The sequence below is a fragment of the Beta vulgaris genome, chromosome 7 (assembly GCF_026745355.1).
Source record: "Beta vulgaris subsp. vulgaris cultivar EL10 chromosome 7, EL10.2, whole genome shotgun sequence".
Classification (NCBI taxonomy): domain Eukaryota; kingdom Viridiplantae; phylum Streptophyta; class Magnoliopsida; order Caryophyllales; family Amaranthaceae; genus Beta; species Beta vulgaris.
The window spans coordinates 10,268,833-10,340,921 of record NC_079208.1 but is presented as its reverse complement, the minus strand read 5'-3'; the positions used below and the strand labels follow the sequence as shown (position 1 = coordinate 10,340,921).

The 72,089-nt window shown below is 35.5% G+C and overlaps 2 protein-coding genes across 3 annotated transcripts; both read right to left on the bottom strand.

The window, feature by feature from the left end:
* Window positions 1–9,937: 9,937 nt before the first annotated feature.
* On the bottom strand, window positions 9,938–17,209 carry LOC104898659 (cell division cycle protein 48 homolog). The gene is made up of 9 exons (XM_010685764.4): window positions 17,050–17,209; window positions 16,745–16,910; window positions 15,329–15,557; window positions 12,612–13,378; window positions 12,299–12,520; window positions 12,146–12,217; window positions 11,782–12,063; window positions 11,192–11,551; window positions 9,938–10,450 (listed from the first exon to the last, which is right to left on the bottom strand). Exons 1-9 carry the CDS (start codon window positions 17,073–17,075, stop codon window positions 10,163–10,165), a joined length of 2,412 nt encoding a protein of 803 aa, XP_010684066.1. The 5' UTR covers window positions 17,076–17,209; the 3' UTR covers window positions 9,938–10,162.
* An 11,951-nt stretch (window positions 17,210–29,160) lies between these two features.
* LOC104898657 (TSL-kinase interacting protein 1) lies at window positions 29,161–40,254 on the bottom strand. Of its 2 annotated transcripts, XM_010685763.4 has the most exons (15): window positions 39,865–40,254; window positions 39,662–39,714; window positions 38,766–38,969; window positions 38,558–38,640; window positions 38,424–38,471; window positions 38,233–38,342; window positions 33,456–33,540; window positions 33,075–33,357; window positions 32,429–32,527; window positions 32,148–32,299; window positions 31,813–32,051; window positions 31,360–31,726; window positions 30,320–30,727; window positions 29,862–29,987; window positions 29,161–29,701 (listed from the first exon to the last, which is right to left on the bottom strand). In XM_010685763.4, the coding sequence occupies exons 3-15, from the start codon at window positions 38,890–38,892 to the stop codon at window positions 29,447–29,449; spliced, it is 2,382 nt and encodes a 793-aa protein (XP_010684065.1). In that variant the 5' UTR covers window positions 38,893–38,969; window positions 39,662–39,714; window positions 39,865–40,254; the 3' UTR covers window positions 29,161–29,446. The 2 variants fall into 2 exon arrangements, with proteins under 2 accessions (XP_010684065.1, XP_010684064.1); XM_010685762.4 differs by lacking the exon at window positions 39,662–39,714 and having other exon boundaries at window positions 39,865–40,253.
* Between the last annotated feature and the right edge of the window lie 31,835 nt (window positions 40,255–72,089).

The following is a 72,089-nucleotide window of genomic DNA, read 5'->3' as shown; positions in this document are numbered from 1 at the left end:
CTTTTCACTCCATGTATGGAATATGCAACTAGAGTTCTCACAAAAGTGGGTGGCATGGGCTCTTTTAAATATCACTCAAGGTGTAAAAGAATTTAGTTAAATCATTTATGCTTTGCTGATCATCTACTGCTATTCTCAAAAGGGGACATCACTTCTATTACCATGATGCTAAGTGGACTGAAGATGTTCTCTCAAACCACGGGTCTACAAATAAGTCAAGAGAAATATGAAATATACCTTACATGAATGAGTGCTGCCATGAAAGACAGAATTACACATCTCACTGGATTAAGGATAGACCCTCTCCCCTTTAAGTATCTTGGAGTCCCCATTACCTCCTAGAACTGAAGAAGAGTGAGTGCGATGGCTTGATTAAGAAGATGCGTCATAAAATCAAAATCCGGAGCAGTAGACATCTATCATGCAGTGGAAGGTTGTAGTTAAATGTTATATTTATGTCTATCTGTGTGTATTATTGGTGTCAGATCTTCATACTTCCTATGTCGATCCTTCAGAAGATTAATGTGGTATGCAAGCATTATCTCTGGCATGGTACTTGGGATAGTTCAAAAGTAGGCTATGTTGCATGGGAAGAGGTTTGTCACTCCTAATCTGCAGGAGGGTTAGGGATTAGAAACTTAGTCCTGTGGAACCTTGTAGCTATTGGGAGACAAGTGTGGGCAATCTCTCACAAAAAGATAACATATGGGTAAGGTGGGCTCACTCTATCTACATCAAAGAACAACAGTGGAGCCAATACAGATGTCCTTATGGAGCAAGCTGGGTATGGAAAAGTATTTGCAAGCAAAGGCAACCATTATAGCCCTAATAATTCATGGCTCTCATGATACTTATTGAAGTATCAAACAAGTTTATGTTGCATCATGCCCTGAGAACCCTAAATGGGTGTGGAGTAAAGGGGTTTGGAATAAGCTCACTATTCCTAAGCATAGGTTTATTCTCTAGCTGATCATGAAGCAAAGGCTCCCAACAAGGCTTAGGCTTGATAAATGAGGCATTTAACCTACTAAAGACTGCTGTCTTTATGGTAATTGGGAAGAAACTCATGATCATCTCTTCTTTAAATGTGCTGCAAGTACTGAATGTATGCATAAGATTATGAGATGGCTTGGCCTACAAAGACCTTTACAGAATGTGTACAGAATTATGAAATAGGTTTAGAAGGGCTGCAAGCATAGTATGTTTAGAAGGAAAGTCTACGCAGCTGCAATTGCTGCTACTTGTTATGTAATCTAGAAGAACAAGAACACTACTCTCTGGGAAGGAAAGAGCACAGATGTGGACATAAGTGAAGTTTATACAACATACAGTAAAGAATAGGATTGTACAAATTCATAGCAAAAAGGTTAAAACTATCACTAGTGGAAAAAATCCTATATGTCACTTCGTAACAGATGCGGTTTTTACAAAACCGTATCAGAAAATTAATTTAAAAAATACGAAGGAAAGGTTTTTTTAAAAAATTCTGATGCGGTCCTCTTGTGGACCGCATCAGATTTTATTTTATTTTATTTTTTAAAAAAAAAACCAGAAACCACATCCCTTGGCCGATTTACTTTCACCACAATCCCAGCCCACCCTACTCAACTCACTCAAACCCTAATCCCCTCTCACCTCACTCAACTCAACCTCTCCCCTCTCCCCTCTCCCCTCTCTCCTCACTCCACGACGTACCCCTCTCTCTCCTCACTTCACCCACACGACGCCCCCCCTCTCTCCTCACTCAACTCAACCCAAATCCCCTCTTCCCTCCTCTCTCTCCTCTTCCCTTCTCCCTCTCAAACCCACGACACCCACAAATCTTCACAAACGAACGAACAGGCACGAGTCTTCACGAACCCACGAACGAACATCTTCACGAACAAACGAATTTGCACCAGTCGAAGACGAAGACGAATTGAGGATGAAACGAACGTCGAAGGCAAAGCACGAAAATTGAGTCGAATCTGGAAAGGTTTTTTTTTCGCTTTTTTGGTTATATATTTTAGACGAAAATTTAGTCGAATTTAGTTGAAATTGTAATTTATATTAGACGAAAATTTTGTTTTATTTTCTATAATTTCGTTTTATATTAGACGAAAATATCGTTTAATTTCGTTTTATATTAGACGAAAATTTCGTTTATTTTCTGTAATTTATATTTTTAATTAGATCTAGTTCTTTTTTTTTTTTGGTAATTTTCGTTTAGTTTGTGTAATTTACGTTTTTTTTTTTTAGTTAAATTTAGTTTTTTCTTATTTTCGTAGATTTAGTTTTTGTAATTTTCGTATTGTATAATTTATATACATTGTGGTTTTTTTTTTTTTTTTGTAATTTTCGTTTAGTTTGTGTAAAGTACGTTTTTTAGTTAGATTTAGTGTTTTTTTATTTCGTAGATTTAGTTTTTGTAATTTTCATATTGTATAATTTTTATACATTTTGGTTTTATTTTAGATTTAGTATAATTTTCATATTGTATGCTTGGTTTTATTAAAATCTGATGCTTGTGTCCATCGCAAAATCTGTAATTTTAGGATGGTCTGCTTTGTTGCTGCACCTGCAGTGCAAAGCAGTTTTTTTTTTTATTTCATGACCACAAAATATGATGCGGTCTTCCAAAACCGCATCAGATTGTGAGAAGCTGATGCAGTTTTGGACCGCATCATAATTTTTTTGTTAGTTGTTGCGGGCCCATCTAATGCGGACCAAAAAACCGCATCAATAAGTCCGATTTTGACCGCATCAGATAGACTTTTTTCCACTAGCATATAGATATTAATTGGCTTTATGATCTATAGTTTCTGTGTTGTATTGTTCTTTTAGGCTATCCTGTTAGCCTTGATGGTTTTGAGCTGCTGGTAGAGGGGAAGCCTTCCTAGAAGGGTTGTCCTGTTTCAGCTAAGGCTCTAGGTTGTAAAGTTTTTTTGAGTGAATATATCGCTTCTTACTTCTAAAAGAAAAGATCATACAAGTTGTCCCATAAAGGTAATGTCTCCAAATTTTCAAGGCTAACACAATAGTAGCTAACTCTTGATCATGGGTAGGATAATTAGACTCGTACGATTTCAACTGACGTAATGCATACGCGATCACCTTCCCATTCTGCTACAGGACAACCATCCTTTGAAGCATCACTATACACCTCAATTCCCTCATTTCCATCTAAAAGGGGTAAAACAGTTGCGAAAGCCTAACACTCCTTCAAAATCTGAAAAGCTTCTTCACACTTCTCGCTCCACTCAAATTTGGACTCTTTCTTCATCAAATTGGCAATTGGCGTTGCTATTTTCGAGGAATCTCTCACAGGTCTCCTATAATAGCCAACTAATTATAGAAAACTCCTAATATTTGACACGTTTTTCGGAGTAGCCACTAACAACTTGAATATTTACAGGACCTACAGAAACTCCTTCTTCAGACACATAATGACCCAAAAGATGCTACTTTTTCCCAACGAAACTCACACCTAGAGAAGTTGGCATACAATTGGTTCTTCCTAAGCGTCTCCAATATTATCCTCAAGTGCTCATCATGCTCTTCTTGACTCTTTGAATAAATCAAGATATCATCAATGATTACTACAATGAACTTATCTAAGAACTCATGAAATATCCTATTCATCTAATCCATAAAAATAGTTAGAGCACTGGTCAGTCCAAAGCACATTACAGTATAAACTCATAATGACCATAACGCGTCCTAAACACAGCCTTATGTATATCCCTATCAGCTTCCCTCAACTGGTGATACCCTGAATGCAAATCAATCTTTGAAAACATACTCGCTCTATTCAACTGATCGAACAGGTCATCTATCCTAGGCAAATGATACTTGTTCTTAATAGTCACATTGTTCAACTCCCTATAGTCAATGCATAACCTCATACTTCCATCTTTCTTCTTTCAAACAACACAGGAGCTCTTCAAGGTGACCAATAGGCCTAATCTAACCTTCATCCAACAGTTCTTGGAACTACGACTACAGCTCGCTCATCTCAGGAGGTGCCATTCTATATGGTGTCTTAGAAATAGGTGTAGTGCTAGGAAGTAAGTCTATGGTGAACTCAACGACTCTTTCACGCGGCATACCAGAAATCTCGCTTGAAAACACATCCCTAAACTCATTCATAATTGGTACATCCTCAATTTTCAATCCAACCTCTTTACTTACAGCTTGCACGCTACAGAAAAGCAACTCAGATCCCTTCTTTACCAACTTCTTCACTTGCAATGCAGAAATGACCCCAAAGTTCTTAGACTTCCTAAAACGTCGATACGAAGTCAAATTCCCCACTAATTTCTGAGCTTCACAATCTATTTTGGCCTTATAAAAACCTAACCATTTTATCCCAATAATAACGTCTAGATCGATCTCCCAGATTGAACTCTTTCAAACTAGAAGGAAAAATACAATTTACTATCTTTATAGGCAAGTCTCTAAACAACTTGGTACACCTTATGACTTCTCCAGTAGGTATACTAATAGCTAGGTCACTCTAATTCCTTCAAAATCTATCAATCCCAAACTTTTAATAACGGACGATGAAATAAAAGGATAGGTCTCCCCAAAATAAAATAACACTTTGGCGAAAACATAGTTAATAGAGAAAGTACCAGAAACTAAGTTGGCAAATCTTTCAACTTCATTGCGACGCATCACGAATAGCTTACCTGGAGCCTTATTCTTGTTATTGTTGTTGCTCTCGCTAGAAGGCTTACAGTAGCTTCCTTGATTGTTCTATTACCCTATAGGATTTGAACCTTGGTTTCCTAATTGGTTGAACCCAGACCTTCCCTGATTACCACTCCTATTACCATTATGCTCTTTTCTTTGCTTGGTGAAGCACTCATACTCTCTATGCCCCTTTTTTGGCAATAGTGACAGGTTATTAGGTCTCCCTTATAGTCTCTACCATGGTGTTTCTTGCTACACTTCTTACAGTTGTAACTCCTTTCGGACTGGCCCTTATTGTAAAAGCCTTGACCATTCCTTACTTGGAAATTCCCATTTCCATTTATGTTCTTCTTAAAGTTCTCCTGATTTCCTCCAGCATTGAAATCCTTTCTTTTCTCACCCACTTCAACATTCTTCTTATCACGCCTCGACTGAAGACCATAAATATAGGCGGCTCTTCCATACACAACATTCAGGGATGCAAAAGTCTCACCACCTAATCCCAGTTGGGTTTCCTTAGTCAAACCTTACTCAAATCTTTGAGCTTTTAGCTCTTCAGTAGCTACTACTTCAGGTACGAACCTAGACAATGCTATGAACTTGCTGTAATACTCAGAGATGGTCATACTCCCCATCCTAAGGTTTATGAACTCCTGAGCCTTTAGTTTTCTCATAAAAGCAGGGTAAAATTTTCATTTTAAAGAAAAAATAAAAGAATCTCAATTAAACCCTTCAACATCAGTAAGTCCAATCTCATTCTCTTTCCACCATAAGTCAGCCTCATCTTTCATATATAATACAGCTTGACCTACTTTCATAGCTTCAGGACAATTCACAGCCCCAAAAATATTTTCAAACTCCCTAATCCAACTCTGTAAGAAGGTAGGGTCAACTTATCCTTTAAAGTACGGTGGCTAAATGTTATCCAACTCTTTCTTGAGTCAATTTCTCTGCCAATAGGCGAATAATAGAAGCTAAGGCATTATCGTTGTTGGCCATTCTACTGCACGACCTGAAATTTAACGTAACTCTACTTTAGGTTTCGGTACACAACTTACTTGCCCTTCTCTACGAAAGCAACAATTGATTTGACCATACAAGGTCGCATCAAAATACAATTCTCATGGAGTTATAATAATGCCAAACTCATTCACCATAAGCCATCATCAATCATATACTTTTTCATGAATATAATAGCATTCACATCAATAATATATATACATATGAGGATCAAATAAAATTTAATCACAAAAATAAAATAAAATATTTCTCATTCGCGTACTAAAATAAAGTCTTACTCGCTTGAATAACTAAATAATTACTTTTATTACTCAAAATGATGATGATACTATTTTCTTTTCCAATCCATAATAACTATACTTATTCCTTAACAAAGATAAAGATACTAAAGAAAGAAATTTAAACCATTGTAACTTGACTACTTATCCAACAACTAATATTAAAGCAAAATAAATAGTCTATTGAGAAACATTATCAGTCTTATATCCTTAGTTTTCTTGTACTTTTCCTGGAGTGAATGTCTCATCTTCAAAGTCTTCAATGTCCTCAGTGTTATAGTGGAAGCACCTTATAGCTCTAGTAGATCTTTGAATCTTCTTAGGTTGAGGCTCATCTTCTTCTGACTCAGAAACACTCTCAACTCTCAAAACAGCATGGTAGATGCTCATTCAGGTTTGTCCTCTAGCATGGTCAAACTCCTGAATAACCTTATCATCGCTATCAAGAATGCCTACTTTTAACACATGACGTATGATGACCTCGAGGCTAGTGTAGTTATCACAATCTGAATCAGCCCCTCCATTATTCTCATCATCACTTAACACAATCGGGTTGGAGTACCTTCCTACTCGAGTAGCTTCTCTATCAGTCATATCTATAGGTCCATTAACTGATGAACATCTAAAAATAAATGATAATCTATGTAGACACTAAAATATATTAGTGTTTGTATTAAAATAGATTAATCATTATTGAGCTAAAATAAATATAATTAGCCCAATTTTATTAATTTAGCCCACCTAAATGAGATATCTAAATTAAATCCAACAATTATGATTTGGGTTGCGAACTATATGGGCTACTCAATATTATAGTCCAAATAAGATGGTCAAATGACAAAGGTAAAAAAGACTTCCAAGTCATAAACGTGTGTGTGTGTGCGCGCGCGCGCGCGCGTTTACTTCGTTTCATATTACTCGCTACACCTATCAATTCATGGATTCCTAGGCAATTTTTGGAGAAGAAAGAGGTAGAGAGTAAAAAGAAAAGGGACTCATGTGAGAGGAGAGAGATAGAGAGAGTTTATTGCCAAAAAGGAAGTGTAGCAAGTAATGTGAAACTTCCCATAATGAAAAGTGTAGTGAGTATTATGAAACGGAGGAAGTATATATATCTCTATTATATAAGGGAAGGGGGGAGCAACGGCGTCCTCTTTTGAAATGCCTATTTTGCCCCCCTTCCCTTTCTAAATTACAAATTTACTTACAAATCAAAGGGGGCATCAAACAAAAATACCAAAAATATAATTATAACAATCACTCACAAACTACAACCTATGAAGAAATTGACTTGAAATCAAAGTGTCCACTTTCTTTACAATTTATGAAGTACTGTACTCAATTCAAAAATCAACTAAAAAATTATAATATTGGAAATCATAAATAAATTCAGTAAAATTTCTATTTTGTTCATAGAATTTAACTTTCAAAAGTAAAAAAAAAAAAAAACAAAAAGAATGGTGAGAGACTTAAGTGACAGAAACTAAACCAATTAAATTTTGCAACTAAAAACAATTATATTTCGTATGTCTAATGTTCAAATTTCGACTTTTATGCGGAAGAAAATCGAGTTTCTGTCTCGAAAAAAAATTCAAGCACGCATCACGTGCAAAAAATTCTAGTATATATATATGGGAGCAAGTAATCCATAAAATTATGGGAGTTTACAAAAAGAGATGAAAATTAAAAGTGAGGGAAGAACAGATGGGGGAAATTTGTTTATTGCACAAAGTGTTTGGCCTCAGTAATGTAGGATGGATGGAAATTGTTGGTGGTTATTTGAAATTTTTTGGGTGATAGAAGGTGGTTATTTAAACAAAAGTTAATATAAGGTGGTTATTTAGAAGTAGGTTTTATAAGGTTGTTATTGTTCAAAAATCCTTGTGGCATGTGGGAGTTTACAAGTTCATGGACTTTTGGTTAGAACTGTTTGACAAGCGAGTTGGTCACCACTCACGAGCTGATATGTGATCGACTTGACTTGTTAAGAAAATTGAGTCGAGCTATTTCTTATCGAGTTTGAAATTTTCTAACTCGATTCAATTCGTTAAGGTTTCGAGTTCTTTCAAAAAGTTCTCATATAAAAATGAGGAGCATGATACTTATTTCATGACGGGGGAAGTAAATTAAAGTGCTTTTTATAATACTGATTTCTTCACATCAAACTGGATATATAAAGCTGATATTTTAAGCGAATCTAACAAGATCTTACTTTTTTAAAAAAAAGTAATATTAATTCATTGATTCAAAGTCATACGACATCTACAATAGAAGTCAAAACTAAACAAATACATATCAAAATGAAATAAATACACATCTAATATGATAAAACCACGATCGTTGAGTAGATTTAACACTTCTGAAAACCCTTGTCTTTCACATCGCTGTCTGATGCAGCCTTCTGCAAGGGGGTCTATCGATCTTTTGTAGTTTTGAAGTTGAACCGGATTCAATTCAAGTGAATGTAAACGAAGTCTTGACAACTGTTGCAATTCCGCACAAATTTCGATCAACAAATCAACATCTTGAATCACACAAAAACCCAAAAATAAATTCGCTAAACTCTCACATGGAGAGAGATAAAACCCAATATATAGGTAGACATAACCCAATATATGGGTAGAAAAACTCTCCATTAGAGAGAGACTGAGATTTATTGGAAACATAAACATAAAAAAACTAGTAATAAACGAGAAAAGGGGCTTACCACCGCCCAAAAGGGGGTGGTAGGCTGGTAGCCCCTAGGTTGAATATTAGGGTTTTGTGGAAGAAGAGTAACAAGATCTTACTTAGTTATGTATATTTTCTTACAAATAAATAACCAATGACATACACACTAAATGAGATAAATAGTGTCAAAAGTTAATATGAAACGAGAAAAAAAGGGGGGAAAGTAATTAATTTTATTGGTCAAAACTGATTTTTCTTGTTAAAAATTTATTGAATGAACCTATACCTTTTTTTTTTTTTTTGATCCATATGAGCCACGAAGGCGGACCTATACCTTTATTTAGGTTTTGTTGCAACATCAGACTACATTCGTATGGAAATATATCTTTTTACTTAATGAAATAGCCGATTATGTATGGTAACACAAAAGGAGGGAAATTTTGTAAGAAAGTGCCAGACCTAAACCACCTTGTGCCTTAGTGCCTAGGTGGACCTTTTCATACTAGGATACTCGTAAGTCGTATGTATGTGGAACAGTGGAAGACCCTTTTTATTCTCTCTTGTTTAGGTATTTGTAGGAGTGACAAGTCAGGTTCAAATCGATCTGACTTCTATCTTGAGTAAATTACCTCCAATCCAGAACGGACTTGTGTTTAGTTTAGGTAAAAAACATAATCCAAACTCAACCTAGCGGATTTCGAGTAAACCAACCCATTGTGACCTTATTTATATATTATAATTGCAATAATTATACATTAGCCTTATATCCACACATCCGTTTGTTAATTTCAAAACTTGTTATTTTATTATATACTTAAAATAGGAAAGATTAATGGTAAATTCTAACTTTAAATTAAATCAAATTTCGATGCCATAAATTACACCTCCTTCATTTTAAAAAATAGACTTGGCCTAATACAAGTTCACAATTAGAAAATAAATTATATAAGTTATAAAAGTCGAATTATTTTAAGTTGATCGAACCTAAACATAATTTATAAATCAAGTTTTTTGAGTTATTTTCGAGTTCAAAAAATCAACCTAAATATAACCCGTTGAGATTTTAAGTTCACAAGATCAACCTTTTTTTTTATTTCAGGTCAAAAATCTCGACTCAAACCCAACAATTTCGATTTAGGTCCAAATTGGGTTACCAAGTTCGGTCAGCTTTTATCAACCCTAGGTACCTGATATGTTAGCAAAGTAACTTGTCTTCGTAATTTCCTATTCCTGCAATTAGTCCGGGGGGTAAGGTAAAAACAGATGAGAAAGAAAACAAGAAGAACAACATGAGAGGATCACCAACTTGTCATCTATATATCAACAAGTCTATGAATAACAGTAACAGCTCCCGGCAACATTAATCAAGAAGCAGGATGAATTCTAGAAGCAAGGGGGGGGGGGGGGGGAACTTTTTAACTAACGAGAAATAAGTTATCACAGGAAGTAAAAGCAGTATGGATATCCTCTTAACAAAAAGTATATTGGTCGGATGAGATACAATGACAGCCAAACGCAGCCTAGTTATAGAGGTCGTCTTCGTCAGCTCCACCAGCAGAGGCAGTGAATGCATCAGTACCAGTTGTCCCAGAAGTGGTAGTAGCAAAACGGAACTCCGAGCCAAACCCTCTAGACTGCTGCAAGGTCTGAGCAAATGCCTGATATTTACGAATATCAGCATCACTGACACTCCTCCGGGCATATTTCATTGATTCCTCAAAATGGGCAGCTGTAATTTCAGCAACTTCATCCACATCCTCTTCCATGGCCTCGGGGTTCTCCCTTCCCCTTCTCTCTCTTTCAATGTCCTGTAAATTATTAAGACAGTTAAATTGATTTATTTTCAAAATAATATCATGAATGCATTTATCTAAAGAACCCAAAAATGTATAATTATCAATAGAGTGAACTAAGGGGGCGTCTGGTTCAAATAGAGGAATGGAAAGGGAATTGAATGGAATCAAGTAGAAGGGTGTGGTTCAACAATGGAAAGGAATCACTTGTAAGGGAATAGAAAGGATTTTGTTACTACTACTCTAATTTGGAGGGTGACATTTTGGGGGTTTGGGTTAAGCTCAAGTAAGGGTAACGGTTAACCGACCGCCCAAACCAAACAAGGAGTACTGGATTCAGATTATTGAATCCGTTTCCAGGCCCTAAAAACACTCAACCAAACAAGGCCTAAATAGACTCACTAGTCCCTCTTACACACCTCTATTTGCATAGTTGCATACATTCAGACTTCAAAAATGCCATCTCACCACCAGATGTCCCTACATTCTGTTTCTACTAAATCTCTTGCCAATAATCCAAATTTGGGACTTAGTTTGAGCACAACCCATTAATTGACCACACAAAATCCTATTCCCGCCAATCTCATGGCAAATCAAACGACCATAAATTTAAGTGTTACACGAGGCATCAAAATGCTAAAAGGCACACCGATGAATAAGAATATTTGCAATAAAAGCCCAAATTTCCAACTTAAAATTGTAGGTATGCAGAAGATGGACTATCAAAAATCACTCTACCAAAGCAAAGATACTTGCCTTCTCAATATTTTCTCTAATGGCATATTTGCAAGCCCGCTGACATATTTCTGTAATATCTGCTCCACTGAAGCCCTGTGTGTACTTGGCAAGTGCTCTAATATCAACATCTTTGGCAATAGGAGACTTTCTCAAGGCAGCCTTAAATATGGAAAAGCGGGATTCCTCATCTGGAAGAGGAATATAGATTAGTTGATCAAGACGACCAGGTCTCAGAAGAGCTGGATCAATAATATCAGGTCTATTTGTGGCTCCAATGATGAAAACAGTCTTTTTGGCCGACATCCCATCCATTTCGGTCAAAAGTTGGTTCAAAACCCTGTCAGCAGCGCCACCTGCATCACCGGAACTGCTTCCCCTCTGCATAAAACACAAACACAGACCACAGTTCCATCAAACATCAAATTGTTGTAATACTTTCAAAAGGGAGTGCAAGTCAGTCAACTATATATTTAGAACTCAAACCTGTCTTAAATGCCAAGAATCAGAAACTTCTATTATTATCAGATTTTACACACAAAAAAGGTGACATATCCCATCAATGCGAAACATGGGAAAAATAACATAAGCTCAGCCAGACAGGTGCGTACCTGAGTTGCTATTGAATCAAGCTCATCAAAGAACAGAACACATGGAGCTGACTGGCGGGCCTTGTCAAAAATCTCTCGAACATTAGCCTCACTCTCTCCAAACCACATAGTTAGCAATTCAGGTCCTTTCACGCTGATGAAGTTAGCCTGACACTCATTAGCAATAGCCTTCGCCAGCAATGTCTTTCCACATCCAGGAGGCCCATAGAAAAGAACTCCCTTGGAAGGAGACATCCCAAATTTCTCGAACTTTTCAGGATGCTCAACAGGATATTGAACAGTCTACAATAAAGAAATATAAAGTGTTCAGTCTACAAAATAAGATAAAAGACAAACAGGGCTACTACGGGCAAAATGGAAGCACCTCTTGTAGCTCCCTTTTAACGTTTTCAAGGCCACCAATGTCTGCCCAAGTGACATTTGGAACTTCCACAACCTGACATACCAAAACCAGTCATGATCAATTACAACGACAATAAAAAAAGAAATTCTAATTAAATCATATGCATAAACCAACCGTTTCACGCAGAGCAGATGGGTTACTCTGCCCAAGAGCAGTCTGGAAGTGTTCATTTGTAACAGCCATGGAATTAAGGATCTCAGCATCAATAGTCTCGTCTTCCAGATCAATTACATCCATCTTCTCTCTGATACATTGAAGTGCAGCTTCAGTACATAAGGCAGCTAGGTCGGCACCAACATAGCCATGCGTGTCCTTGCAAATTCTTTCCAAATCAACCTGTTTGATGAAGAGAAACTCAATTAAAAAAATTATTAAAACAATGAGATTATTAAGATCACTTTCCAGAGGGGATTAGAAAGATCTATACCTCATCAGAAAGCTTCATATTTTTAGTGTGAATGCGGAGAATCTCAAGTCGCCCAACTTCATCTGGAACACCAATATCTATTTCCCTGTCAAATCGACCAAACCTTCTCAGTGCAGGGTCAATGCTGTTTGGACGATTAGTGGCACCCATAACAATGACATGTGCACGTGATTTAAGCCCATCCATAAGAGTCAAGAGCTGGGAAACAATACGCCTCTCAACCTCTCCATTGGTTTTCTCTCGCTTGGGTGCAATTGAATCAATCTCATCGATAAAGATGATGGACGGAGCATTCTTCTCAGCTTCCTCAAAAGCTTTCCTGAGATTGCTCTCACTTTCCCCAGCCAATTTTGACATGATCTCTGGCCCATTAATACAGAAGAAAAATGCACCAGTTTCATTCGCCACAGCTCGGGCTATCAAAGTCTTTCCTGACCCTGGTGGTCCATATAGCAAGATACCCTTAGGTGGCTTGACACCAATAGATTTGAACAACTGCGGGTGTCTCAGTGGCAATTCTACTAGCTCCCTAATCTGGGCCATCTGTTTCCTAACGCCACCTACGTCATCATAGCCTACCTCATCTAGTCTATTCTCCTCTTCTCGTTTAATTGGCTCACCCTCACAATAAATCTCAGTATCCGGGGCAACCACACAATATTCAGGAGGATCAGTCTCGATAACCTTAAATTCAACACTTCTCATCCCCCCTCTCACAAGAAACAGGTCTCCCTTCCTCACTGGGCGGTAGGCTTCCTGAAAATATGCTGAAAAGCAGACACAAAAAAGTTTTAGAAGCTCAGTTCACAGGAAGCTGTTACATACAGTCAAACCAAGAATGTTCCATTAAGTAAAGGTTGTTAGATAAAAGGAATTTCAACTTGCCGTTTCATGATAAGCCATTCCATAACATGCACATTAAAATCATACAGCTCTTCTTAAGACCATTATGCTACAGCAGCATCATCAGCTAACGTCTGTTATTAAACTGGGAATTTACGTAGTCCAGTTTTTTTTCACTTAATGTTTCAGGCCTTTTCATATATTGCTAAGTTGTTGATGCTTTAAAGTGTAATTACTCGAAGAGAGAAAGTTGCGCTAAATAACAGGGGACATAGTTCATATTCTAGTTAAAACCTCTTGATTCAGCATCTAGGGACCTGTTGTGCCTTGGGCCTTGTAAAATTAAGGTACAAGTCAGGGTATTTTCAAGTGTGCTTAGTGACAATCAGTGGCGGATCTTGACCAACTATTTCACACGGGCTGAGTCGATAAATTAAAAGTTTACTGTAAAATTTTAAATGATGAACACATACACTAAAACAAGCACACCAAAATTCAGATATACTATTATGAATGACCAGAAAGAGCTTGTAGCTAATGTAATCAATCTAAATCTCAATGCTTCAATTTTTAAGCAAGCTGCTCCATTTATTTGTTTGACCATTATGAAATCTTCAAGAAATGAGTACATTTTAAGAAATTGAAGGAATAGTTCATTAGCAACTAAATTAATTACCAAATTGCTCTCTCAAGTCACAACCAAAAAAAGAGATAAACTTATACTTTATAAATGTTAAGATTGATTTGAGAAAAAAAAAAAGGTACTATTATAGTTTTTAAAAAAAGTAGGTTTTTTTTATAAAGAAGAAGAATAGAATATAATAACGATTAACGGAAAAGATTTTTAGGCATATGAATATCAGCCAAAGATATTGGGGAAAAAAGAAGAAAAAAGAAAAGCATTTAAAACGAAGAAAAACAAAAATAGCCCCGATTGTATTAATGCAAGTTCCGAACTTGGTATCTTAGCTGTCTACTTTCTCTTTGGGCCTTGCTTCGCTGCCACTAAACTTAGTTTTGTGTACTAAACTGCAGTTCACTAATTTCATCTTACAGGGTCATGGGGGGGCCAAGCCCCCACCCTCCCCTTCTATAATCCGCCACTGGTGACAATTGAGAAGCATCAAGTCATCAACAAACAAAGCTGTAAGCTAAAGGACCTATGATGAGAGAAATATATGAACTCAAAGCATTGATCAATGCTAAAACTTTGCAACTCTCTTGGACCGTAAGCATATTGTAACAAAAATTGCATATTACTTGCACTAATAAAGGAAGAAATTGCTCAAAGCAACATTATACAAAAGAATTAACAAAACTAAGCTGCAGCTGAACTAGCCAGCTAGCTCAGCTTGCATTGAACCCAACTACAAATTGGTGCAAAATCACGCCACGAAGAAGCTCGACATTTAGCACTATACAGAACTACATTAGAGTTTTAAATTGAAGGACCATCCCTGAATCATCACAAAGACTTCCCCAACGATTCAAAGTTATCTTCTGTATGCATAAACTATACTCAATCCTGTGGGTAATCAAGAACAGCAAAAGGCCCAGGTCTACCCAGTTCAGAAAATAATTACTTCCTCTGTTTATTTGTTTATTTTTTACTTGCAACATTTAGACTTTTGGACTACTCATGCACTTACTTTGACCGAAAATTTGCAAATGATATACAATACAAATTTTAGCATGTAGGGTGTTGTTGGATTTATCCCAATACATATTTACAAGATTTCAACTTTTTATAATTTTCACAAATATATAATTAAAGATATTAATGGTCAAAGTTACAATTTATGATAAAAACTTTAAAACACAAGTTAGCTTCAGTAAATTGAGATATCCAAATGTTATGGGAAGTGGAAACTCACGTTTCAGGTATGCATCAAACAGATTTCCAGTGACGCCCTCAATGGTGTCATCAATAGGAAGAATATGGACACGCTTCCCATATTTCACATCAGGACATTGGTGTACAGAAACCACATCACCTAGTCGCACCCTCAAATTAGATCTCACAACCTTGTTCATCCTAATCTTTGGTTCTTCACATGTCTCGTCAGCAAGGGCAATGCAGATTGTGTCTTTCCTTTTCTTACCCTAGAGATTGTCACCGAAACAGAAAACAAAAGTCAAAACTCCATTTGTGTTTCGTTTCTCTTGCAGAAAACATGAACAGAGATTGCAATAGTAACCAATTCAGAGTTCTCGGAAAACTTGTATCAGTTTAGAAAATTATGGAACACTCAATAACTCAAACATCCATATAAGGAGACGATCTGCATAAAACTGAGCACATCTGTGCCATACAAAAAATAATTAAAATGTTAAGAATCCAGAGTTTTTCCTTCTTTATCAAACTGCCGAAAGAGGCCATCTGAAATTCTTAGAGGATTTACATAATCAGAAAAATCTACTGATCCGTCATTTTGTTTGTTACAAAATTTAGGTGAGCATAGTCATAATTGTTTTTAGAAACTTCAAGCATCCATGGCCAAAATAACTGATTGCATAAACTGTCATCACTCAAGTCTCCATTGAAACAAAACAAACTTATATACAAAATAGCCTCAACCATAATTTCATTTAAGTAGTGACCTAATTTGCACATAATAACAGTCCCTGTAAGAAACCGATGGACAAATCTTAGAGCTCTATCAAACGAAACTGAACCCATAAAAATTATCCAACATCTGAACCTACAAAAGTCCCCAAGTCCAACTACGCAAACTTTACCTTTCCTTTACATAGGTATGTAGCAAAATCTTCCACTTTGCACTTAACTTACAGCGATGTTTGGTCAAAACTCATCACAAAAAAGTCTCACTCTGCTATGAGCGACTAATTGGTAGTCTTCGTATAAACGACAGTTTTTCAGCAGAAATTCCATAAACCCTTCAATTAGAGAGCAAACAACCGAGCAGCCAAAACCACATATACTCGTACATAGACCTAAACCTTACAATATCCTCCTCGGTAATCAAATTACAATCAAAATGCCACCAATTAACAACAAAATAAACCTCACATAGTAAACAACTTGAAAACCCACAATTCCAGAAACCCTAAGTAACTAAAAACATCAAAGTAGATCGCCTAACCATACAAAACAACAGAAATCATACAAAATTAGGTTTATTCTACAATCGTGTTTCCACGACATCTACGTCGTGGTTCTAAAATTCCACACAGTACCCTCAAACTTACGATCTCTAAAATACACAGATGAAAACCCTAAAAAAATGATTAAGAATATAAAGAAAGAAGAACCAATATAAAAATTAAACCTTGACTAGAACTGTATCGCCGCGAAAGAGCTGAAGCTTTTCCATGGTATCAGGGTGCATAGAAACAACTGAATTATCATCATTCACGGCTTCATCAACAACCAATCGATTCGGAGATTTCTTGCGCTCCAAAATCGCGGTGCTATAATCTCTTTTTGGACCCTTGCTGTGAAAATTTCATAACAAGATTCAGTAAATTGCATCAAAAAAAATCAAAGATTCAAGAATTTGATTGAAACAAAAATAGATTCAGTTGAGTGTGAAATTGAGAAGAAATAAGAGAAGTTTGAAGAAGAAAAACTTACTCAGAGGATTCAGGTTGATCAGCCATAGTTTGTAGTTTGTAGTTTGTTGGATGAGTGCAGAAAAGAGGAGAAGTTTAGCAGAGCGGTGATATGAGGGAAGACAGAGGTCGTATTATTTATAAGGGTTGCACTTTGGTGGGGCCGTGGGGGTAAGAGTAAGATGAGTAGGTACGGCTTCCTTTCTTGTGTAGAAAGAAACAAAGAATTCGAGTGTTTGATTTGTGTTTATATTTTATAGCTTTTACCATCTATAGTGAAATACTTTGAGGATGAGGGAGTGGTAGGGTGGTAAGCCCTTTCATCTTCTACTGATAGATTGTGGATTTGATTTTTTAGAGAAGGTTTGGGGATTTTGGGGTTAGTTGTATTAGATGCTTTGGGAGAGGTTACTTTTCTCAGAAATTGATACGAGTCACAAAAGGGTGAATAATATTGTTCTTAAGGTAATTGCCTCATTTCACGCCTAATTATCTCATTTCCTACAAGTCTCGCACAACTAATCTTCACCAACTTAAAAATTATGTCGACAACTGCTCTCTTCTCTCTCTAAAGTTTTTCCCCAACCCTAACCTTAAAACACAACCCCCAACGCCTACCTTTTTAGGCCCGACGGTGGCTGACCTATCAACCTCGTCGTCGCCTTTTAGTTTTAGGGTCAGTTTTAAGGTCTCCCCTCCCCCCTCCCGTGTTTCGATTTTTGAGTTGTTTGTTTTATGTTTCCTTGTCGCCTAAGTAATCAGTGTGTGCTTCACTGTCGCCTGGAAGCCAGTACCGGGGCCGAGTGGAAGAAAGTGGCGACACATGACAGGAAGTGAAGCATATGTTGTTTTGTGCGGCGGAGATAGTAGTCGATTCAGGTTGTCTTTGTTTGTTTTTAGTCTTTCTTCAATAAGTCTCATCTTTGTGATGGCTTTTGTGTGTGTTAGTACCCCCTCTTTGGTGGTTTTGTTAGTTTTAGTTTTGGGTGTGTCCGTTGTGTCTAATTCTAGGGATGCTGTTCTCGGGAACCAGTCATGTATTCTCAATCTGAAGACTATACCAAAATGGATCTCTAATGAGATGGATGTATTAAAGACATCTAATTACGGGATATCAGAGCAGTTCTTCAGTGGAGCTAATATGTCTCGGGTTTATAATATTTGTAGTGTTTCCCATTATTTTTCCTTTTTTTCCGATTCCTTGTTGCCTTGTTTTCCTGTCTTGCTCTACCAGGATTTCCTCCCTTCCTCACATTTCCTTTCCCTCAGTCTGCCCTTTATCTCCCATCTTCCATTATTATCTTCTCTTTTTCTCACTCCTCTCCTCTCCTATTCCCTTTCTCTTTCTTTCACTTCTTCTCAATTCCGCAATCTGTCTCTCTCATTTTAGTAATTTGTCTTATAACACTAGAATAAAGATGGAAAACATATGATTCTTATATCGTGTTTCAGGGTTCGATTTTATCACAATTGGCTTTGGATTCGTTTAGCATTTTGAAGCTATTGCAATGAGGGCTGGTTTGGCTTTGAATTTGTGGCTTTAAATTTGTTCAAGGTTTTGTGTTTTTGTTTCAATCTTCCGCAAATATACTGTTTCTCTTTGCTGCTGCTTCTTCTGTTGTTTTCTGCAATTTCATTTTCAGGCACCCTCTTGATCAACTAGTTTCATATTTTGATGAGTCTTTTAATGATTGCTTTATTGTTTTTTGTTAAATATAAGATAAAAGAAGCCACAGCAACAGAAGCCAACTAATTAAGCAGCCAGCTAGACAAATTAGTTAGAGTTTGTTATTTTTGTTATGTAGTTAGTTGCTTTCTCTCTCTAGTTGCTCTCTCTCTCTCTCTCTTTATCTTTCTCTTTCTCTTTCCCTCTCTTCTACTGTATATAAACTCCCATAATTAGTTCATTTGTATTCATTCAAATACATAGACCTCAAGTTGTAAAATTCTTTTCGAGAGAGATTCTTCAATAGAGAAAATCTTTGGGAGCTTGAATTGAATTTAGCTTCTGCATAGATTGATTGCATATTCTTTGATATTATAACATGGTATCAGAGCACCAGATTTAGATTCTGGAAATTGTCTGACTCAATCTTCTTCCAATCAGAATTTGTGAAGGTATTTTCTTCACATTCTTTCATAAATTTCGCTGTAAATTGATGTTGTGTTTTTCTGTGCAATTGTAAGCCATAATCAGTTCTTCGATTACTTTATTTGATTCTTGTTCGAAATTCTAAGTAGAATATGCTGATTTGTGTTGCGGTTCAACGATTATTCATCATAGTTCACCATTTTCTGATCATCTTGATCAAGAAACTCAAGAAATTCTTCTCATTCTTCAATTGATATCTTTGATTCTTATTCTTCAATTGATTTCTTCTTGCATTCCTTAATAGTGTGAAAATGGCATCTTCTACTGAAGAAATCGCTGAAAATATACAAAATCCTGCTTCTCCTTATTAATTCACCCATCAGACAATCCTGGAATGAAATTAATATCACTTCTTCAATGGAAGTTGTTATAGTGATCAGAAACGTTCTATGTTGATTAGCTTATCAGCAAAGAATAAAATAGGTTTTGTGAATGGATCTATACCTAAACATGCACCTGATAATAGTTATGTGCTTAATGCTTGGGAAAGATGCAACAAAATGTCGATATCTTGGTTGCTTGGAGTGCTAGATCAGAACATAGCTCGAAGTGTACTGTATTTCAGTACTACACATGAGATTTGGACCAATCTTGAAGAAAGATATGGCCAATCCTCAGGCACACAACTATTTTCTTTAAAAACAGTCTCTTAATGACATCAAACAAGGAGAGGATAATATTTCTGGTTATTACACTAAACTAAAAATACTTTGGGATCAACTTGATTCAATTGATCATATACCTCTTTGTGAATGTAAGAGTTGCACATGTTTGATTACAAATAAATTATTAAACTCTCAACAAGATATGAGGCTTGTTGAGTTTCTAATGAAGCTTAATGAAGGCTATGAGGTCATAAGAGAAGCATGTTGATGATGTCACCTCTTCCTACACTTTCCTAAGCCTATAGACTTCTAATGCAGGAGGAAAGGCACAAGTAGTTGTCTCATAGTCATTCTGGTTCAGAAGATAATATGGCATTCATTGCTAAAAGGAGATTTAATGATTATGGAGACAAAAACAAGGGTTATAATAAATCTGGTTATAATAATTCTTCTTTTAGACAGAATTATGGAAATGACTCCAAAACTGACACAAGAAGATGGAATAGCAATTTGTTAATAATGAACCTACATCTTCCATATGTGGTGAAAAGCAAAAATGAAAAAAAAATATGAAATAAGTGCTCTTCCATTTTCTTCCCTGGCAAATTGAGAAACAACATAGTTAGTAAAGGTATGCTCGATATGTTTTTCCATGGTAATATTTGGCTATTAAGAGGTTTGATTTTACAGCAGTTGTAATTTGTAATCCTATTAGAACGTATTATAATAATTTCACTTCGATTTCTCTGTAACTCATTCTTAATCAAATGTGTTTGATTACCTTTCATTGCAGATTTCAGTAGAACCCGTCATTGACGTCCCTTCTACAGAGGAAAAGGGGGCGGGGGTGGCTGCTAATGCTTTGAAAATGCATGAATACGTAAGATTCTCAACTCTTTTTCTAATGTATGTATTTAGTAACTAAAGGGATGTCATTTCTCTTATACTTATCATTGTTAACTCTTTTTATTTTCGAGCTTAATTATGTGTATAATGCATAATAAATTTCTCATATACTTGACACTTTTAATGTTTAACTAATGAGTCGACATAACTATCTTGCGCCTTACCAGTTTAAACATAACATCAAGAACGGTTTACAAATATATCAGCTGCGAAACCAACAACGTGTACATGGTTGTAGCTTTACTACGGTTTCTAGGCAATTGGAATATCAGTTAAGGATGATAATTGTACAGATGCTGATAACAATATTAAGTGGACCGCTTATCTTACAGATGCTGATAACAAATATTAAGAACTACTATACATATGTTATGGAACTTTATAAGCATGATAAGTTTGAAGAAGCATTAAAAGTAATTCATGATGCTATGAATTTAATTGGCGAAGCAAGAAATGTTGTAAATATGATGCGACATTTTATCTACAAGTATAGAGCAGTCTCTCGGGATCAATAGAGCATTATCGATCACAGGTTATAAGATGATGTATCATGAGTTCGGGAAGTTGGATAGCTTGAGTTGACTTTATACTTTTGTAGTTGATGTTGGAGCATTTATAGTTAAATGTGTTCGTGAGTTATATATATGATGTTTATTATACTTGGTGTTGTGGAGTATAAGTATAATAAGAATTAAGAGTATTTAAAGTGTTTTTTGGTGTGAAACGACACCTTGTTTGGGACATTTCCTCTACTATCTCCTATGCTATAAATAAGGAGATGTCATATGTATTATGAGAAGATGAGAAATCATTTCCGTGGTACTTGCTTAGAGAATGAAATTCTCTTGTGTTTTCTCTAAATAAAATCAAACTACAAACTCTTATTGGGATTGTTTCTTGTTAACAACCAAGATTAAATGTTTCTTCTTCGTATCTCATAAGTATTACCGTGATACATTGTTGTTCCTAGTGGGTCGGTACATGACTTATAGGAAAGCGTATAAGTATGTGCATGGAAGATCTTTTATCCGATTACTCACTATTATATCCATACACATTTCTAATAGTTGACTTTTACTTTAAAGTTGACTTTTGACTTATTGCTGGTTTGACTTTCGGAGTTGACTTTTGGTTGACTAAGTTTTACTTTCAAAGTTATTTATTATTATTATTTCCACTGCAAAATTTTGAGTAAGTCGATAAGTTACAACATGGGCGATAATGCTTTGATAATTCTCTAAGTTTTATATTAAAATGGTATTTTGGAAAATAGAGAATTATCAGGGTGTTACAAAATCGATCCAAACCCTGGACCAGACCGATTGGACCGATAAAAACAAAAAGTGTTAAAAAAAATATTAGTTTTTCCCGACCTCATATATGGTATTGAGTGCACCCAGGTCCAGAGTTGCTGGTGTTATAGCTATACTAGCCTTCATATGCACGCGATGCGTGCATTAATTTCAAAATTTGTTATTCTATTAGATACTCCATTCGTACTTTATTTATGATTAAACTTTAATGTGAAAAATTCAACAGTTAGATGAATTTAGATATATTAATTCGCTAATGTAAAAAAATAAAAAGGTTGTAAGTGATTGTTAACATTAATTTTTTGTGAATGAATATTGAACAGAAAGAACAAAAATAATGAGTTGGTTTAACTGAATTAGGGCCTGTTCTCCCCAGCTTATTTTCAGTTCAGTTCAGTTCAGTTCAGCTCTAATAAGTTCAGTTCAGCTCCAATCAGTTCAGTTCAGCTCCAATCAGTTCAGTTCAGTTCAGATCAGTTCAGTTCAGTTCAGCTCCATTCTTTTATAACCATTTTGTTAAATACTATTATTATGTTGGTATAATTTATTTTACTAATTACTCTTATTATTATTATTATTATTATTATTATTATCATTATCATTATTATTATTATTATCATTATTATTATGATTATTATTATGATTGTTTAAATATATATCATTACTATTAAGTATTATTATTATTATTATTGTTGTTGTTTCTATATATTATTTGTTTATTATAGCTTTACTCGTTATTATTACTATTATGATTAGGAAGAACATGGTTTAGGTCAAATCACAAATAAACCCACTTTTTTTAGCCATAAACCAATCAAATCGCGTCAAGACGGTTTATGATGTAATTTTCGCGGTCCAACCCAATCATTATTTTTATTACTAAACATTTTTATATTATTAAATCTAATTATTAAAATAGTAATATTAATTTACTTCTCAAACATTATTGTTATTATATATCATCATCAAGTATTAATATATTCATACAAATAATATAAAATAATTATTATTAATTATCATTATTATCATTAATTATTATTATTATTATTATTATTATTAATTTATGATTATTAATATTATTTATTTATAACTATCATTTAAAAATATCTAAAATACTATTATTATTATTATTCATTATTATTACTTATCATTATAATTATTATTTAATATTCATATTATTATTATTTACAATATTATTTATATATTTATTACATTCAGTGTAATTCAATTTAATTTAATTCAATTCAATTCAGTTCAATTCAGTTCAGTTCAGTTCAGTTCAGCTCCAATAAGTTCAGTTCAGTTCAGCTCTAATAAGTTCAGTTCAGTTCAGTTCAGCTGTTTTATGCCGAAGAGAACAGACCCTTAAAGAGTATCAAATGTAGTGAATGTTCGGACTTTTCATGTGCACGTTATGTATGCCATCTTTTTTTATAAGGTATAAATATTTTGTCCATTTAATATTTGATTGAAGTATTTGATGCATATACCATTTTAAACTTGTTTTAAATGGCAAGTTGGAATGAGAATTTTTAAATGATTTGCTTTTGTAATTTTTTCATTCCATTAATTAGATCATTAAGGGTATTTTAGTCACTTCAAAAGAGGACACCACACCTCCTCCCTTGGCTTATATAATAGAGATATAAGTCGTAGTTAGTGGCGTTGGGTATACCCGCGCTATAGTTCAGAATATTGAGGCCAATTTTGCCTTTTAGAATAAATATGATTGGACTAAATTTGAATACTTTTAATCTCATTGTATATATCATAGGACTTAGAAATGAAAAATCCAAAGCTAATGGTAATATCGGTACCAAAATTTGGGAATACACATAAATCTACAAATCTATTCTATTGTTTTTGGATAAGGATAGCAAAGAAGGTGCATTCATGTCTAGGCTAATTTGGTGTGCTTATACATCATCATGAAAATATATATTGATAATTTCCTCCTTTAATCGTATTTTTCGAGAAGATAAACTCGATTTAAGTTATTTGTAAATGGCTCTTGTTTGAACTAATATGTCACCAACTCCCAACAAAAAGAAAATAATAAAATGGTTGATAATTGGTAATAAAAGTTCGTAGGTTATATTATAATATTAGATTAGAATACTCCTTATCTTGTTTTTTAGTTGTTCAACTAACTTTATGCACTATTAACAAGTTCCAATGTAACCATATTTCTTTTCACGATATACTTTCTCTGTTTCTTTTCACGATACATCATGTTGATTGGGCACACTTGTCGTAACATCTTTGACCATTGATATATTCAATTACATATCATCAAAAATCATGAAAATAATCTTGTAGATGTATATATTTTTTGAAGAGAAAATATACATTGAAATAAATCCAATGATTAAAAAATGATATACATCACTACACTTCTTTCACATTTTAATGGTTGCAACTTTTTTACTTTCACACTTGTCAACAAACCAATTTGATTATTAATATCTCTAATAATCTATTTGTGAAAATCATTAAAAATAAAAGTCCAATAAATAAATATTGAGATAAATCCAACATCTTACATGCTAGAGTTTATATTATATAGTCACAAATTCACAACCAAAGTAAATACATGAATAGCGTAAAAGGCAAAATGATGCCACTATTAAGAGAACAGAGAAGGTCTATTAGTAATTAATTATAGCCAAAATTTATATCCAAATAGAGTAAAAAGTTAATATAATGCATTAATTAGAAAATGTAAGAAGTATATAAACAAACGTTATTATATAAATGTATTTTTTTTTACAATAAGTACACACAAGCAAAGAGACAAACATAAAACCCACAATAAAGACACAAGATAACACCAGACTGAAACAAAAAATGAAACCTACACCACCTAAATATCTACGCGACCATTATTCTAACAATCTAAAACATATTACAATACCCTAAATTCGTATATCAAGCATGTTTCTTTTTTACATGGTACGAGGAATCCAATGGGGGAGGAGATCCACGATTTCTTTTTGAACCAACATAACACACAACTTGACCAATCTTTGAATGACTTCTTCGGACTCTTGTACGAGCAAACTCCTAAGCATTAGCATTTAAGCCATTCTGCCTTTTTCCTTGAACCTTAAACAGACTTGAAGATCGATCAGCCACACTGTATCTCCTCTTCACAGTATTGGGACTTCTTTCATGATCCTTTCTCAATCCATCTTGAATTTGAACTTCATTCTTATTTCGGATCACATTACTCTTCTTCACTAATCTTATCATCCTCCAAGAAGTAACCGGGACATCCTTCATAACATTTGACGTTTCTTCTATTCTATGATGGCTTTGGGCATTAAACATGATATGAATGCCTTCAGATGAACTTTCTTCCTCATTGGGAAAGCTATCAACGACCTCTGCACTCTTAGAATCAGGATTTGTGGAGGCCCTTGCCAGTATATAGTTGAACTAGGAGGGTTAGATACACAAACACATGAAGGGTTTTCTTATCTTGCTGACATCTGCTCGAGAAACACACAAACACATGAAGGGTTTTCTTTTATTAGTGAACACAACTTTACCTTTGTGGGAAGACACATCCCTTTCTTCATTATTATTTATCAACCATACATCATGTAATCAACCCTTACATCCATATCCCGATGCGCTGGACCTACACTTGGCTTTGAAATAGGAATACTTGAATCACCAAATTCATTCCCTTTGTCCTATTTCACTTGCTTTTCTTGTAATCCAGGATTTGATTCTTGGGCTTCAAACTTTCCTAGAATTCGAATTTCTAGCTTCCCACACCCTAGACCGTTAGACGGATCATCATCACCCTCCCCTTGAATTAAAGGAAATAGGGCTTTCTCCAAATTAGGATACTATGTACTTATGTCTTTATTCTTTGGCTCGAGTTCCTTGGCTTTCAAAAGATCCTCAAAAGCCTTTTCCAAATATCCCATTTTCTTAAACGCTTACCCTCTTCTAAACAATCCTTAACATTTTTCTTATCAACCCCCCAAACCAGCGAGCACACCTCAATAATATTTTTGAACTTATTCAATTTTAAACCACAAACTGCAAGATTCAAATACAGGGGAATAACCAGATCCTTGAATGGGGGTTCATCATCACATAAATAAAAATCCTCACAAACTACGGTGATCACAAAGCATAATAATTTGATATCTTTCTCATACATGACAAAAGCACCACTGAAGTCATTTAGTCTAAATAGCTGATTTCCTTCTTCTTTTAAAGACGAAACAAAAGAAATTACTTCCTCAGGACCTGAGAATTTCTCAAACATCTCCTCTACATCTTTATCCTCATAGTCTAAAACAGATTCTGATGCTGAATAATAACAAAAAATGCACAAGATCTTCCCAGATCTTCAATCACAACCATACTTAAAAATAACACTACTAGCCAATGAAGAAAAACATCCCATCACACAACAAAAATAACTAAAAACTGTACTTCATCCGTTTCTAAATAAGTGCAACATAAAAAAGTGGCACATAGACCAAGGAATCTAGAGAGAGAAAATTGAGGACCACATTTAGAAGAAAAATTAGGCAATTTAATTAAATAAAACTCTCAACTAATTGCACCAACAACTTTATGCCCCACCACTTTCCACATGCCATCCACCACAACAATGCCACCACCGAGTCACCGGACCACCGCCACCACCACCGGAAAATTCTCTTTCCCCTCCCCCACGTATCCCTGGCCATCAGATACCACCCTCCTCAAAACCTGCCCACCGCAAAACACCATATCTTCCCACCCCCGAAACCAACATTCCAGATGGAGAGAGAAAAATACATAATCAAAAGAACCACAAAATCGAAACCCGGCCAAGTTGAAGCAATGATGGAGAGAGAAAATTTGCACTCTAGGGCAAAGAGATAAATTTAGCATCCAAATCTGAGGGTAGAGATCGAGAATGAAGGTAAGTTCTGTAGGGTTCTTCGATGTTCTTCAAGGTTTTAGATTTTAGGGTATTGCGATGTTCTTTGAGGTTTTAGGTTTTAGGGTTCTTCGATTTAGAATCGAAATTATAGATTGTTGTCGTTGAGGTCATGTAGGACGATGAAGATGATTTCTTTGCTTAGTAAATTGAAGAGATTAATTTCCACCATTGTTGATTTTTGCTTCTTCATTTTGAGAGAGAGGATTGGACGTGGTGGCTGGTGGTGGTGTCGGGTTGGTGGTGGTCGCATTGGTGGTGGTTGTAGGTTGGTGGTGGTCGGGTTGGTGGTGCAGAAGGAGGTTGGGTGGGTTGAGTGAGGAAGAGGGGGTTTGGATGGGTTGAGTTGAGGAGAGAGATGGGTCGGATGGGTTGTTTAATTAATGTTGTTTAGATTGGTTGATGATAAATTAATTAAGTTGTTGAGGAAATTAAGTAATGGTATTTTTGTAAATAAAAAGAAAAAACTTTCCATTTTGAGCTATGTTGCACTTATTGTAACATTTCTTAAAATGGGAAATGTTGCACTTATTTAGAAACCGATGAAGTATGTGAAATCTATTAGCCAACCAAAAGTAATCACCCCAATATAACACAACGAAAGAACAGGAAGAACGCAAACTCCCCTGAACTTGCAAACCAGATTTAAATGACCCAGACACCACACAACTTTTCACATATCAACTCTGGATTAGGGATGGAAATGGATCGGATTCGGGGCGGGTGGACCATCACCCGCATCCATCACCCGCTTCCATTCACCCTACCCGATCCATCCATCACCCGCCTAAACCTCCACCCGAATCCATCCATCCATCACCCGTGGGTGAAACGGGTGAATCGGGTGGTAATCGGATGATTTGTAAAAAAGGCTATTTAATTTAAAAAAATAAAACAGAACGTTTAATGACTAGATAATCATGGTTAACACTCACGAATTATTTGGTTAAGAATTCAGTTAACACAAAAAAAGTCTCCATAATATCAATCTAATAAAGTTTTCATATCCGTAAATTTAAGCAAATAAACCAACAACAATAATCACCAAATTACTAATAACTTAACTTCCACCCCAAAACAATAAATCTCTCCATTATTTTTCCAATAAAACAGCAGAATCACCAAAATATAAGCCCTAATTTCCAGTTCATGCATAAATAGGTTCAGAACTTCATTCTCAAATCTCAATGAAGTAAGCAACAAATGAAACTTTAATCAATTGACATAACATTAAAAAGGAAAATCCTCGATCAGATGACGAAGATTGCTTCTGCTTCTTGCAAAAAGGCCATGTTCATCTTCCAATAAATCCTTGATCTCCAACTTCACCGATTTTTTTTTGCGACGGCTGCACCCTAGATCTGAGAGGCACTGTAGCTTACTGCCGCCATGAGAGCCACAACTTGAGAATGAGAGAGAGGGAGAGTTTGAGAGAAAATGAGAGAGTCAAGGAGAATGAGAGGCACAGTAGAGATGAGAGTGAGAACGTGAGATGAAAGTGAGCACGTTACACCTTACGAAAATTAGGTTAGGCAGTGGGCCTTTAGGTTAGACCTTTATGTTGGGCCGAAAAAGAAAAAATGGTTTGTTAATAATAAACGGGTGATGGGTCGGGTTAATGGGTCGGGTGATGGATGAAAAATGTTCACCCGAATCCGATCCGTCACCCGCATCCATTAATCCGTCACCCGCCTACCATCCGTTTAAACCGGGTTTTTCACCCATCCATTACGGCGGGTGGACCGGGTGGGCGGGTGGTCCACTGGATATTTCCATCTCTACTCTGGATGTAGGACTTTAGACAGATCTGCAAACCTCAATAATTAGGTAATCATAAAAAAGAACCTGAAAAACGAGTCCACAAGACAGAAATTGAAAAGACAGAAAACTTGCCGGAATGATTGGTGACTCGCCGGCGACTGTGGGGAACACAGCCACCGGCGACTCGGCGAGCAGGATACTTTAGGCTCGCAGAGAATACATTTTAGGGAGAAGTTTCGAGAGAGCAGTACAAGGACGATTGGATAAGGGGGTTATTATATAAATGTTATTGATCAAGTTTGTTGATCGGCAAAAACTACAGGTCAAAATGCAACAAAGTATTAATTACAATCTTCGAGCTTTTTCTATCTCAAGTCTCAAGAACCAAAGTAAGAGAAGGTAGTTCCCTATCAAAGTTCTACAAATATCTGAGCAAGTCATAAAATGATTTAAGGGAGACGTTCATTTTCATATCTTTCCTGAAGTCTTCATAAAAGTGAATTTGAAATACATTTACAGTGACGAACAACATCAAATATGGGACAGAACTCTTTATGGGGTCCTTCACATGCAACTTCTGTACAGAGTGAAGGGAATATGTAGGCAGAACATATATACCTCAGCCACCACCCCAAAAAACAGACTAAGAGAAATTAATTTTTGATTACATGGCATAGAACTGATCAAGCCATCGACAAGCTACCGAGATCATGATTCCTGTTCTCCAAAACTTATACTTGAAGAGATTGCACTCCGGCACTATCTCTTGGACCAATTTTGCCAGCGAATGTAGCACCTCCTTGAGTTCCAGTAGCTGGAGAAGGGGGTCTTTTTTCATCCAAGCCAAAGAAAGAACAGTTTTGGAATGCATCAAGGCTGCTCGCTAGAAGACGATTCAAGCCACTCAAACTATCGCTTAAAATTAGATCTTCGCTATAGTATTTACATGAAGGTACATCCAACTCTAACGGTCCTAATGAGTCAGGCTGAAAAGCAAAAAAAAATTTAACAAGCAATGAGTACCACCATAAAATGACATGCTGCTAATGAAAAGACAATGTCACTTCTCTTTCTTAAGGGGACCAAACACAACTCTGAAAATTGAACAAAATGATAAAACAGAAAAAAGAGAAGATGAAAACATACCCAATAAATATCTGTAAGACTACTGAAATCTTTAGCAGAACTCTCTATTTCATGGGCATCAGATCGACACTCATTTATGGTGTCCACCAAGACATCATTCTCAGCCATCATTCTATCTTGTGAATCCTGCATGAATACAAAATTTTGTGGCAAGTCAAACAGCGTTTATGGACAGATTTTCTAGTACACGACACAATTGAAGCAATAACACATCTTTACCTATGCAATTTTTTTTTGCAGATATAACCTGATTTTTACTGAATAAATTTGATTGTTGATACTCTACAATTTTCTCATATGCAGTTATTGGTTGTTTTAGAATTGGATTGTAGGATACATCTCATTTCTACTGAAGTTAACTGTTTATTATTGATTATAACTCATTTTTGTTGATGAAAACTGAATTCTACTAATTATCTTTCCAGTTAAAGAAAACAGGCTCCAATTAGTAAAATTACCTGAACTTTGGTGCTGGTCCCTGCTAAATTTGTTCTAAAGGGCCCTGCACCGGCAATTGAAGCAGCAGCTGAGGCCGAAGTTGGAACCTGGTTAGATACAACTCTATTCTGAAATGAAAATGCATCACATGTTTCTTCGGCATCCCAAATTGATGATAAATGTGGAGAGGGTCCAGCAAAGCCAATCTTGCTTTGACTAATTATATGCGCAGCAATTGCTGCATCAAATGAGTCACAAGTGAATGGAATCTCCTCAACATGCTCAGTGTCCTTGAAATGAGTCTCATTACAGTCGACATCCATAACATCCGAAACTTCAGTTGATTGCTTCCCAGCAGTAGCATTTGTAACTCTATCAGCCCACTCTCTAGTGGACCAACTTGGATTCTTTATTGCTCTCTGACCAACCTACATAAAGCACAGGGGGTGAATATGAGAAGCTTAATACAACATGAAGTTCAGGCGGCAAGTATTCCTTAAAACAGGTCTCAAATACCATTAACCATGTCCATATTTTCCTCAAACGCAACTCATGTCAATTTACCAGATTAATCATGGTATCTAGATGTCAAACATCACGATCTCAATTAGATGCTCCCAAAACAAAGAATTACAGAAAAATAATTGATAGTAACCCAACCCCATAATCTCCTCAACCCTCTTATTAGCATGTAGAAGCACTACAACCAATTTAAAATGAAGAGACATTAAAAGTATATATTTTTCTATATATCCTGCCAAGAACCATATGCCATATGACCATAAATTTATTTGCCAGCACAATATAGCAATAAAGATTAAAAGGTGATAGAATGAAAGAAAACCGAAGCAAATCTTGAAGAGCAGAAAATTTATAGTAAAAATATAAGCAAAGGTCTGAAAATATTCAAGAATTACTACATGAATATGCAAATGCCAAGATGATGAAAAATGTACAGGTGTGCACAAATCCAGAGTAAATTATTTTAGTAAAGAGCAGTTATAATGCATATAGATGGCAATGCAAACCCATTTTTCTCCCAAAATATAAGGAATATTACCACATTTTTCATATTCGTTAAAGTAGAATCAACACAAGCTTCAATTCTCTTCGAAAATACACTCGATACCAAGTTCTGCATCTCAAAGGCATCATTGTGAAAATCAATGTCAGAATTCTTATTCGCTTCACCAGAAGTAGCAGCTGTTGACTCTTTAAGAGAACTGTTTTGTTTATCTGAGGTTTGATGTTCGCTTAGCATGTGATCGACAAGTTTTTCCAGCTTGTCTTCCACTTCTGTTGGTGGACATAATTGTTCCATTAGTGTTTGATTTCTTCTATTTTCTTGCTCACTATAATGGCTTGAAGCTACTGAAATCGTCTGTGAGCTGCCTGACTGAAGCTCATTGCTAGAGATCCAGCCATATCTTCATCAAGAAAAAAAAAAATTCTACAAATGAGTAATAAGCAGTTGAAAGTAACAAAAACACATGAAAAAGAAAGGCGAGACAACCTCAGTCGGAACACTAGAGGGCTACCAATCATGGAATAGACTTCAGCAGCAGTTACAACCGACTCCCGAGACCATCTCTGATATCCCAACAGATTTTCTCTCTGGATGCTGAAAGGGAAAAGCATGAGTTCCCCAGATGCTACACTGGAAGTTCCCCACTTACGATCAAGATGCTCCAGAATAGAAGATATCTTCTTTCGTGAACTTAAAGTCAGCTCCAAATGTGGATTATGCTTGTCCTGCGCAACCATCAAGAAAATACCAATATTGACACCTTACTTTAACTGCTTTTTATTGATACAAAGTAACATATAGAGAAACTACATTTATCTTACCATTTCCAGTGCTTTTCTGGTACTTTCATCAATTGGGAACAGCTGTAGTTTTAATTTCAAGATAGGTTGTAAATTGTCTTCTACGGCAATGCCTTTGGAAAGATTTGGTGAGTTCCCTTGTACTTGCATTGAAGGACCTGAATCAATTTGCTCTGCACAGTTCAAATGATCAGTACAAGTTTTGAGGTATCAAGAAATTGAAAATTTATAATTCAATACAGGTCAAGAAACATCGATGCTAAAACAACTGCCTGAACAGACAACACAGTCAATGCACTCACCAGCAGTGCGCTCCAGGTGCTCAGCTGCATCAGCAACCAAGGAGACACCAGCCATGGCAGCCTTCTCCCATCTTTTCATTGCAGCAGCAGAAGCAGCTCCTATACATAGAGAAAACGTGACTATCAATAAGTTTATAAGCCAAGGCAGGAGTTGCTCTTTAAGGATGAGGACTGTGCCAGAGAAGCAGAGAAGTGAAGCATAATGACACGAAAAGAATGGTTAATAGATTCACCAGTGAAAAAGAATTTAAAGCTCTAAACCTACTGACAAGAAACAGAGAGGGGCACATTCAAATTAAGCAAATATAAGTGTAAGTTAAGCAAAAAAATCGGGTAAAATAAGTCCAGCAAAAATACATTTCAGCCAAAATAAATTTAGTTCAGGTCAGAAGTCAAATATAACTTAGTTCAGCAAAATTAAGTTTGAGGAGAACAAAGCCAAAATCTTAATAGTTGTAGGATTAAAAACATACATAACTGACTTAATTATAAATCACAACCAAATGTATCCAATTAGGCAAGCTCATGAGTTCGGGGGGCAATGCTTACACTTTTCATCTGTTATAAGTTCAAGACCTTCTGAATATAGTCATTCTAACAAAATAAGACTGGTAACTCATGACTATGTAGGATGGTGAATGTGTACCAGTTTTTCGTCGTTGCCTGGGTGGCTTTGGATGAGAGGACTCTCCTTTACTGATACTGCGAATAACACCCATATTTGGATTACGTCGTGCTGAAGACCCTCGTCCTTGCCCTGCTTTCTGAACATTCTGACTGTCAACTACAACAATTTTAACAGCCCGTGCATCATTGCCAGACAACTTTATCTGATTTGAAGTAGTAGTTGATGAAGGAGGAGAATAATTTTCCCCCAGAGGCATTCGTTTATTAACATTCTTTTTTCGATCTTTTGTAAGTTGGTGTTCCTGCAAGCAACATAAAATTTTCAAATACAGAATTTGCTTCCAGAACTCAAAAGTCAAACTTCTATTCCTGTCAAAGAAAAAACTCAGTTCAGACTAACCAGTGCCTCTATAAATATTTTAAACCTACGCGGCTTCAGGTGAAGTTTTGAGGCCTTGCAACTGTATTTTTCCAGTAAAGACCACCTGTCAAAATCATATAACGCATAATAAGTGAATAAAATATACTTATAAATAAGAAAGCGAGCAAGAGCAATTGGTTTCACACATAATATCTGTCTGCTGAAGCAGACAACCTGAATGAACTATTGACTGACAAAAGTCTCACTAAAAAATCCAGTATTTTGCAACGGACAACCGCGAACCAACCCAAAGTGAACAATTTTGCAATCGCTAAATTATCATCCTTTGCAATTGAATTTCCAAATATGAGGGCAATGGCTTTTGACTTAAATCTTAAAATAGCAATAATTACTGTTGTTTCAACCACTGCAATGTCACTCTCTTTTCAATCGGTTAACATTAAAAAAAGACAAGATACCAAAGAAAGATCATGCCAACAACTCCTTGTCACTTATAGCTAGACGAAGACCAAGTACTCTTATCCATAACCTTTGATATTATTATTGTTACAATACTACACTCCCCTTCCAATAAATATATATATATAGGTCGATCAGTGTGCTTCTAACGCCAAGCGATTGAAGCTCGGAGTTAGGGAAGGCTATAACAGATTATCTTTTCTCAGTAAGTTGTGATTTGACTTTCTCAGTCATTGATTATAATCTTTACAAAACAGCTTCTACAGATGGCGAAGTGCATAAAGACAGAAAAACCCCACACAAGAAGGAATTTCCATATTAGAGGTAACAACCAAATGCCAAGGCAAGAAATTGTAACTTCATAGTTCAAACAATGTAATCATAAGGAAGTAATCAGACGATGACAAGAAAATATGATGACAGTGAATTTAAGGAAGAGTCACTTGGAAACAGCGTATAACCACAAAGTGTCAGGAAATTTAAGAACTCTGGCCCAATAGTATCGTGACATATTAAATTTTCTTCAATGTGATAGTTGAAACGACGCACAGATTATATGAACACTCCATTATCTTGTAGAATACCCAATAAACAATTCAAAGCTAACAAAACAATGTACCTAAGCATATCACGAGAAATCCACCGGCACTTACAGTTACGTATGGACTTCCGAATTAGGAGTATATGTGGACTTCCGAAGTCCAGTCGAATCCAGTCCAAGACTGGAATTAAAAAAGATCAGATCGGATTTGGACTTGAATTTCGAGTACAAACTACTTCGAATTGGACTAGACTTGGACTATTTTACACACACACACACATGTGTATATATATATATATATATATATATAGGGGCAAGATCACATGAGAATGCTCCTTATATGAGAAATGAGAATGAATCTCCACCACACGATTGGTTTAGAGTTACAACACTTATTCATTAGAGTTACATCCCTCTAAAAAAATTTGAATTCAAAAAAAAAATTGTTTTGATTTTCAATTTTTTTTTTCAAATATTTTGTTTTTGGAGTTACATCACTTTTTCATTAGAGTTACATCACTTATTCATATGAGTTATGGCGTGTAAAATTCATTCTCATTTCTCATATAAGTATGCATTCTCATATGAACTCACTTCTATATATATATATATATATAATATATATATATATATATATATAAAGAGAGGGGGGTGGGAGATGCGCTGAAAACCAAACTTAATTTCAAAACTAAAAACTGGGGTACATTTAGCGGAAAAGAGTACATTAAGAGTTTAAAGGAGCTCAAAAGTAAAAAAAAATTGTTTAAAATGGATTGGATTTGGACTCAATTTTTCAGTCCAAAGCAAAGGCCAAGTTAGTCCATCCAATTTAGAACTCTACTCGTAATGTTTGTCTCAAGGCATTCGAAAAGAGCAGAATCTAGTCCTCATTTCAGTCATTTCTTCCTTCAGCAATAGGGGGTTGATGCTCTATGAAGTAGGCTTTACAGGTTACAGAGGGAGTTGGGTTGTGCTCTACTTCTTTGATGGAGCACATGCTAGTAAAATAAGTTGGATTAAGGAGAAGCAGTAATGTAATCAAGAGGTGCTGTTATGCGTTTCTACGTTTCTGTCTATGATTTGGGTGCTTTGACGGGGAGAGCAATGACCACATCTTCCATGATAAGGCTAATGCCGCAGAGTAATATGGGAACAAGTGGTACACCTCTTTGTGGCAGTACCTTCAAGTGCTCTTGAACCTATTAGCTTTTCAGATGCCCAACATGTTAGGCATACTTCTCCTTTTTTTCTTAATAGAAGAAAGGATAACATTGCTAGATGGTCCCCCACTTTTCCTTATTTCTTATCTAAGATTATGAAATAACTACAATTTTAATTCCCATATATTCTACCTCTATCTTCAATTAGTTCCACTTGGGCCTGGTTTCCAAATGGTTCCAGATAGTGTTCATGACTAGCATGAATAGTCATCATAAACAGTTGTAATAAGCACTAACCATTAAAAGGTAATCTTAATGTAGGCAAACTTCTTGTTTATATATTGTATCAAAATATAATTTCTTATGCAAAATTAAAATACAAAGAGGCACATCCTAACCTGATTCTTGTCAAAACAGTGTCTTCTTATTTATACAATGTATCAGAAAATACTTGAGCCAACATATCACTGTCTGTGTACATAGCCTTAATCCCAGACAAGATACCCCAACTCTTCATATAGAAGGTCGTTAGTAAAAATCCTTTAATCAATTTGTTCCACAGGGGATTGCCTCAGCAGGATAGCACCAAAACCACCTGCCAGCTAGACAGAGATCTTTAGGCTAGATCTATGGCATCTCAGCTCCCCATACTACCTAAATATAAAACTATATCTGAGCTCACAAGATGATCCCTACTCTCTTTCCTGATGCCTTCTTAAAGAATCCTCACAAACACTCTCATGTAAGTCATGTTTGTATTCCGAGACATGTATAACACAAAGGATAATGACCTTTTCAACAATACAATTTCAAATACACCTAAGAAGGTAAGCTCTAAATTAGAGGGTCGTGACAGAAAGTCAGAGTTCTAGGGTTAGAAGTCGGAACCTACAGGAATAGGTAAACATTAGAGCATACAGCTCGCCAAGGAAGAAAACCTGCCAAGGACACTCTCTCCCCCCCCCCCCCTCTTCCCCTCTCCCTCTCCCCCTCTCTCCCCCTCCCCTTCTTTCCCTCCCTCCCTCTCTCCTCCTCCCTGTCCTCGTCCCTCTCTTCCCCTCTCCCTCCCCACCCCTCTCCCTCTCCCTCTCCCTCTCCTTCCCTCTCTCCCCCTCCCTCCTCCCCCCTCTCTCTCTCTTTTAAGCAAGATGAATCTTCAGTCTTCACCACTTAAATCTCCTATAATATAAAAAAATATGGCCGTCATTATTTTCTATGTAAACTTGTGACATTTGCTTATATATTTGATTCGGCACCACAATACTCATCATAAAAGTTTTTAAGAATTATGTTTGTTTTTATGTGTTTTGAATTGTCAATGTTTGAGGATTCCAATTCCATAATTTGTGATTAATTTAAGCACATAGGTACAGAAATATTTATATACATACAAATTCCACGATTTTGACTTTGTAAACACCCATTTCATATAGATATTTAGGATCAACATTCAACAACTAGGATTAGAGAAAAAAGTGTGAAGGTTGAAGGTTGAAGGTTCAAGTTTTCAATTGTGCTAAAAGGGAAAGAAGGAAGATTATCCAAACAGGAAGGTTCCACTATCTAAAAGCTTCATTCAAATTAAAGTTCGAGCACTTGATATATTAATTACAGTCCCACTTTCACAAGTTTTGCAGATTAGCACCAATAAATAAAACCTACATGTACAAATGCAATAATGCAAGCTACAAAAGTCAAAAGAGCTCCTAAATTAGCCATATTTTCCAGTCAAATAAAACATGCTCTTTTAAGATAATTTATACGATAAATAGACAACGCAAGTGATTGTTTATATATAACAGGAGAAGACGTCTTGGCGCAGTGAAGCTGAACTCTGCCAATTTTGGAAAGGCTAAAAACAAAACTAGAACTAGCATAATTTGAGGACATGACGGGCTGATGGTTTTTCAGTAACAGAAGAAGAAAAGTTGGATAGTTATTTTCACCTAGAAAAAGTTGAAGTCGAATATATTTCGACACGTTTAGTTATTAATTAAGTGCTATTACCTTTAAAAACCTTCAGATAAAATCAGTACAAAGGTAATGATTTTAGATAAGTTCAATTCACAATAAGTTCAGTCTAGGGCTACAAAACATAGGTAAACTCAGTTTGAGTCTAATACAATAAGTTCACACTAGACAAGTTTAGTCACATAAGTTTGGGGTTTAAGCTTTTAATAAAGGCAACGCTACTTCCTATATCACTTCCAGTGCAAAAAAACTTTTGGAAAGGGGAATCAGGTCTGGTGACACCTCTCACTAGTAAGATCTAAATCCGCACACATGACAAGGGACATATTATAAACTGGTACAAACCACACTGTGGCCAAGTGCCTCAGACCCTCAAGGTCTGAACTTGTCTTGCAACTCTATTAGTTGTCTGCTCATTCAGGGGGCCAATAAGCTGCTCAGAAATTGGGAATTCACAAACTTAGTATTGACGCTAACGCAAGTCACAACCTACAGCTGAGTGAGCCACAAAGCACACAAGAATTACTCCTATGATGCAGGAATGTGGAACTTCTACAACATGGTCAAATAACTGCTATAATAAGACAAAACATTCCTTTAACATGCCCACAAATATAATATATATGTACACAGAATTAGCAAATGTACACAGAAATCGTATTACCAACGCAGCATCGCAGCATTAGTGTCTTTAGAGTTTTTAGCATCCAAAGACAAGTCAGGACCCAGTAACTTGTTCATGCGCCTCACAAGTCGGTAGTAATAATGTCTGACCTGGTTCATAACAAGTATAAGTTGGAATTTGTTAATAGTATGTAGAGCATGAAAACAAAAATATGCACATATATAGGATACCTGGTCCTTATTTTTACTTTGCACCCGACATGTGATCTTTTCAAAATTCTGCACTTAAGAGACAATATTTCCTATTAAAAACAATATAACCAATTAATCATCCACCTGCATTACTACCTAATGAGAGAACTTGCCTTGCCAACTTGCCGCAACGCAGTGAAGAAACTCTCCTCCTCCTCCCGTGTCCATGCAGCCCATTGCCGCGTTGGTCGTTTAGCTGCAATTCATTCCCATTTCATAATAAGTTGATGACAGTCAAAGTTTGCTCGTTCTCACTTTCAAAAAAAAAAACAAAGCTTGCTGCTTCCCCCTACAGAAAACATTAAACCAACTACAGCTTACCGGGCTGTGAAGTGACAATGTCGTCAGATGAGGATGGTATTACAGCAGGTTCTTCATTGTGACCAACATTAGTATCAGAAAAATGGTGTTCAAAACATGGTAAAGAGGTTTTTTCCGTTGCCTGCATGCTTACAACATAACACAGTGTCTAGACTTTCATGCCGTAACCTTTGAGTTTTATTACCAACTGTACAGCCTCCAAAACTACATTCACCATCAGAAGCTTAGTTAAATAAGACACTGATATAGCTTAAGGACACACCAATAAAAAAAAGTGAGACAACACAATTAATTCTACGCCAAACATAACATAAAGGTGCATAATTAGATGGATATCACACAAAACAGAAAAAAGGTGTGATATCAATATAATAGAACCAAGATACTCATTAAATGACAAAGATGAATTTGTTGGCATACTACGAAAACCTGGCACACGAATTGATGAGGACAATTGCTCCCTAAGAGTAAATCTATTTTCTAAAGATGGAATGAATGCAAAAACAGGGACAAGAGCAAAAATATTATCGGTGATAAGATCTCATTTAGCATCAAAGCTTATGCTCCGCGAACGAAAGCTTCCAAACAAATTAAAACCCTAGTCACACACCATAACTACAGAAACACAATGCAGTTATGTTAACCTACTACCAAATTACTTGCGATAAATTATCAACTAAAATCTCAGCCTATCCAGTTAAGAGAAAAACCAGTAACACTTAAATCATCACGCCTTAACCCAAAAAAATAATAAATAAAAGACTAATTTCATCTAGGTATCACTAAATTCATGGAACACAGACGAAATTCAACAAATTATCAGAGAAGGCAGTCAAAGAGATTCGTAAGGAATAATCAGATATTATAAAGATCAAATTTCTGGGAAGAAAAATAACCTAATTGCCGAATTTCAGAGTTGCACAGATGATTATAACTCAAATAATTCGCCCTAAGTTACGAAATTGGAAGACAGAAAAGGCGTAATTGTTTGATAGGAATAATATTTATGGAAGTAAGACAAAAATTCAATGAAATTAAGAGGAAAATTCGATAAGAAATGAACCCTAAAACGGAAAAAGTTGGAGAGAGAAAAATGTACCAACAAGCAGATGAGCGGTGGAGGTAGCAAATTGCCGTAGACGACTGCAGCCGGGGCGGCGAACAACCTGGTTAAACTTCTCTGCTAAATTTTCTTTTCCTTTTTTCTTTTTGTTTTCCCTTCTTTTCTGATTTAAATGTTACTTTTGTGTCCTAAAAAGCATACTTCATGGGGAGTAATTCTTTTCTTTATGGGGGAAGAGATTAGTGGTGTCAAAATATGTTTCAACGAGCTTCTCTCTCTAAAAAGTGAGACCATCTCTCTCTAAAACTCAAAAAGAGAAAGCTGAAGGTTCTTTTCCTGCTTCTCATTCTTCCAAACAAAATTCTCCCTCTACCATCTTAGTTTCATTCTTCGATACTCTCATAAAATGAATCATCACCACAACACCTCCCAAAATTCTGAACCTAATGAAAACAATGAAATTTATAATCTTAGAAGGAGGGGTATCCAAATAGAATCGGAAGATGCTGATATCACCCCCGATGATTATATTCTATATAACTCAGTTCTAGGCAAAGTTAAGGACGTTCGAGATTTTACAGAAACACAAATTGGAAATTGGGTAACCTCTAACTGGCTCACTCATGATGCTATCCAAGTTAAAAAGGTGGGGAAGATATTTTTCTTCCTGTGCCAGGATGCGAGGGATCGTGCAAGTCTCATTGATCTAAGTTCAGCTAATTATCAGGGAGCTCTCTTCCTTTTCACAAAATGTGTACCCTACACATCCTTTAGGGACCACTCCTTTCTGCGACACCAATCTGGATCAAGGTTGAAGGCCTGCCCCTCCTCTACAATAAAGTGAGCATAGCTAAAAGAGCTTTGGAAAAATTAGGAAAAGTCTTGTACTTCGATAGTGTTTCCATGGCGGAAGGTTTCAAGGACTACATTAGAGCAAAAGTTATTATACCCATCAATAATCCACTGGTTCCGGGATTATTCTTCAATAGACAAGAAGGGCCAAGAGTCTGGATTGACTTCAGGTATGAGGGTGTATTTGTGTTCTGCTCCAAATGTGGTCGAATTGGGCATAGAAGACCTAGATGCCGGATTCCTTTCGATATTGCGCAGAGGCACTTCGAAATGGTTCTCGCGGATATTGGGCAAGGAGTGCATCTGCAAGTAACATCCCAGAGTGATATCCCGCTGTTTACTAATAAACTAATAGGCCTGAAGAGAGTTGAGAGAAACAGAACTTCCTCTCTCAATCTCTTAGATTATGTCGAGGACAGGGACCAGGAAGGGGATAGTCACTCGGAGCATACAATACAAGACGACGTAATGGATGAAGATAATTCCGACTCGTCCGACTCTTCTGGAGGGGGTGGTCCACCCTCTAATGGCAATGGGGAAGATGACGCTGCCCCTCCGAATAGGGATAATGGTGACCCTTACCACCAAGTGAACCAACCTTCTTCTTATCCTAACGAAGCCGGATCATCTAAAAGGAAAAGGAGTTGGGATTATTCACAAAATAAATTTCACTCTCTACCAATGCATGTTGATCACTACACCAAGAGGAGCAAAATATCATCAAGGTCTACTGTTCATAGCAAGAAGCAATCAATGGTCAAGTTTGCCAGGGAAAAAACTACGTCCAACCTGCAGGGCACTATTCATTGGAAGACTAAAGACCAAGAAAGAGTGTGGCCATCAATGCGGTCTCATCCACCTAAGAGGAAGCATTACTTCACTGAGCATGTGTGCAAGGAGGGAAGAGAAGAATTAAAGAGGCAGAGGACTGGGCGACGGGCGTTTAATGCGCATGGTATCCCCAACCACCATCTTGGAGAAGCGAGCCATCATTTATCAGGTAAGTATTTTCTTCTAGCTGCATGTTTTACCATTATGTGGAATTACGAGGCTACCCCCTTCTCTCATAAAGAGGGTAGCAACGTAATTTTGTATAGTAAAGTTGCAAGAAAACACCCGGATTTTTTCTTTCAAACTGTGTTTAGAGTTTTTTCACTGACATACTGGGCTAGAAGAAATAATCCCTCTGAAAATTCGCCAACTTCAGTTCACTCCCACTCCTTCCAGTACATCTATTTATACCTAATCCTACTCAAAAGTTTAATGCCTCAGACCTACTCCACAGCATCTTCCAAAAAGCTCCCAAAAATGGCAACAAACTCAAGAGTCCACCCTTCTTCCTCACTCAACCCACAAAACGCCAACTCTCCTGAACATCAAATGGAATTTTTCCCACCATATGAAGAGGTTAATCTTGCTAATCTCTTTACCAATGTTCAACTCAATGAAAATGACCGTCTCCTCGTTCCCAATGACCCATTTAGCGATTTCTTTATCCCTTTCGGTTCACTCACCTACTGGGAAGCCAATACCTCCACTCACTCTGTCCCTTTTGAAGTCGAACAACTTGAGGAAGAAGCCATGCTTTTTAAGAACCCTCCTAACTCGCCGTCTGTAACCTCCCCGATTTCTGTCGAAAATGTGTTTGATCCTCTTCACATTGCTGAACCTCACTGCTCCATATTTTCTACCTCGTCGAAAGTTGGCCATGCAGCTCAAAAAGTTGATTGCTGTGCTAGCAAGAGTAAGGCCCACAAAAATCTTTCGAGAAAAGGCCCACTTTTGTCTGCTTCGGGAACTTTGGGCCTCCCAAGATCTTCCTCTTCTCAAAAGAGGAAAGATAGGACCACCTCCCTTTCTTTTTCTGATTGGGAAGAATTAGCCAAGTTGGGCCAGCAGGTCCCCCAAGGTCCACCTCACCACTTAACCGCACTTCAAGAACCTGAGTCAAACCTCTTCAATGACCCCCCTTATAAAGAGTCAAACAGCAGTGGGTTCTCTATAACTTCGTCAACTGATTCTCACTCTTTTTCTGAGACCCCTCCTAATTCACCCACTTCTTTAAACTCTTTCAATTCTGCTTTCTCTGACTTTCCCATAGAAGATTGGGATTTTGTTATTGAGACTATGGATCTTAACACTATTTTGCCTCAAAAAGAGATTTTTGAATCCCCTAAAACTAGTCTCTCCCCTGATGTCTCTTTTATAAAGAGAAGGAAGAAAAGGGAATGGAGGCCTGCAGGTCTTCTATCACAATATTTGCGGCTATATGAGAAGAAAGCGCAAAAATCCAATGCTGAGAAGATCTTCAATCTCAATCTCCCTCCAAAGGAAGAGAGTCTGGCTGGGGGTTCAGCAAACCCTAAGAGGATGAAGTTTCAGAAACACACTAAAGGCAAAGAAATTCTCAAGTTCGGTTTAAGTGATGGGGATATTGAGTCTAGTTCTGGCAGTAAATCTCAGGAGGCTGAAAGCTCGGTTCCTCAGCAAGGAAGAAGAAAAGGGTGTATGGTGCGGCTGACCAACAGCCTGGAGTGAAGATATGAGTCTCCTAAGTTGGAACTGTAGGGGACTCAAAAACCTTAGTCCTCAGAATGTAGGTTTTATTTCCAGTGTTGTTAATTCCCATAAGTTAGATGTTATCTTTCTTTCAGAAACAAAAAGTCAAGTGTCTTGTGTCGAGCCTATTTTCAGTAAGTTAGGCTTTGTTAATTGTACGGGTTATGATCCGGAGGGAAAAAAGGGGGGTTTGTTTTTATGTTGGTCTAAAAATGTAGTTGTTGTAGTAATTTCCCTCTCCAAAAACTATGTATGTTGTTGTATTTCGGATTCCCCTAGTAATGAATTCTATGTAGCGTTTGTTTATGGTTCGCCTTACCTAGCTGATCGCTCTGAAATATGGAAAAATCTCTCTATCATAATGGATAATAACAAAGGCAAATGGATGTTGATAGGGGATTTTAATCAAGTGGAGTCTAATGACCAAAAGCTGGGGGGTTCTCAAACCTTAAAAGGAGCTTCCCAGTTTACAGAATGGAAGATGGACAATTAATTACTGGATGTGCCCTATCAAGGAGTTAATTACACTTGGACAAATAATAGATCCAACGATGAAGCCATTTACGAGAGAATTGATAAAGCTTTGTGTAACATAGATTGGAGAGACAGATTCCCGGACGCAGAAGTCTGGAATCTTCCAATTCTGCTCTCAGATCATAGTCCAATCGTTCTCCAACTTCGGGGGACAAGTCTAGGGAAGAAAAAAAGACCATATCGGTTGGATTCTTGGTGCTTGAATTATCAAGAAAGTTCGAGACTTGATTATAAAAGAGTGGGAAGAGGCTCAGGATGGTTCCCCCGCTTTTATACTACAAAGGAAACTTCAAAGGAGTCTTCGGATGATTAGAGAGTGGTGTTTAAATTTTAAAAACACTAAGAAAATTGATTGGCGTGATATTCATTGTAGCCTCTCTGACCATCAACAAGCTATTCTTTCTCCCTCTCAAGCGCAGGAGGATCAAGAAATGCGAAAGAAAATTCTGAACGATATTGAAATAAAGACCGATTATTGGAGACAAAGGGCTAAGTCAAGATGGGATGACTTAGGGGATAAAACGTCGGCCTTTTTCTATCGAAGTGTTAAAGGACGATCTTCCAGAAACGAAATCAAAGCTATCAAGAATGAAGTAGGAATTTGGACTAGTGACCAGCCTCAAATTAAAAAAAATTTCTTGGAAAGTTTCAAAGAAATTTATCAGAGTGACAAAGTGGGAAGGGCTGGAATCAATCATGAGGACCCCTTTTTTGATCCAGTAGCTACTCTCTCCCAACAGCATCTGGAGATACTCAGCAAGCCATTCACAGGGAAGGAAATAAAAGAATCCTGCTTTAGCTCAAAACCATTCAAGTCGCCAGGGCCGGACGGTACCCCACCGGCATTCTTTCAACAAAATTGGAGCTTAATAGGTCCAGATGTGATTAAAAGTGTCAACTCCTTCCTCTCCTCAGGCTATATTCTTAAAGAGCAAAATAGGACTTTCATCACTCTTATTCCAAAGAAGGATAGACCGCAAGAAACGAAGGACTTTCGACCAATTAGTTTATGTAACACTTCATACAAGATCATAGCAAAAGTCCTTGCAAACCGAATTAAGCTAGTACTAGGAGACATTGTGGACGAGTTTCAAAATGCCTTTGTGCCAGGTAGACAAATGTCTGATAATTGCTTTGCTTCACATGAGATTATAAACTGGGTTCGGAAGAGGAAGAAAGGGAATTGCTTTGCAGGAATCCTCAAGGTAGACTTAAGTAAAGCTTATGACCGGATTAAATGGGATTTTGTGGAAGCCATGCTAAAGAAAATGAATTTCCCTGGTAAGTGGGTGAACTGGATAATGCAGTGCATTTCTACTGTTTCCTACTCAGTGCTAGTTAACGGGGAGCCTTCCCAAGTTTTCTACCCTTCTGTAGGCCTTCGTCAGGGGGATCCTCTCTCCTCCTATGTTTTTATTCTGTGTATGGAGGTTCTCTCGAGGAATCTTTCCAAGCTTCAAGAGTCAAAGGAGTTGGAGGGGCTGCAGATAGCAAGAGGGGCACCTAAAATCTCTCATCTCTTCTTCGCGGATGATGCGCTGTTCTTCTTCAAAGCTAATCACAAAAATTGCTGGACAATAAAAAACGTTCTCTCCACCTTCTGCGAGAAATCGGGGGAAATGATAAACTTCGACAAGTCCCATGTTGTTTTCAGCCCTAATACGCCGAGAAAGTTTAGGAAAATAATGAGGAAGCCTTTGGGGGTGTTGGATAAGGATAAAGTAGGGGTCTATCTTGGTTGCCCTATGGAAGTGGATGGCCGGTCGTCGGAAGTTTTTAAAAGCATAATCTCTAAGACGGCAAATAAGATCCTTTCGTGGAAATTCTCTAAACTTTCGCAACCAGGTAAGCTCATTCTAATCAACACTATCATGTGTTCCTTAGCGTCAAACATAATTTCTGTTTACTTGTTGCCCAAGAAAATCTCGAGATCGATCACCTCCATGTTGCTTAAGTATTGGTGGGCCTCTTCAATGGATAAGACTCCAATCTACTGGCGGAAGAGAGAGCTATTAGAGAAACATAAGTCGGAAGGGGGACTAAGTTTCAAGAATATTAAACACACAAACAAGGCTATGCTTTTCAATCAAGCTTGGAGAATTCATATGAGGAAAGACTCTCTTATTCATAAATTATACGTGGCTAGATACAAAAAAGATCCAATTCAATTGGTTATGGATAACGAATCTCCGAGAAATGGTTCCTTTGCTTTTCGCAGTTTGTTTAAGGTTAGTTCTGCTTTTAAAAGAGGGATGTACAAGAGATTGGGTAGTGGGAGATCCATTAACATTGATGTGGATAGGTGGCATCCTATATGTCAGTTTAAGCCCAACATTTCGGCTGAGCATGAAACGAGAAAGCAAATATTGAAAGTCTCAGACCTGATGGATAGCAGCAGGAAGTGGAAGCCTGCTGCAATTTGGTCCCTTTTCTCAGCTTCAGATGCAAGGGAGATTTTGGGTACACATATTCCTCATCAAGAGATGGAGGACGGGATTGGATGGAGCTACACTAAGTCAGGTGAATTTTCAGTTAAGTCTGGCTATTGGTTCCTCATTAGAGAAAATAAACCTCCTCTCCCAAAATCGTCTTTCTGGATTCAGTTCTGGAAATCAAGTCTTTTTCCAAAGTGGAAACACTTTTTATGGAAAATATTCAGCATTTCATTGCCAACATCTGACAATCTCATCAAACGGAGAATAAAGGGGATCAATGAGATTTGTTGCTTGTGCAGCAAGGAAAAAGAGTCCCTGGAACATTTGTTTCGTGATTGCCATATTATACATCGAATTTGGAGTGGGTCCTTAGGAATTGTAGCTACGAATGGAGCTATCCTCCCTCTAAAAGAATGGATTAAGAATTTCTTGAATCTTTTTAAGAAAAGGAAGGCTGAGGATGGGACAGCTATGGAGACAGATTTTGTGGCCACATTATGGGGAATCTGGTGTCATAGGAATGAAGTGGTTTTTAAAGGCATATCCCCTAATCCGACAAGAATAATGAGCATAATCTCTGATCATTCGTTGCGAGCAAGCAAGGAGGTGATTCGCAAGATAGAGAGCTCATCCATAGGAGAGGGTAGTAAGGGGTCAGGTACTCCTACTCAGCTGGAATGGTCTATGGGGAAAAGGGGTGTTTCATCTGTTCAGACTCTCGTGGTTGACGGTGCCTGGAAGAACAAGGTAAATTCAAACATTTGGCAAGCAGCCATTGCATGGAAAAACATCAATAACGATCCCCGAGAACAGGCTGTAGCCAAGATATTTGCAAACTCTGCATTGCAAACGGAAGCGTTCGCAGTTCTGAAGGCTATAACGGATATGGAATGGCAAAGTGCTGGTCTCATAATCAAGACGGATAATCAAGAAGTGGTTAAGGCTCTGAAAACTAATCATAGTACAAATCAAATCATAGATAGTATCATTCGGGATATTAGGAGATCAAGGCCAATAGTTTCCTCTTTATATCTTGTATTAAGGTTAGCAGAGAGGAGGTCAAATTAGCTCACAATCTTGCTACCATGGCAAGAAAGAGCTAACCTCTTGCGTGTTTTGTTCCACCCTTTCACCCTTTTCACAAAAAAAAAAAAAAAAGAGATATGACTGCTGGGTCAACCTGATTTTGATCTGACTCAAACCTGGTTCGACCTGTGAGGGTTAGTCTCCAGACCTGACCGAAATCTGACTTGGGATTATCCAGATCTGACCGGCACCCGGCCAGATTATATCCTGACCTGTTCAGACAGACCGGTTTTAAACCTGAACCCGACCGTAATCAACAAGATAAAATATAAATTCAATTATTTTTTTATATCTACAAAGTCATTTAAATATGTTAATTATAAATTTCTTACATTTAATAATTAATTAAATAAAAAATTAAATTACATTCAATTTGACTATTTAAGGGTTACACTTTCAATATCATGTATTGTTTTATATTTTTATTTATTTATGAATTATTTTTGTACATTACTCTCTTGTTTTAATTTGACATTTATTGATGTATATTAATAAAGTCACAATGTCAACATGCATAATGTATGCAGTATGTATATACAAAGTATATTAACATTTTTTGCTTATCCGAATCTTTGATGTAATTTTAGTACAAATCATTTTTTGGTTATCCATATCTTTGATGTAATTTTAGTACAAGTTAGTTTTGTAACTGTGGATAGGATTATTTGATCCCTTTTTGGCTATAAAAAAACTAATATGAACCCGGTGCACACTAATTAGTGTGCACCCGATCCATATCACGTGAGTTTATGATAGTGTATATTGATATGATATAGTGTATGTTAAAATGATATAATGTATGTTAAAATGATATAGTGTATATTAAAATGATATAGTGTATATGTTAAAATGATATAGTGTATATTAAAATGATATAGTGTATGTTACAGTGATATAGTGTATGTTAAAGTGATATAGTGTATGTTAAGGTGATATAGTGTATGTTATAATGATATAGTGTATGTTAAAATGATATAGTGTATGTTAAAGTGATATAGTGTGTGTTAAAATGATATAGTGTATGTTACAATGATATAGTGTATGTTAAAGTGATATAGTGTATGTTAAAGTGATTTAGTGTGTGTTAAAATGATATAGTGTATGTTAAAGTGATATAGTGTATGTTAAAGTGATATAGGGTCACGGGCCTGGGCCTGGTCCACACTATTTTTAGTGTGAACCGGGTCCACGCAAGCCGGATTGTTTTGGCTATTAGTTTCTTTGTACTTACTAATGTCGTCTTATTAATTTACTTGTTGCTTTGCATAATGTAAATGCTTCCATAAAATACTAAAGCTAACTATTATGCAACATATAATTAAGAACTTAGCTTGTTTGATTGAAGAACAATATTAGGCAATTGAATCGAGATAATATAATATTATAAATTAATTCAAAATAGAATATCTATGTCAAAATCATACAAATTTACAAAAATCAAATTGCTGAATTTATAAACAGCAAGCACCCAACAGTAACAACCAAAAGCTTCAAGCAGAAACAACAACAACAAAGCAAGAAACAACAACAACAAAGCAAGAAAAAGCAACAGCAGGCCACAAGCAGCATCAGCAGCAGGCCACAATCAGTATCAGCAGCAAGCCACAAACAGCAGCAGGACACAAGCAATAGCATCCAACAACCAACAATACCCAACAACCAAAAGCAGCACATGACCACAACAGTTTTAAAAATTATAATTTTTTAGGCTCTCAGATCTTATAACAAATTTCAAAAAATTGTTACCAGAAGAATCATCATCGAGCACTTGACTCCATCAACATCACAAAAAATAAATATGTAAACGAGCCATAAAGCAATGTGGACAGGCGGCAATTCCTAAGCTCATAAAATGTCTTTGGCTCTCAAATGTGTATCATGTTTTTTTAGATGCCTAGAAAAAACGCCGCCTCACATAGATAAGGGAAACAAATACATAAATAATTTTGGAGTTGAGAGTCAAAAACACGGGTCAAATTCTGTCAAAGATAATATAAAAACAGCAAAGTAGCACCATCCTACAAGCACCACAACAACCACCACAATCAAAGCAACATAACATGGACATTAACAAAAAAAGAGCAAATGAATCACGAGATAGAATCAAAGTCAATATCATTAGATTCACCAAAAACGCCAACATCAAGAGTTCCTTCATCCTCAATTGGAAAATAACCAGAAAGCAAATTTTGACAGCAAGTAACTAAAGCTTGAACATTTTTAGGCAACAAACGTGAACGATACTTAGTCAAAATTCTACCTCCCATGCTAAAGGAGGATTCAGATGCAAAGCTAAGATGTCTCTAGCCATACGAGCACAAACAGGAAATTGAACCATATGATCACGCCAATATGAAAGAACATCAAAATTATCAACATTACTAACAAAAGAAACAAGGGGGGCATCAAAGTATGCATTAATTTCAGAAGTTACACCTTCAACACTAGAAGAACCAACACTAGGGCTAGCAACACGACCATACTCTTTAGCAAGATTTATTTTCTTATAAGGACGAAGGGTAGATCTTATACTAAATTGACAAGGATTCACATAACTTTGTCCAGAACTTAAAGAACCACTAGAAGAAGATGAATATGTTTGAGAATAATATGTATACAATTCGGTAAAATTATCAACAACAATCTTAACACGTTTTTCACGCTCGGAATCGGCATATAAACTACCATATAAATCACTAACAAACTGTTTTTTAAAACGTGGATCAAGCATGACAGCAACACAAAGAATAGGAGAATAATCCTTGCAATACTTGTTAAACTTCACATAGGTTCAACCATACCCTTAATGCAATCAGTTGAATGTTTATGAGTATTAACAATTAAATTCTCAATTAAAGCAATATTAAAAAAATACAAGTTTGTGGTTGGGTACTTAGAACCAGAAAAAAGCGTTGTTATATCATAAAAAGGTTCCAAAAAATCACAAACATTTTGTATGATTTCCCATTCATCATATTCAATTTCAATTTCATACCCTACCTCAAATTTAAGAAACCTATCAATAGCTTCCATTCCTTCCAAACAATGACGCAACATTAGATAAATGGAGTTCCAACGAGTACAAACATCAGAAATCAGCTTACCACAAAACCCAGTATTAACATATTTAACACAATCACCAAATCGTTGAAGTCTAGCCATACTTAAACCAATGTAAGTAACAATTGCATGCAAATTTTTAACACTCTTATCAATCATAGACATACCACTTTGTACAACTAAATTTTAAATATGAGTCGAACATCTAATATGAAAAAACTTACCACCACAAACCAAAGGATTAACTTTGTTCAAATCATTAACAATTTCGATAACCATAACATTATTAGAACTAGCATTATCACAAGTCAAGCAATGTAAAAACCTTATCTTTAAGACCCCATTCTTGAAGCATATCCAAAAAATAACTACTTAATTCTAAATCGGTATGGGGTTGAGGACAAGCCCGAATTAAAGACAAGTATTTTAGAACATAGTATCCAAGATTTATCAACAAATTGAGCTGTAAGTACCATATAACTATCACTCCGGGAAGTCCAAAGATCACAAGTAAAACAAATTTTACAATCCAATTTCATCAACACATTACGCAAACATTTTTTCATAGTCTCAAACTCATTAACACAAATCTAAAGCATTGTATGCCTACTTATGTGTTTCACTCTAGGTTCCAAATAAGACAACAAATCCCTAGTCCTAACATGTTCGATCATAAGTAAAGGTTAAGCATGGACCATTATGGCTTCGGCAAACATACGACAAAATATTTTTTGACAAAAATTCTTTCCGGCATCACTACTTTTAACATTTAATAAATAAGAATCACATTTAGACAAATGCCTACTTTGATTAGTAGTACCTCTAGCACTTTCAGCACGCAAATGACAATTTTTACAATGAATGCAAGTAGAATATATCTTACCCTCCGGTTTGCATAAAACAAAATGCTTCCAAACAGCAGAAGTGTGTTTACCAGATAGTGAAGGATCAGACAAATACTGATATACAAACATGAAGTTTAAACATGAGTTCCAACTAGTACAAACATCAGAAATCAGCTTACCACAAAACCTAGTATTAACATATTTAACACAATCATCAAATCGTTGAAGTCTAGCCATATTTAAACCAATGTAAGTAACAATTCCATGCAAATTTTTAACACTTTTATCAATCATAAACATACCACTTTGTACAACTAACTTTAAAATATGTGTCGAACATCTAATATGAAAAAACTTACCACCACAAACCAAAGAATTAACTTTGTTCAAATCATTAACAATTTCGATAACCATAACTTTGTTAGAACTAGCATTATCATAAGTCAATGTAACAACCTTATCTTTAAGACCCCATTCTTGAAGCAAATCCATAAAATAACTACTTAATTCTAAACCGGTATGGGGTTGAGGACAAGCCCGAATTAAAGACAAGTATTTTAGAACATAGTGTCCAAGATTTATCAACAAAGTGAGCTGTAAGTACCATATAAATATCACTCCGGGAAGTCCAAAGATCACAAGTAAAACAAATTTTACAATCCATATTCATCAACACATTACGTAAGCATTTTTTCATAGTCTCAAACTCATTAACACAAATCTTAAGCATCGTATTCCTAGTTATGTGTTTCACTCTAGGTTCCAAATAAGACAACAAAGCCCTAGTCCTAACATGTTCGACCATAAGTAAAGGTTAAGCATGGACCATTATGGCTTCGGCAAACATACGACAAAATGTTTTTTGACAAAAATTCTTTCCGGCATCACTACTTTTAACACTTAATAAATAAGAATCACAATTAGACAAATATCTACTTTGATTAGTAGTACCTCTAGCACTTTCAGCACGCAAATGACAACTTTTACAATGAATGCAAGTAGAATATATCTTACCCTCCAGTTTGTATAAAACAAAATGCTTCCAAACAGCAGAAGTGTGTTTACCAGATAGTGAATGATCAGACAAATACTGATATACAAACATGAAGTTTAAACATGAGTTCCAACGAGTACAAATATCAGAAATCAGCTTACCACAAAACCCAGTATTAACATATTTAACACAATCATCAAATCGTTGAATTCTAGCCATATTTAAACAATTGTAAGTAACAATTCCATGCAAATTTTTAACACTTTTATCAATCATAAACATACCACTTTGTACAACTAAATTTAAAATATGTGTCGAACATCTAATATGAAAAAACATACCACCACAAACCAAAGGATTAACTTTGTTCAAATCATTAACAATTTCGCTAACCATAACTTTATTAGAACTAGCATTATCACAAGTCAATGTAAAAACCTTATCTTTAAGACCCCATTTTTTAAGCAAATCCAAAAAATATCTACTTAATTCTAAACCGGTATGGGGTTGAGGACAAGCCCGAATTAAAGACAAGTATTTTAGAACATAGTGTCCAAGATTTATCAACAAAGTGAGCTGTAAGTACCATATAACTATCACTCCTGGAAGTCCAAAGATCACAAGTAAAACAAATTTTACAATCCAAATTCATCAACACATTACGTAAGCATTTTTTCATAGTCTCAAACTCATTAACACAAATCTTAAGCATCGTATTCCTAGTTATGTGTTTCACTCTAGGTTCCAAATAAGACAACAAAGCCCTAGTCCTAACATGTTCGACCATAAGTAAAGGATAAGCATGGACCATAATGGTTTCGGCAAACATACGACAAAATGTTTTTTGACAAAAGTTCTTTCCGGCATCACTACTTTTGACACTTAATAAATAAGAATCACAATTAGACAAATGCCTACTTTGATTAGTAGTACCTCTAGCACTTTCAGCACGCAAATGACAATTTTTACAAAGAATGCAAGTAGAATATATCTTACCCTCCGGTTTGTATAAAACAAAATGCTTCCAAACAACAGAAGTGTGTTTGCCAGATAGTGAAGGATCAGACAAATACTGATATACAAACATGAAGTTTAAACATGAGTTCCAACGAGTACAAACATCAGAAATCAGCTTACCACAAAACCTAGTATTAACATATTTAACACAATCATCAAATCGTTGAAGTCTAGCCATATTTAAACCAATGTAAGTAACAATTCCATGCAAATTTTTAACACTTTTATCAATCATAAACATACCACTTTGTACAACTAAATTTAAAATATGTGTCGAACATCTAATATGAAAAAACTTACCACCACAAACCAAAGGATTAACTTTGTTCAAATCATTAACAATTTCGATAACCATAACTTTATTAGAACTAGCATTATCACAAGTCAATATAAAAACCTTATCTTTGAGACCCCATTCTTGAAGCAGCATCAGCAGTAAGCCACAAGCAGCATCAGCAGCAAGCCACAAACAACAGCAGGACACAAGCAGCAGCAGCAGGCCACAAGCATCAGCATCTAACAACCAACAATATCCAACAACCAAAAGCAGCACATGACCACAACAGTTTTAAAAATTATAATTTTTAGGCTCTCAGATCTTATAACAAATTTCAAAAAAATTTTACCAGAAGAATCATCATCGAGCACTTGACTCCATCAACATCACAAAAAATAAATATGTAAACGAGCCATAAAGCACTATGGACAGGCGGCAATTCCTAAGCTCATAAAATGTCTTTGGCTCTCAAATGTGTATCATGTTCTTTTAGATGCCTAGAAAAAACGCCGCCTCACATAGATAAGGGCAACAAATACATAAATAATTTTGGAGTTGAGAGTAAAAAATACGTCAAAGATAATATAAAAACAGCAAAGTAGCACCATCCTACAAGCACCACAACAACCACCACAATCAAAGCAACATAACATGGACATCAACAAAAAAAAAGAGCAAATGAATCACGGAATAGAATCAAAGTCAATATCATTAGGTTCACCAAAAACTCTAACATCAAGAGTTCCTTCATCCTCAATTGGAAAATAACCAAACAGCCAATTTTGACAAGTAACTAAAGCTTGAACATTTTTAGGCAACAAATGTGAACGATACTTAGTCAAAATTCTACCTCCCATGCTAAAGGAGGATTCAGATGCAACAGAAGTTATAGGGATAGCTAAGATGTCTCTTGCCATACGAGCATAAACAGGAAAGTGAACCATATGATCACGCCAATATGAAAGAACATCAAAATTATCAACATTACTAACAAAAGAAACAAGGGGGGCATCAAAGTATGCATTAATTTCAGAAGTTACACCTTGAACACTAGAAGAACCAACACTAGGGCTAGCAACACGACCATAAGGTTTATTTTCTTATAAGGACGAAGGGTAGATCTTATACTAAATTGACAAGGATTCACATAACTTTGTCCAGAACTTAAAGAACCACTAGAAGAAGATGAATATGTTTGAGAATAATATGTATACAATTCGGTAAAATTATCAACAACAATTTTAACACGTTTTTCACGCTCGAAATTGGCATATAAACTACCATATAAATCACTAACAAACTGTTTTTTAAAACATGGATCAAGCATGACAGCAACACAAAGAATAGGAGAATAATCCTTGCAATACTTGTTAACTGTTTTTTAAAACATGGATCAAGCATGACAGCAACACAAAGAATAGGAGAATAATCCTTGCAATACTTGTTAAACTTTTCACACATAGGTTCAACCATACCCTTAATGCAATCAGTTGAATGTTTATGAGTATTAACAATTAAATTTTCAATTAAAGCAATATTAGAAAAATACAAGTTTGTGGTTGGGTACTCAGAACCAAAAAACAGCGTTGTAATATCATAAAAAGGTTCCAAAAAATCACAAATATTTTGTATGATTTCCCATTCATCATATTCAATTTCAATTTCATACCATACCTCAAATTTAAGAAACCTATCAATAGCTTCCATTCCTTCCAAACAATGACGCAACATTAGATAAATGGAGTTCCAACGAGTACAAACATCAGAAATCAGCTTACCACAAAACCCAGTATTAACATATTTAAAACAATCACCAAATCGTTGAAGTCTAGCCATACTTAAACCAATGTAAGTAACAATTGCATGCAAATTTTTAACACTCTTATCAATCATAGACATACCACTTTGTACAACTAAATTTTAAATATGTGTCGAACATCTAATATGAAAAAACTTACCACCACAAACCAAAGGATTTACTTTGTTCAAATCATTAACAATTTTGATAACCATAACATTATTAGAACTAGCATTATCACAAGTCAAGCAATGTAAAAACCTTATCTTTATGACCCCATTCTTGAAGCATATCCAAAAAATAACTACTTAATTCTAAATCGGTATGGGGTTGAGGACAAGCCCGAATTAAAGACAAGTATTTCAGAACATAGTATCCAAGATTTATCAACAAATTGAGCTGTAAGTACCATATAACTATCACTCCGGGAAGTCCAAAGATCACAAGTAAAACAAATTTTACAATCCAAATTCATCAACACATTACGCAAACATTTTTTCATAGTCTCAAACTCATTAACACAAATCTTAAGCATCGTATTCCTAGTTATGTGTTTCACTTTAGGTTCCAAATAAGACAACAAAGCCCTAGTCCTAACATGTTCAACCATAAGTAAAGGATAAGCATGGACCATAATGGCTTCGGCAAACATACGACAAAATGTTTTTTGACAAAAGTTCTTTCCGGCATCAGTACTTTTAACACTTAATAAATAAGAATCACATTTAGACAAATGCCTACTTTGATTAGTAGTACCTCTAGCACTTTCAGCACGCAAATGACAATTTTGACGATGAATGCAAGTAGAATATATCTTACCCTCCGATTTGTATAAAACAAAATGCTTCCAATCCAGGTTGTAGCATAGACTGATATACAAACAGATTGTAGCATATAAATCGAACAAGATCAAGAAAATGAAATGAAAATATTAGACACGTAACCTAACATCAAAAAGATAAAAACAAACAGATTGTAGCATATATACAAATACTGATATACAAACAAATTGTAGCATATAAAACGAACAAGATCAAGACAACCAAATGAAAAAAATAGACATGTTAACTAAAATCAAAAAGATAAAAAGAAGGAAATAAAAAAATCAGGAATCTTACATAAAATAAAAAATAAAAAAAAAATGGAAATGAAGCAAACCTCAGAAAAAACAGTCGAACGAGGAGAGAGAAACATCGGCAAGGTTTTTGTGTTTTCCGGCGAGATCCTGATGCTATCCGGTAAGATCTTTATGCTTTTTAGCGAGATCTTTTCATTTTCAGCGAGATTTACAAGCTTGTCGCCAGATCTTAACATTTTTGGTGAGAAAGAGACGAAACCAGTGAGAAGTCAAGAAGATAAAATGCTTTCCGGCGAGATATACAAGTTTCCGGTGAGAAAGAGACGAAACCAGTTAGAACTCAAGAACATAAATGCTTTCCGGCGAGATATATAAGTTTTCCGGCGAGAGAGTGAATGAATGAAGAAGTTAGAGGAGTCGCTGATGAGAGAGAATGAAAGAATGAACGATTGAAGAGATGAGATGAGGCGAGAGAGTGAATGAATGAAGAAGTTCCTGCGAGAAAACCAGTAGATGAATGATGAGAGAGAGAAGAGACTAGAGAGTGAGCAATGAGTTGTTTGTCAGAGAGAGAGAGGCGTCGTTTGTGAGAGAAATCAGAAATGAGATGAGAAAAATCACAAATGAGAGTTAGGTTTAGGTTTTCATTTTAGGGTTTGGTTTTTATAGGGGTTGCTTTAGGGTTGTTTTAAACCGTTGGATTAGATCTAACGGTTATGATAGAAAGAGAGGAGAGATTAGGGTTTCTGAAAATAAAGGGGGGATTGGACCATTTTAGGCCATTGGATCAACAAGATTTTTTCACTTTTACAAATCAAAGACTACAATTTGGGATCCATGTGTTTGCTTTTTGGCCAATGAGATTTGAGTAACGATATTTATCAATTATGGCAAAAAATTTATTGAATAATCAATTAACGCTATATTATTATTATTATTATTATTATTATTATTATTATAGTTATCATGTTATTTTATTATTATTATTTCAAATCGTAGTGCGTACCATAATCGAGTCATTTATATTTTATATAAATCTAGTAATTGATCGTATATTTGTTGTTAATTAATATATAATTTTCATTATGTTATTGATAGTTATATTATTAGAGCATATTAAGAGTCGATGCTCCTCATACTCGTTAATAATAAATCGCGTATTCGCTATAATGGTTCCAATATTATAATCGTCCTAATATATTTAAGCCTACTGATAAAATAGTTTCTTTATAGTCACATATATATACAAAGTTAAGAGAATACCATAAATACTATATTTAGTAACTAGTAAGTACTTGTTAACAATTAACTTATTGATGTTACTTTTTAATAAGTTACAGTTAGCTTTTATATGGGGTAATTATTTAGGGATATAATTTACTATTATTAGTATTGTGCATGCAACATATGAACCCTCGTTATAATCACATAGGCCTCATATGAACCGTCGTTGTAAATCTATGAATGTATGATTATCATTTGTTATACTATTGTTATTGTTATTGTTATTGTTATTGTTATTGTTATTGTTATTGTTATTGTTATTGTTATTGTTATTGTTATTGTTATTGTTATTGTTATTGTTATCTTATCGTTATCGTTATCGTTATCGTTATCGTTATCGTTATTATTCCTCTTCGTATTTATATTACTATAATAATAAATCTTTAATATGAAGTTTGGAATTGATCTTCTACTCGTTATTATTGTCGTTGGTTATAATATATAATATTAAAACATATGAAGGGTCGCTCTACTCCTTTACTCATTAGAGTGGTTTTACGCAGTTGATTAGTCGAAATAAGAGTTGACTAAGAGAATACACTAACATCCCGATGATCAATATAATGTTTTTATTGGTTTTTTGTTATTACCAATATATTAATCGCACACACATATGTATATATATGTTGATCTTAATACTTTTATTAATACGATTCGTTTACATATATATACAAAGTTAAGAGAAGACCACAAATACTATACTAGTATTAAACTATAGTATAACATAAAAACAATTAACTTATATAATCTTATAGCTTATAAAGATAAGGGAGTGTTATTATTGTTAATCTTATACTAGTATTAAACTATATGGTTGTTAACAAGTTACTAATTGTTAACTATTTTTCTTAACTTATGGTTGTTACTTGTTAACAGTTAACTTATTTTAATAAGTTATGATTAACTATTTTACTTAAATTATGGTTGTTATATGTTCTTATTTGTATTATTATTGGTCTATTGCTACTATTACTGTTATTATTTGTATTTTTACCTATTATCATTTTCGTTTTATGTTTATTTGTAGTATTGTTCTCATTACCATCATAGCTATTTACAAACTTATATATCAATCATAATGCTTATAATAATAAATCATTTATATAAAGTTTGGAATCGATCATCTACTCGTTATTATTGTCGTTGGTTATAATATATAATATTAAAACATATGAAGAGTCGTTCTACTCCTTTACTCATTAGAGTCATTTTACGCAGTTGATTATTAGAAATAAGAGTTGACTAAAAGAATACATTAAATATCACGGTATTCAATATAGTGTTTTTATCGGTTTTTTGTTGTCATCCTTATATTTATCGCACACACACATATGTATATATATATATATATATATATATATTATATAATATATATATATATATATATATATATATATATATATATATATATATTATATGTATGTAATATATATATATATATATATACATCATATATATATATACATACATTATATATATATACATATATATATATATATATACATACATATATATATATATATGTATATATACATATATGTATATATACATACATATATATATATATATATATATATATATATCGATCTTAATACTTTTATTAATATGATTCGTTTACAAAATACATAACAAAATCAAGATGACCCGACTAGGAGTTACCCAAAGTTGAATTGGCTTTAAATAGCGAATGGACCCGATGTTTCACAATGATCGAACTAAGGTAATTATTAATTCAACCCGAGTACATTTCACTTAACTCAACCGTACATGAAACCTATATACGACCTTCGAAAACCCGACTAAAAAAATGTCAACGGGAGATTATACCCGGTAATGGATTGACTTGTAAATGGAACACTCAGACTCATCCTTTTGTTGGTGACACTTTCAAAAGCACCTTATCACCAACTGCGAATTCATCTTCTATTCGCTTCAAATCAGCATAACTTTTCTGCCTATCTTGAGCAGCTCGCATTCTAGCTTGAATCAACTTTACATTATTAACAGTATCCTTAATAAATTTCGTCCCCAATACTACATTTTCACTAAAATCATTCCAGAAAATGGAACTTCTACACTTCCTTCCATACAACGCCTCAAATGGAGCCATTTTGATACTCGCATGGTAACTATTGTTATATGAAAACTCAATCAAATCCAAGTGGTCTTTCCAACTACCTTGGAAATCGATTGCGCACGTTCTCAACATATCTTCCATATTCTCATTGCTCGTTTCAGTCTGACCATCGGTCGCAGGATAAAAAGCAATACTCATCTTCAACGTTGTTCCAAGATTCAACTGGACCTTTTGCCAAAATTTCAAGATGAATCTCGAATCACGATCTGAAATAATGTCCGTCGGAACTCCATACAGTCTCACCACATGTTTGATGTACGTCTTAGCAAGTTGCTTCTTCTTCGATGTCCCTTTGATCGAAACGAATACGGCAGACTTCGTCAGAAGGTCCACGATAACCCAAAAGTATCAATGCCATTTATCGTCTTCGACAAATCAGTCATAAAATCCATGGATATAGAATCCCACTTCCATCCAGGAACCTCTTAGGATTGAACCTTCCCCATTGGTCTCTTATGGTCTATCTTTACCTTTTGACAGGTCAGACACTTTGACACAAAATCAACGACTTCACGCTTCATATTCGACCACCAATAAATCTCGTTGAGATCCTTATACAGCTTATCACCCCAAGGGTGCACAGAATATGGAGTATTATGCCCTCTCCCATAAGCCTTCTCTTAAGCTCTTCACATTTCTGTGGTACACACCACCTTCCCTTGAACCTCAAGCTTCCATCATCATGAATCTTAAAGTCAACTTCTTTTCCTTGCCTCATCTTCTCCTTAATCTTATCTAGGTGATTGTCTCCAACTTGACCCTCTTTGGTCTCATCGAAAACTGACAACCTCAATGACAAAGCACTCAATCTTGCCTCGATCTCCCCAGAATTCAGAATTTCTAGGCCAAGCCTTTGCATATCTCGGCAGAATTCCTCAGGAACTACCAACGCATTCATGCTGTGAATCGACTTCCTACTCAAAGTGTAACACCCTGACAATTCTCTATTTTTTAAAATACCTTTTTAATATAAGACTTAGAGAATTATCAAAGCATTATCGTCCATATGATAACGTATCGGCTTATTCAGAATTTTGCGGCGGAAATAAATGAATAAATACTTTGGAAACTTAATAACTTAGTCAACCATAAGTCAACTCCAAAACCAAACTAAAACTCAAACCAACATAAAGTCAAATTCATACCATAATTGAAAGTCAACTAAAAGTATTAAGCTAACACAAGTTCTATACGAATCCCGACCCCATGATGCATCATCTTCAAACCTACAATGGATAATGCACTATTGATCCTGAGAGACTGTTCACAAAATGGGTCATCGCAGGATCAATAAAGCACATCCATGATCGACATACACACAAAAGCATGTAATCAACAAAGTTGAGTTCTACATAATAAATAAATATAAAACCTAACATGATACTAATAACACTAAAGCAATGTTAAATAATAATATAATAACATGACAACCTAACTTTACTGAACTTGACTCCACAACCAATAAGTTAATTAAATTTAGATTAAATAGGCAATGGAAAGAGTTGTCCAAACCAAACCAGTCTTCAATTTAGAAGATGAAGTATGAGCGTGATTCCGTACTCCCATGACCAACGATATCGAGGTACTAAGTAAATAAGATAGGATACGGTGATCAATTTGGTCCCAAGAAAAGTCATGGGCTACCACCATGTACTCCAACTCATACTAGTCCAACTCTTCAGACGTGCACAAGTCTAAAGCTTATTGCTAGTCACTTTCCACTTTAAGTGATTAATAAATTATTTACTTGTTATGACTCACACAGTAAGAAAAATAATATAATCATCAAGGATGCATAAAACTTCCATTTTTATCTTAGGATTAGATAAAGTGATCAACAACTTAACAATCCAAGAATAATCCATTATTAGTTCCATAACCATTATTTATGTGTTGATCTAAGTCAATAATCAACCAACCTTTCATAGGTGAATAACCAACTTACCAAATAATTAAGACCCTTGGTCCTCATAAAGTAAATAAAATAATCCAAAGGGAACAACATGATATAATTCATGATATAATAACAACATAATTATTAATTCTTCATGTGAATCAATAAAATAAAGTTTCCAATCCCATAGGCTTGCATCAATCATCCATACAAATATAATACAACTAACATAGGCAACATGCTTCATACACCGGTATAAAACATGCAATTCCACTTGAATATAAATCACATATGAACTATAAATTGTTTCCTATACATGATACTACATCAATCATAATCTTAGGACATGTACCTAGTCTACCAACACATAGGTATGTACATACCTTATGTAGACAATATGCAAGGCCACTTTAACAACCTTCGAAATAGCCTAAAGAGAATTCTCCGCCTACCAAATATCAATACAACCACTAATCAATACACAGATAAAATCTCATAAACTTTAAAATATTTTAAACCCTCTTTAAAAGTGTTTAAAATCCTTTTTAATCATTAAGACTTCTGGTAGGGGTTTGTCGTCTACTCCTAACCAAATATAATTAACCTACTTTCATGCACACTAAGTAAGTTTAATGGAAGCAGGGATCGTATCCACAGGGAGCAAATGAACTTGATTGGAAATTAGCAAATCAAGAACCCTAGTATGTACTTAAGCAAAGCAACCGAATAGGGGGAATTTGGAACAATGTAAGTGATCTAAACTACTCACAATACTAAACACGAAGAGATTACAATATAAAAAGGCCTTGGACTCGGTTAGCATCCACCCTAACCTACTTTGTGATCACGAAACCTTAACCCTCAACCTCTCCTATGGTCACCTATTGAGAAGTCGATACTTCTATCCTCCTAGATCGTGATCTAACACACGATCTGCGTGGTTTGAACCGCTCTTACTATGAATTAACTCAAATGAATCGCACTTAAGTTCAAACCAAAGTAGCATTAAAAACGAGGAACACAATAGGATCACTAATGTTATTAAAGCAACAACATTCAAGTAATAAGCTATGCTTCTCTAAGTGCACAAGATTAATGTTCAGCATTTAATCAAACACCTAGTATGCTACATGGAGCTAGGAACACAACAATCCGATTATGCACCTAAAACTAGCATTAGATGATTCACACAACATTACTAGTAACGTTCCTAGCAAGGATTATGCAAATATCATGGAAATACATACAAGAAGCATCACAATGACCATAAGAAGATAGAGAGTAAGAAGTTCTCACAAGTAGATTAGAGCTTCAATAACCAAATCCAAGATGGGAGTTTAAGCTAGCAAATCCATGAAATTCATTACAAATCTAATAAGGAAGAGTAGAAGAAACATATGGAACTCTCCTTCTCTCTCTACCTTTTTTTCCCTAGTAAAGCTAAACTAAAAACTGACTGAACCCCCTTTCCCTCCAAGGGAGGAAAAGAAAGTAAAAAGTGCAGCGGCAGGGGTCGCGACTCGCGACAAAGCTCGCGACTCGCGACAATAGGAAGGTCGCGACTCGCGACACTGATCGCGGGTCGCGACGAGTCGTCTGCCCCAAATCTATCCAAAACACCAAAAATCAAAGGAGAGAATAAATAACTTGGCTTTTGAGGAAGCCATGAAGCTGCATAACTGAAGTGATCAATCCTCGGGCGACGAATAACAATGAAGCTCGAACCACGAACCTCGAAACTCGGAAGATGCATCATAAAGGACAACGAGCAAGGGCTCCGGGATACAAAAAGTGATCGGAGGGCTAAGATCGGCCCTCGAGTGTGCCATCATGAAAACTACATCCTAAACTCCTCAAATCACAACATCCTCCGGCAACACCTCCTAACGTCAAATATCTCCTAAATCCCGACACTAAGCTCGTACCGACACCAAAAACGCCTCGAAATCCGCCTAAGATTGGCGGATAACTTGGACACATCAACTTCATCTATTAATGTCTTCTAGTATATTACTACCATACTAGTCATTAAAACTCTAAAAAATCCTTACTTTGACACTTAAAACTCCATCATAAGCATATTAATAAAAATTTCAGCAACTCATAATATATTTTAAACCCTTTAAAACATACTTAAACTTAATCATAAACATAAGAGTACTCAATTTTTATAAACTATAATATAGTACTATAATTTTCAACTCATAAAACCCTAAAAAATTCATACTTTGATGCTTAAAACCCTAGTTTAAACATCATTAATAAATCTAATATTTAATTACTTTACTATACTAATTATATAATCTGAAATTTATATTTAAATTATCAAATATACAAAATTTAATTTTAAAAGCATTAAAACAATACTTAAAAACATGAAACTAATCATTAAAATAATATAGAGGAGGAAGAGAATAACCAAAGAGGAGAGGAAGAAAAACCGACAGCCAAGGAAAGGGAAACACCGGCGCTGGATTTCTGGCTGCGGCTGGCCGCCCGGTGGATGCTGCGGCGGCAGTAGCGAAATGAAGGAGAGAGAAAGAAAACCGGTAGGGAGGAAAGAAAGATAGATAGATATAGAGAGAAGACCGAGTGATTTGGCCCGGTCGACTAAGCGATGAGTTTTTCACGGGTTTTTATGTTGTTTTTAACCCTAAGTTTTTAAGTTGTCATTATAGTTATACTAGGAGATTATTCTAGGGTTTATTAGGGTTTCCTTATGTTATAAAAGGACCCTTTTGGTGATCATTGTTTGACACACAACTTTTAGCCTCTAGTATTTTAGGACTCTATTGTATTATTCTCTCTGTTTTTCTCCATCATAGTGAAGAAGCTCGAATCCTCCACCTGTGGACGTAGGTCAATTTTGACTGAACCACGTAAATCCTTTGTGTTCTCTTTTGTTGATCTTTTTATTGGTTTTCTCACACTCACAATTCGCACAACAATTCCACACTTTAACCACAAATTATCTATATACTTCATCCGTTTTTATTTAGTTACAACAAAGAAATTTATTGTCGCACACATAATAACATTTTGTTGCAACTAAAAGAAAGATGAAGTATACAGAGGGGTCTCAGACACATAAGCAGAGTGAGCAACCGCTTAGGACCCTCTTTTAAAGGCCCCACCAATATATTTTATTTTTATGAGTTAATTAGATGGAAAACATTTGTTATTCCAAAATTTTACCCCTAATATATGTAATTATTTTTTTCATATATTTGTGTTTGATATATCTTAACTATTTTGTTAATCTAAGATGTCTCCTTCCTGAAAAAGAAAATAACATTGAAGTATTAAGAAAGTTAGTAAAATTTTCAACCATTTTTTATCAAAAATTTAATTTAGTTATTAAAAATATGGGATTGTGGATCCTTTTTACAACCCCATAGGGCCCATGTTTAATGTATGACACAGAATCCCGAAATTATGCAAAGTTAGTAAAAAAAAATGAATGCGAAAGAAAATTAACAAAAGAGTAGTAATTTTTTACATTGTTTGTCCAAACATAAATATGTTTGGCAAAAATTGAGAATAAAGCTTAGCATTCTCCACGGAAAGCGAATATAGGCATTGAACCATTCTCATTTGTTGCTTTAAACGTTAAGGACTAAAGGTTGCCCTACTTCACACAACAAAGAAAATTGATTTGATTCAAAGACTACATCAATTTTCTTATCGTGCGCAGGAGAAAGGAAAAGTATATCATACATAGGAAGGAGAGAAAACGAAAGAGAAAGAGGAAGACTGGTTCGCAATTAGACCAGTAAGCCAAAACGAAGATTACCTTACCTTTTATAGATGCTCGTGCCTCGAAATTCCAGTCTCAACATTCTTCGATCTCCATTTTCTTCCAATCTTATATTTGAGTTCATATAACTCGAATGAGTACAAAATGTTGTGAAAAGAAATATGGAGATATAGAAATAACTAACCAAAGAAAGCAGCTAAACAGTTCAATCAAGCTTGAAAAATAAATTTTCACCCAACAAAAGAAAATTAAACGAACCTAGAACCAAACTTAGCTTGTATCCCAGATTCATATAAAAAATTTGTGACTTAAGAAGCAATTCGCATGCTAAGAGAAGCCAAATTCCGACCACACTCAAACAATTGCACCCCAACGACCCCGCATATCTTTCACTTACAATCAATCCACCTCAGCCTCCAGTTCCCAGCCTACTACTTCCTCCTTCTGACACCATTCCAAGTTTTCATTTGCAATTAAAAAGTCACGAACTCGATTTAAAGCTCTCAAAGAACCATATTGTAATGTTTATGGTCCAAAAAAGGTGGTGGGCTGATAAGAAGTTTTTAGTGTGTCGTTAAGGCACCAAAAACGGCTTTCCAAACAATATTTATAGTCCTAACAAGCAATTACTAAGAGAATAGTAAGGGCAAGTCAAGGGTCGATCCACAGGGAAACAGGGATTGGTTAAAGTCTATCAAGTTTAGGCTACCTAATTGAAAGGTATTTGGGGGTTTGAAAGAGGTTTGGTAACAATTAAGACTAACTAATAACAAGAACAAGCAAGTATCAAGATTTTAAATATCAAATAAAAGACACTAGAGTTAAGGTTACTAGTATGAAATAGAACGGATTATGATTGTTAATGCGATTGTGAAGCAATGAAGACGATTATGCAAGGTTTAGTTTTCCTCTAAAATACTCGAGTCCTCTCTCGAATGGTCCTCAAGAGTAATCACTTAATCAATCAACTAAATCCTCTCTCGAATGGTCCTTAGTTAATTTATTAAGAGATTCAATAAGTTCGGAAAACCCCTAATGAAGGATCCCCTTAATTTCTACCCAATATCTTGGCCTAGAAATTAAGTTGATTCTTGGGGATGATAAAAGAGTTCAAAATTCGATTTAAGAACATTTGAAATCAAAATACCAAAGTATAAATGTGATCAATATCTATCCTAAGGTTTCAAAACACCAAGATCAATGCATAAACTTCTTTAAACATCACAATCTCATCAACAAAGCATTTAAAACCCTAGTTCATACTTTCACCCTAACCCTAGATATGAAACTACTCACTAATCATGGAGTTAAAGCAATTAAACAATAAATATATGACTAATCTAAGGCTAAACATGATTAAGCAATGATTAAATTAATGAAATTCACAATTATGGAACTAAGAGAATGAAGATCTAAAATAATCTAAAAACAAGAACAAACACTAAGAGAATGAATTAAAAACTGAAACTTTGAATTCAAATTCAATAAAAAGTACCTTTGATGTTAATGGAATCACAAACTAGGATAGATCGATGATCTCCAATCTCTATCAAACTAAAGTGTTTTCTCTCTAATACAAAACCCTAGAATAATGTGTAGAAACTAGAATGAAAACGTCACCCCCAATAACCAAAGAAAACTATAGTTTAATGAGCCAAGAATTCTTTCCGGAAACGCATGGTGCGGGCGCACCAAGATGAGGTGCGGGCGCACCAAAATCAGGTGCAGGCGCACCTCACCCTTCTGCCTCAAACTGGACAGTTCAACTCAAACGAACATAACTTCTTTTATATCCAAATCAAGCTTATGTCGTTGGAAAGATATCGAAACGAGCTTTCACCTCCAACTGGAATTACATCCGATTTTTGGTTTGAAAGTTATGTCCATTTGAAGTTCTCTGTTCACGATTTTATTGTGCGATGTGCTCCTTTGTGCGAGCGGACATGGGAATGGTGCAAGCGCACCATTTCTCAATGTGTGCTCTGTTTTCATTGCTACCTTTTCCAACTTTACAAATCGTAGCCATCTTAGTAGTTTCACCTATATCAAGAACATGGCAAAACAAGGTGAAAGCAAATGTACTAGAAATTCGGTCAAAAATGACTAAAAATCTAGCAAAAATCACTATGATCAAGTATGATCAAGTGAATGAAATAGAAGGGGAAAGGGAGAAAAGAGGGAAGAAAGGGGAAAAGGATCAAAAAGCTAAAAGGAGTCCATAAAGTAGTTTGAAACACTTATCAAACTCCCCCAAGCTTAGCGTTTTGCTTGTCCTCAAGTAAACTAAGAGTGAGGATGAAGGAAAGAAGAAGAAGAAGAGATTAAAAAGAGAGGGGGAAACATGCAACAAACTAACCTAATGCTCTAAATGCAAGGTTACAAACATGACATGCAAGCTAAATGAGTTCATAGCAAGATTTAGGAGACCAACCAAACACAAGAGGGAGATGATTAGGAAGCACAAGAGTGACTCTACAGGCTCAATCCACCGATCAACCGAGTCTTTTTGAAAGAAGGCTTTCCAAGAGTGATTTCTCACTCTTCTCCACTTCCAAGTCCCAAGTTTGACTCCTCCCTAGGGATGCTCAACCATAATTGCTCGCCTCTACCACATTTTGATGACCCTCATCATGACTTGCACAAAATCTCGCCCGCCACTACTAAATCGACCAAGTCCAATCTAGAAGTCAAAAGGGACTTTGTTAAGGTTGTAACGGGGCTAGGTTAGGGTGTGGATTAATTTAGGAATGTGGTGCAAAAAGGGTACGTGGAGTACAAACTAGGGGTAAATACTCCCCCAAGCTAGTCCTAACACCAATCTCAAATCAAAATCTCACACATAACCTTGATTTTCACTTTCTCTTTTCACTTTTTGAACTTTTTTCAATTTCTCATCAATTTGATCTTTCTTTCTTTTCTTTTCAATAGAAATCAAAATAAACATAAGATTTCTTTCTTTTATTTTTTTATTTCTTTGCTTTCTTTTTCAAATTTTTTAACTTTTCGATCATACATCACATTAACTCACTTTCAACCAAGACAATTATATCAAAACAACTCAACTCAACACAAACTAGACATGCACTCCACTTTGGGAAAGTTTGGCCATGACTTATTATGAGGGTTAAGCAAAAATAGGATAGAAAGGCTCAGATGGGTTGAGAAGCGGATAATTATGCCGGTGTACAAGCTTTTGGCTTTGTAGCTCCTATTTCTAGCAAAAAAAAAGCCCTAAATCATTCTTCTAAAGGCTCGGTCTTATGCAATCTTGGGGAGCTAAAATGCAAGTCACAAGTTAGGCGATCAATGGTGAGGGTTGTGAGTGAGTCTTACGAGGTTCTTGGCCCTCCTTAGGGATTCGTCGCACAAGGGCAAGGCAATCCATTCATCCAACTCGCCTAATTTCAAAGAACTCTACCAAAAGTTATCGTTCTCAAGAGTACTTAAATCACAACAGGGCTTCCAAAATCAAGTCTAATGTAGGGAAGGTCTTCCAATCAAGTTATGAACACTTTTAGCCACAAATATGCAAACCAAGCTATCCTAAATGCAGAGAAAAAATGTTTTTTTTTTTTTTTTATGCAAACCTAACATGCAAAAGACTAAAAAGAACCTAAATGCAAAGGGAAAAAAAAATATTGAGATGGATAGAACACATGCTAACTAACTCCCCCAAGCTTAATAAAAACTCCGTCCTCGAAGTGTACAAGCAAAGAGAAAGTAAGGGATGAGGTAAGGGCAGAAAATCAAGCAAAAATCCTAACCAAGTAAGATAAGGAGAAGGGTCTCAACTACCTGCAAAAAGAGCTCTTTTAGATAATTAGCTAGACCTTACCTAAATAATTTGACAAAGATCTCAATAGTTTGTCATAAGCATTAGCACACATTTCACAATGGATCAAATAGGTATGATATAGATATAAAGCATGCACAAATTTCAATGCGTCTATATGCTTACCAAGTAATGAGTACTGGAAATAATGAAATTTCCAAGAGAATCCTGGAAAGTATGAAGAACAAACATTAAATTCAAATAAAAAGAAGAAAAAATGAGTTCTCCTTTTGATGATCCTTGCAAATTTTAAGCTCGGTCATCCTCGATGACTTTCATTTGGGTCTTGTGAAGGTTTAAAGAGGTCAAAGGCTCTTCCAATGGTGAAACTTTGAGGCGAGGGAATAAGATGGGAAAGGAAGGAACTAAGTCGATTTTCCTTGAAAAAGGAATATGAAGAGAACGAGTAGAAACAAAAGTCTCATCAACTACTTTTTCAACATCATTAGACTTTATAGTGTAAGCTTTCTCAACAAATGATTCCTCTACTCTGGGATTCTCATCCATATCCCAATCATCATCTTCATTAGTTATGGTCATACAAGAGTGATTTTGATTATTGATAATTTGACCCAATGTTTCAATTGATATTTTGCTAGATTCGACAATGTTGTCCATCATAGAATCACATCTCTTTAACAATGCCATATTTTCTCTAAGTGAATTAAGAATTTCAGAATAAACATGGCGTTCACAGCTAGAGACATCTTCTAAATTTGAGAAAGTGGTATTTCCATGGTCCCACTCATAAGTATCTCTAGACAACCACCCAAAGAAACTCCATGCTTCATCAAAGTGTTGGGTCGAAATTCACCATTAAACATAGACTCCACAATTTCTCTTGTATGCATATTCAAACCATCATATATACCTCACACATCTCCCAAATCTCAAGTCTATACTTAGTTAGAAGAGTGTTTCAAATCTCTCATAATAATTCCAAAATGGTTCATCCTCATATTGAGGAAAAAAAAGAAGTTTGTCATCTTTTGGAATTCTCTTTCAAAAAATTATAAAAAAAAATTATGTACAAAACCCTAGACTCATATAAACAACTTACCATATAAAATAAAGACAAGATAAAAAAAAAAATAAGAAAAGTAAAAAAAAAATCAATTAAGCAATTTCAAACTTAAGAAAACTTCAATCAATAGCATATTTCCCCGGCAATGGCGCCATTTTGATAAGAGGTTTTTAGTGTGTCGTTAAGGCACCAAAGCTTTCCAAACAATATTTATAGTCCTAACAAGCAATTACTAAGAGAATAGTAAGGGCAAGTCAAGGGTCGATCCACAGGGAAAAGGGATTGGTTAAAGTCTATATCAGTTAGCTACCTAATTGAAAGGTATTTGGGGGTTTGAAAGAGTTTGGTAACAATTAAGACTAACTAAATAAAGAACAAATATCAAGATTTAAATATCAAATAAAAAACTAGAGTTAAGGTTACTAGTATGAATAGAACGGATATGATTGTTAATGCGATTGTGAAGCAACGAAGACGATTATGCAAGGTTTAGTTTCCTCTAAAATACTCAGTCCTCTCTCGAATGGTCCTCAAGAGTAATCACTTAATCAATCAACTAAATCCTCTCTCGAATGGTCTTTAGTTAATTGATTAAGAGATTCAATAAGTTGGAAAACCCCTAATGAAGGATCCCCTTAATTTCTACCAATATCTTGGCTAGAAATTAAGTTGATTCTTGGGGATGATAAAAGAGTTCAAAATTCGATTTAAGAACATTTGAAATCAAAATACCAAAGTATAAATGTGATCAATATCTATCCTAAGGTTTCAAAACACCAAGATCAATGCATAAACTTCTTTAAATCACAATCATCAACAACATTTTAAAACCCTAATTCATACTTTCACCCTAACCCTAGATATGAAACTACTCACTAATCATGGAGTTAAAGCAATTAAACAATAAATATATGACTAATCTAAGGCTAAACATGATTAAGAATGATTAAATAATGAAATTACACAATTATGAAACTAAGAGAATGAAGATCTAAAATAATCTAAAAACAAGAACAAACACTAAGAGAATGAATTAAAAACTGAAACTTTGAATTCAAATTCAATAAAAAGTACCTTTGATGTTAATGGAATCACAAACTAGGATGATCGATGATCTCTAATCTCTATAAACTAAAGTGTTTTTCTCCTAATACAAAACCCTAGAATATGTGAAAACTAGAATAAACGTCACTCTTCAAAAAAAAAAATCGTTTAATGAAGCCAGATTCTTTCCGGAAACGCATGGTGCGGGCGCACCAAGATGAGGTGCGGGCGCACCAAAATCAGGTGCGGGCGCACCTCACCCTTCTGCCTCAAACTGGACAGTTCAACTTAAAACGACATAACTTCTTCGTCTTATATCCAAATCAAGCTTATGTCGTTGGAAAGATATCGAAACGAGCTTTCACCTCCAACTGGAATTACCTTCATCCGATTTTTGGTTTGAAAGTTATGTCCATTTGAAGTTCTCTGTTCAAGATTTCATTGTGCAATGTGCTCCTTTGTGCGAGCGGACATGGGGAATGGTGCAAGCGCACCATTTATCAATGTGTGCTTGTTTTCATTGCTACCTTTTCCAACTTTACAAATCGTAGCTATGTTAGTTTCACCTATATCAAGAACATGGCAAAACAAGGTGAAAGCAAATGTACTAGAAATTCGGTCAAAAATGACTAAAAATCTAGCAAAAATGATCACTATGATCAAGTATGATCAAGTGAATGAAATAGAAGGGGAAAGGAGGAGAGAAAGAGGGAAGAAAGGGGAAAAAGGGGAACCAAAACAAGCCAAAAGGAGG

Coding starts and splice junctions, on each gene's coding strand:
- LOC104898657 (XM_010685763.4), bottom strand. CDS start 38,892: ATGCAGGCAACGGAAAAAACCTCTTTACCATGTTTTGAACACCATTTT. Junction 33,358..33,455: donor AAATATTTATAGAGGCACTG/GTTAGTCTGAAC, acceptor TGTTGCTTGCAG/GAACACCAACTTACAAAAGA. Junction 32,052..32,147: donor CCAGAAAAGCACTGGAAATG/GTAAGATAAATG, acceptor ATGGTTGCGCAG/GACAAGCATAATCCACATTT.
- LOC104898659 (XM_010685764.4), bottom strand. CDS start 17,075: ATGGCTGATCAACCTGAATCCTCTGA. Junction 16,911..17,049: donor GATCAACCTGAATCCTCTGA/GTAAGTTTTTCT, acceptor AAATTTTCACAG/CAAGGGTCCAAAAAGAGATT. Junction 12,064..12,145: donor TTAAAAGGGAGCTACAAGAG/GTGCTTCCATTT, acceptor TCTTTATTGTAG/ACTGTTCAATATCCTGTTGA.